Here is a 72,089-nt window from a genome sequence, read left to right on the forward strand (position 1 = left end):
CAACTAAACACAGATCAAAAATGTCTTTCATGTGCATTAAGTATAAGGTCCTTTTCTTATTCAAGTCTAACATGGTACACAAGCAATTCTCCTTTAGGGATTGTCCCACTTATGAGACAATCTTCTGGAAATATTAATTCTTCAACCTACTCATACAAGTTCAAACTCCAACTTAGATTTATTGGCTAAGAAATTCTACCATGGGCATACGCATAAAAACATCTTAGTTCTGTTCTCTTAAAACAAAGAGAGCTCCAGGATAATGACCACCCTAAACAACACTAAAATATCTATCAATTAAGTTCGAAACAATCTGATGACTGGAATGAAGTACTGGGTAAGTAAATAAGGAGGAGGGGATAGCATTAGAATGCAACTCAAACCTCACTAATCTTTGAAGAAGTATCAGCATCAACTGTAGACATGTCAACATAAGCTTTCCCCGCGCAAATCTGTTCAAGAATGCCATCTTTGCCAAAAACCACCTAAGTATTTTGCATTTTGATAAGTAAAAGTCAAGTAAAGGAAGTGTCAAAATCGAAAAGTGAAAAATACCAACCGAAAGAGCAGCTGAAGGATCAGATAACATCGCAATGGTGTACTTGCACTTCTTAACCACTTCTGCAGGGGTCTCTGCAACAGAGGCACCATGCTCCACGAGTTCAGAACACTACAATTGAAGTGTTCAAGTCGAAACATGTGATAGAGGTTAGTCTAAGTTAAAGGTCTACTACTGATCATGCAGAGATTCTCAGAGAAGATGAGAGCAATACACAGAGCTTTCCATGGAATGAAAATATCAGAAATATACATGACAACTATAATTTGAGTTGGGTCAATTAGCAGGTTGGTTCTCAAAATTATAAGCAACGTGGAAATGCATTGTTTATTGAGAAATTTGGAAAATTAACCCAAAGTTGAGTCAATTAAAGACTTTTTTAAAAAAAATTAGACATTGGACCCTCGATTAGTGCTCGAGCTCCCCTCAAGAAGTGCTCGAACACCCCTCGAGCACTACTCAATGGGGTTCGAGCACTTCTCGAGGGGAGCTCGAGTACTACTCGATAGTCAAACTTCTAAAAAATTTTAAAAAGGATTAAAAGTCTTTATTGGAACCAAAATGGGTTAGTTTTCCAAATTTCTCTTGTTTTTCTCTTTTGAGAAGCTTCTCACGTTGATTTACAAGTTTTAAACGCTCAAATAATTAATTGATTTGTCTTGACCTACCTACTTTTCAGTGTCCTTCTCAAGGCCTTTGTGCATTAAATATGCTAATAGTATTAACTCACTGATCAGGTGTAAACAAGAAGTGTATGTTTTTCTACAACTTCAAGAAAGGATGCAAGCAAAGAAATGTAGGCAATAATTGTCATGCGACAAACTTTCAATAATAAATGCAGGATAGAGAGATTACTAATGGTAAAGGGTTAAAACAAAACATTCATACTAAGATACATAAATATATTTACATACATGTGTGTGGTCCAGAAACTTCAGTCTCCAATTCATAGGGTAAATATCAATGAACTAGGATGATGATTATAACATGAAGAAACATTCAAAGAAGCATCTTTGGTAACAATAATAAATAAATAGAGCAGAAGAGTTTTAGTACCTTAGAGAGGGTCCTGTTCCAAACGGTGACCTTGAAGCCATGGCGGAGCAGATTCAAGGACATGGCTTTCCCCATTATTCCCAGCCCCAAAAACCCTACCTCCATCTTCTCTGTCTCTGTTTATCTTTCTCTCTCTCACACCAAATTCTATTACCAAGTTAGCAGAATTTAAAATACACTTCCTATTTTGTTTAAACACAAATCACCAGCATCATTTTCGCCCATTCATCATCCTCAATATTAGTATCAAGAATCACTGGAACGAACAAATAGACGAAGCTCTAAAGAAAAGGCAAAGATAGCAACTTTTAGTTTTAGGTCTCCATTTTTTTTTTTTTTTCTGGGTCAAGTACTACTACCACTGATTATCTGATTTGGTGAGAATTTGTTTGCTCCAGTTCTTAGACGGATGGATGCGTTCCACGTCCATCTCGGATTCTTCTGTTTGTCTCGTCAGTTCCCACCATTTTGGGAGGCGGCCCAGTAGCAGTGGTCCACGTTGTTGCTCTTCTGCATCTTTTTATCCACTTGCGCTTTTTCCAACTTTTTGTCAACTCCACTGAATGCTGCTACAGTGCTATTCAGGTTTAAATTTCGAAATTTTCGGTAAAATTTTTAGCAAAATTTCAATTTTTAGGAAAATTTCGGCGAAATATTCACGAAATTTTGAATACCCTAACAGCAAATTTTTTGAATTTGAGAGAAATTTCGCTCAAATACTCAGCTAACCCTTAATCCCTCACAGCCTCACATTCTCATCTGCACAGTCGTCGCACACTTCTCTCAATCTCAAACCCGATCTGCAGCGCCGCTCTCTCGCCTCTCTCCTTCGTCTTCTCGGCTTGCTAGTCGCCTCTCTCTCTTCTCACCGGTTCTCTGTTTCTGTTCTCGGACGTCTCTGTCTTCTCAGCAACTCCGACCTTTCTCTCTCTTAACCCTGAAATCAGTTTGTGACTGTGAAGTCTGTGAGTAATAGACTAATAGATTTACAATTAATTACAAACTTATAAATTATAATATATTATCATTTATCAGTTTATCACCTATTAATATTCAAAGAAATGATGTATATCTGTATAGACTAGTTATCCCCTTTGGTCGGTATAGACTAGTATATGATGTATATCTGTATATGTAAAAAAATCTAAGATAGTCTTCTTAATTGGCTTTTCAAAATTCATTTCAGTACTCACTGTAAAAATATATGTCAATTACCCACTTTTAAATATTATCTAACATCAACATCATATTTTGGGTTTACATATAAATTATATTGATCTTGGGTTGATTTATATAGATTTGGAATTAATTGTATGATTTTGGGTTGATTTTGATTTGTATAATTTGTATGATTTTGGGTTAATTTTGAATCTTTAATCGTATAATTTTAGAATTGATTGTATAATTTTAGGTTGATTTTGATTTGTGTAATTTGTATGATATATAAATATTGATATGGAAGTTGAAAGTGGTGATATAATATGGAATTGGAATTGGTATGATTTGTTAATAATTAATATGGAATTTGTATGAATTGTTAATAGTATCTAATATGTATCATGTATGGAATTGCCGAATTGGTAATTTAGAATTAGTGAAATTAATATGGAGTTGGTAATAAATTAATAATTAATATGAAATTAGTAATATGAAAATGAAATTGGTGATATGATATGAAATTACAAATTAGTAATATGGAATTGTCAATTGGTAATATGAATATGATATGAAATTACTAATTAGTAATAAGTTAATAACTAATATGATATTAATTTCTTGGTGATATACTGATATGATATTAATATGAAATTTAACTCTCTTGTTAATTGTTATTGTTATTGTGTTATTGTGTATGTCTTTTTGTTATTAGGAATTTAGGATTCAATGGCCAGTGGAGGGAGATCACGTGATCCAACTTGGGATCATGCCGATCCATTACCGGGTAGCAGACAAGGTTCAATATGCAAATATTGTGGCCTTGTAATGAAGGGTGCTGGAGTGACACAACTGAAATACCACCTTAGTGGTTTGGATCCTGGAAACAATGTGCAACGATGCAATAGTGTCCCACTAGAAGTGAAACAATTCATCATTGCAGGAATGCAACACAAACAACACCAAAAGAGCAAAAAAATACAAAGGATAGAAGAGCTCAGAGAAGAGCTTCGAGGACAAGGTCAGATTGAGCTGAGTGATGATGATGAGGATGATGATGATGAAGATCATAATGATGCTATGAGGCCTCAAGAGCGAAAAGAATTTCGAGCTGCACTTCGAGCCTCTAAAGCAGCAGAATGACAGAGGGAACACTTACATAAAGTCCCAAATAGAGGACAAGGTTCTGGGTCGATCTAGTAGTGGTGCACAGATGCAAAGAGGATCAAGCATGAGGGAATCACGACCAACACCTCCAGTAGCACCAAGCTTGTACAAGGCATCTCAAGCACGCCAAAAGAGTGTTAAAAATATCTTTTCCAGAGGGTCAATCAAAGATGGGATGCAACGCTTGATCAGCAAGTTCTTCATATATGAAAATGTTCCTCCTTCAAAAGCAGCATCTCATCATTTCAAAAATTTGGTGATAGGATATTAACAGGTAGGAGTAGGAGTGGAACCTCCAACACCTTATCAGATATGCACCGAATTTTTGGACCAGGAGTTTCAAGAAATGCAAGAGCATGTTAACAAATTGAAGACCGATTGGGCAACTTATGGTTGCACAATCATGTGCGATGGTTGGACAGGTCCAACCAAACTGTCTATCATAAACTTCATGGCCTACTCAAAAGGGAAGTCGGTATTCCTTAAGTCCGTTGATTCTTCAGATTGCATAAAGGATCATAAATATATTATGAGCTACTGAAGGATGTAATCACGGAGGTTGGAGAGGAGAATGTTGTTCAAGTTGTGACCGACAATGGTTCCGCATTTGTCAAAGCAGGTAAGAAGTTAATGAACAAATACAATGTGTACTGGACGTCGTGTGCAGCACATTGCATTGATCTAATGTTTGAAGAGATTGGGAAGAAAGAGCAGGTTGCTAATGTGATTAAAAAAGCCAGAATGATCCCGAATTATATTTACAACCATAACTGGTTGTTGGCAAAGATGCGAGAGATCACGAAGGGAGATATTGTTCGTCCTGGTGCCACCCGATTTGCTATAAACTATATTGCATTGGATAGTTTGTATGGTAAGATGATGGGGCTGAAGCAATTGTTCACCAATGATGATTGGGGTCGTAGCAATTTCTGGCGTTCAGATGCAGGCATCATGGTTGAAAAATATAGTTATTGATCACTCTTTTTGGCAACAGGTGCATAAGGTGTGTGGTCTATTTGAACCTCTCTACGTAGTTTTACGTATTGTCGACACAGAAGTCTATCCTACAATGGAATCAATTTATCAGCTAATGCGTGTCGTGAAGGAAGTGCTAGAAAAAAAACAGGGTGCACAGTGGGTAATAAAAATCATCAACGATCGATGGTTTAAAACGTTACAACACGATTTGCACGCAGCAGGTAACCCAATAATTTATTTGTTATTTTGGTTTCGCATTTTTTTAATTGATTTAACTTTCAATTAATGAACTAAATTACTAATTATGTATTTCTATATTTACTCGATGCATGATTGCAGCCTATTATTTGAATCCTCGCTATCAATATAGATCTGGCGTTGGAGATGATGGTGAACTTATTCGGGCTGTGCACAACGTATTTTCCAAATTGGATCTCTATTCACCAGAAGTTAGCCAATTTGGAAATGAGGTAAAAATAATTTGCCATAAGGCCCATAAAAATCCTTACGAAAAATATTAATACTTTATAGAATTTGATTGTCTTAAATTATATATTTGATTGATATTGTATAATTTGTATTGTATTTGTATCTAGTTAACATATTTTAAAGATGCCCGAAAAATGTTCGGAGAGCGAGCTGCAAAGGCCACTAGATCACGAATGTCTCCAAGTGAGTATACATCGTACTTGTATTAGTTAGATTAACTTAATAATTTATTTTTATAGTTACACTTACACAAACAAATTTTTCATTTCAGGTGAATGGTGGATCATGTATGGGAGTGATGCGCCTACTGTGAGGAAGTTAGCCATCAAAGTTTTATCACAAACAGCGTCATCATCAGCTTGTGAAAGAAACTGGAGCACTTTCGCACTCATACACACCAAACAACGAAATAGGCTCTCATATAGTAAGTTAGAAAAGATGGTGTATTGCTACTATAACATGAGGCTTGCACTTCGAGACAAGAAAGCAGAGGAGGATCGCGTCGATGAATATGATCCGCTGGATATATATGATGCTGCTATAGGGGATGATGATGTGGAGGAAAACCAGCTTTATCAGTGGATTAGGCCCCTCCATTTAGATGATGATGCAGGCAATCCAGATTCTGATATTGCAGTTCAAGCACGCGAGTTGGAAGGTATCAATGTGGACAGAGTTCTAAATGAGGAGGTGAGCCCTACTGAAAGTTTTAATGAACTTATGCAACCAAGGTCGACACATCGTAATGAGCCGGTTCCTACTAATCATTCTCGATCAGGCAACTCTAGCACAAGATCGGGCACTCCTACCAATAGTGGAGGTAAAGGTAGTGGTGGTGGTGATGGTGGTGGAAATGAAGATTTCACTGTCATTTACACTCACACTCCAGCCTCCAGCCCCATTTTCATCTCCCAGTTCTCTCTTTGTCTTCTCCCTCTGCATGCAAGCATTGTCTTCTCTCTCTCAGTTCTCTATCTTCTCTCTCTCAGTTCTCTCTCTCTCTCTTCTCTATCTTCGCTCTCTCAGTTCTCTCTCTCTTCTCTCTATCTTCTCCCCCTGCACGTACTCAGTTAGGGTCAGGGCCACAGGCCACCAAAAACCTACCTTCGGCGTGACCCCCAGCCACCGGCCATCCTCCCCCTAGCTTGCCTCCTCCCCCTATGCGCGCGCACCCAGCTCGCCGATTAGGGCCACCTCCGACCTCTGATCACCAAAATTTTTTGTGGGTTTTTCTCCCCTCAACATGGGCTTTAATTCTCCTAATGTTTGGTTTTCCAATTTGGAGTATTTCTGAAATTGAAATTTTATGGTTAATTGAGTAATTTTGGAATTGATTGTATGATTTTGGGTTGATTTTTCATATTTGATTGTATAATTTGTATAATTTTGGAATTAATTGTATAATTTTGGGTTGATTTTGATTTGGAATTAATTGTATAATTTTGGATTGATTTTGATGTGTATGATTCGTATAATTTGTATGATATGGAATTGTTGATATGAATTATTAATATGGAATTAGTAATAAACTAATAATTAATATGGAATTTGTAATATGAAAATATGGAATATGGAATTTGTAACGCCCCGAACCTCGGGCCCATAAACAATCTGAAAACCTTGTCATTTAACCTTTTTTCAAAGAATGAGTTATGCACTTAACATTATAAATAAATACATTTGATAAATTAGAGTGTGAGCCCAAAAACATGTATGTAAAAATCACTGTATAAAATCAGTTAAATCAAAACAAAGTAGGTCCCACTGCCTCAACTTCTCATCACTGCCTCCTCAGCCTGCTTAACCTACAAAACATTAACTACACTGCACCATATCCATGGTACACCGGGTCATTTAAACAAATAACCCGGTAAGCTCACTAGAGCTCGTATGAGTGAAATAACGAAATAATTAACCTCAATAATATCCTCAAATTCCATACTCAAAATAATCCACAAGAGTATCCATAATTACTCAATCACATCACAAATTCATCAACAAATATCCAAGCATCAAGATAAATATAATTCCTCAAGTTCACATCATAATTCCACCAAAAATAATAATAATCATTCTGCAATTCAATTGCCTAATCATCAACTATCAACCTCAACCTCAAATCATTCCCGTCTTAAATCTAATAACCTCAAAGCATAATTACCATCACTTTCATCACTTCCATTCTCATGATTCAAGCCTAGACATTACCAAGTCCTAGCCAAACCAAATCCTAGCAAACATATGCACGCAAGCACACAGCAACAAAACAGACTATCTAATTTCACTCACGTCGCTCTTTGAAATCCTCCAGCTTTCAAACTACGTTCAAAATCTCTTCCTTCAGATCCATTTTTCAATCCCCTCAAAACTATAAATCGACCTCTGAAGAACAATTTATACTCCACAACCAAAACCTCACTCCACAAACTGTAAATCGCTCGCCACTTCCCGTGCAGAGCGGATCGATGCACGGGCAGGCAGGTATGCTCGCCACTTCTCGTGCAGAGCGAATCTATACACGAGCAGGCATGAATGCTCGCCACTTCTCGTGCAGATCGAATCTATACACGAGCAGGCAGGAATTCTCACACAACCTCAATCACAACATTCTCAGAACCATCTCATAACTATCCTTGTTTCACAATGTATAAATGCCTCATGTATTTCTCCTCAGATTCATCTCTACATATGCATCATCATCAGCACTTGTTGTCAGACAATTTATTCTTTAAACATTTACTCTCAGTTTACTCCGAGCTATGCCGAATCAAGGAATCCCTTCCGGAATTGATTCTTGCTCATGACCTTTCACTTGTTTGTCACTCAAATCATATCAATACTTCCTCAATACTTAATTCGATCAAATCGGTATAATAATCGCCTAATCATCATTTATTTACCTCGACAAAAAACATTTCTTCCCTAATTCAAGAATTATCCTGAGGACAAACTCTAAAATTCCAAATTTAATTCCTTAGCCTCAGATTCCTCATCAATTCATTCTCATGATCCAAATCCTACACTTAGGCTTCCTAACATAAAGCAACAAACACACAAAACAGATCATTCAATAACAGTACTCTACATTAAAAACTGATAAATTTCACTCATTGTTTAACCACGTAAAATGACCGAAATGCCGTTCTTGGTTCCTTTGCTCGGATCTCAAATCCGGCAGTATAACGGCATCAGGAATGAGATTTCCCGTGCCCGCGTACCACCGGACCAGGAAATGCTTCTAGAGGTTTCGAAGAGGCATATCGACGAAGAAGACCACCCAAATCGCCGCCACACAAGGCGGAGCTACAGTGGCCATGGCTGGGTCGACGGCCAAATCTCGCCGGAAAATGGTCGAAAATCGCCGGAGAAGCCGTCGGCCTTGGAACTTCGATTCGCCGCCGTGGGAGGTCGTCGGAGCTAGGGAAGAGTACAAGGAGGCTCGCCGCGACGAGGGGAAGTCAACCCAAGTGGTCCGGAGTCGCGTCGTGGCCGGAAAAAGCAGATCGCCGGCGGGGAGGCTCGGCCCTGTTTTGCGTCGTTTCTCCGTCGAAGGTGATCGGCCGGAGAAATGGAGGCTACTGGGAGAGAGAGGGGAGGGAGGCGAGCAACATGGGCAAACACCCAGCCCAGCCGCCGCCAGACGCACCGCCACGCGCCGGTGGCAGGCACGGCGAAGTTGAGAGGCGCGAGAGAGACAGAGGCACGGGGATAGAGAGACAGAGAGAGAGAGAGAGAGAGAGAGAGAGAGAGAGAGAGAGAGAGAGAGAGAGAGAAATGTCTGACTTTTTGGGTTTTTAAAACCCACTTTCATAAAAATTACAAGTTCGCCACTCACTTCACATGTCCGTATCTTTCAAACCGTAACTCTGATTAATGCGTGCCGCGTGTCTACGAACTCGTGGATTCGAGACCTTTCCAACGTGCCCAAAAGTCAAAATCAAAAGTCCACTACATTTAAAAGTCAACTTTTGGGTCAAGCCCAATTTAAAACAAAAATTAAAAATTAAATTCAAAACCTTTTAATTTTCCAAATAAATCCCAAAATCCTTAAAATAAATATTCAAAATATTTAAAATAATTATCTGGAAAATACGGGGTCTCACAATCTACACCCTTAAAAAAATTTCGTCCTCGAAGTTCCCAAGGCAAAATAAAAGCAGAACAACCTCACATAAACACAAGCAAACACAATCAACAACAAAACGCACTTTAGAAAATCCCTTTTTGTGAAAAGAAAACTGGGAAAAGCACAAGTAAGAAGGAAAATAAAAATACGATGAAAGCCGAAGCCTTCGCTTGAGAACTGTAGGCAATGAGCTTGTCGTGTTTCATCCGCATCCATTTTCCAAGATCTTCGAGTGCATCCAGCTTGATCTTCAATTCTTCGAGTAGCTTGCCACGATTCTCAATGACTCTGAATTCTCCTTCTTCAGAACTTCCATCTTCATGTGCGATTCGTTGAACCACTTCTGAAGCGTTGCCACTTGAGATCGCAAAACTGTAACCGCTGAGTTCTGGCAAACAAACAACAACCTAGGTCCTACCTAGCTACTACCTTGAAAACCCCACTTACTCGGTGAACAAACCCTTCAACCAACTAAAAATACTACTCTACTGCTTCCCTTGAACCTTTGTTCTCTAACAAATAATCTTACTCCAACCTTTCTAAATTCAAACCTCTTACTAAATCTCCAACTTCAACTTTTCCTAAACATGCTGAGGAGCAGAGAGGCGATGGCAGTGCATGGGACATTTCTCAAAACCTTCTCAAACATTTTCATGGCTCAAATAAAATACTTTTCTGAAATCACTTGAAAATCATTTTCTTTCTCAAACTGGCTTTCACAAACATTTTCTGAAATGATTTTCTCAACTAATTTTCTCAAACTGGTTTCTCAAACACTTTCTCAACTGATTTCCTCAAACTTTCTGTAACATCACTATTCCTCACTCGGGCAGTGTGAGATCACTCACTTCTCCTCACCGGATAGCTCGCCACTGCCTCGCACAGCCGCCCACTCAGGGTCTAGGTCCATGGGTTTTACAATCCACACACTTCCGGCTGGGTCTAGCTCTGATACCAATCTGTAACGCCCCGAACCTCGGGCCCATAAACAATCTGAAAACCTTGTCATTTAACCCTTTTTCAAAAAATGAGTCATGCACTTAACATAATAAATAAATACATTTGATAAATCAGAGTGTGAGCCCAAACATATGTATGTAAAAATCACTGTATAAAATCAGTTAAATCAAAACAAAGTAGGTCCCACTACCTCAACTTCTCCTCACTACCTTAACTTGCAAAACATTAACCACACTGCACCATATTCATGGTACACCGGGTCATTTAAACAAATAATCCGGTAAGCTCACTAGAGCTCGTATGAGTGAAATAACGAAATAATTAACCTCAATAATATCCTCAAATTCCATACTCAAAATAATCCACAAGAGTATCCATAATTACTCAATCACATCACAAATTCATCAACAAATATCCAAGCATCAAGATAAATATAATTCCTCAAGTTCACATCATAATTCCACCAAAAATAATAATAATCATTCTGCAATTCAATTGCCTAATCATCAACTATCAACCTCAACCTCAAATCATTCTCGTCTTAAATCTAATAACCTCAAAGCATAATTACCATCACTTCCATTCTCAAGATTCAAGCATAGACATTATCAAGTCCTAGCCAAACCAAATCCTAGCAAACATATGCACGCAAGCACACAGCAACAAAACAGACTATCTAATTTCACTCACGTTGCTCTTTGAAATCCTCCAGCTTTCAAACTACGTTCAAAATCTCTTCCTTCAGATCCATTTTTCAATCCTCTCAAAACTGTAAATCGACCTCTGAAGAACAATTTATACTCCACAACCAAAACCTCACTCCACAAACTGTAAATCGCTCGCCACTTCCCGTGCAGAGCGGATCGATGCACGGGCAGGCAGGTATGCTTGCCACTTCTCGTGCAGAGCGAATCTATACACGAGCAGGCATGAATGCTCGCCACTTCTCGTGCAGATCGAATCTATACACGAGCAGGCAGGAATTCTCACACAACCTCAATCACAACATTCTCAGAACCATCTCATAACTATCCTTGTTTCACAATGTATAAATGTCTCATGTATTTCTCCTCAGATTCATCTCTACATATGCATCATCATCAGCACTTGTTGTCAGACAATTTATTCTTTAAACATTTACTCTCAGTTTACTCCGAGCTATGCCGAATCAAGGAATCCCTTCCGAAATTGATTCTTGCTCATGACCTTTCACTTGTTTGTCACTCAAATCATATCAATACTTCCTCAATACTTAATTCGATCAAATCGGTATAATAATCGCCTAATCATCATTTATTTACCTCGACAAAAAACATTTCTTCCCTAATTCAACAATTATCCTGAGGACAAAATCTAAAATTCCAAATTTAATTCCTTAGCCTCAGATTCCTCATCAATTCATTCTCATGATCCAAATCCTACACTTAGCGTTGCTAACATAAAGCAACAAACACACAAAACAGATCATTCAATAACAGTACTCTACATTAAAAACCGATAAATTTCACTCACTGTTTAACCACGTAAAATGACCGAAATGCCCGAAATGCCCTTCTTGGTTCCTTTGCTCGGATCTCAAATCTGGCAGCATAACGGCATCGGAAATGAGATTTCCTGTGCCTGCGTACCACCGGACCAGGAAAGGCTTCTGGAGGTTTCGAAGAGGCATATCGACGAAGAAGACCGCTCAAATCGCCGCCACACAAGGCGGAGCTACAGTGGCCGTGGCTGGGTCGAAGGCCAAATCTCGCCGGAAATGGCTGAAAATCGTCGGAGAAGCCGTCGGCCTTGGAACTTCGATTCGCCGCCGTGGGAGGTCGTCAGAGCTAGGGAAGAGTACAGGGAGGCTCGCCGCGACGAGGGGAAGTCAACCCAAGTGGTCCGGAGTCGCGTCGTGGCCGGAAAAAGCAGATCGCCAGCGGGGAGGCTCGGCCCTGTTTTGCGTCGTTTCTCCGTCGAGGGTGATCGGTCGGAGAAATGGAGGCCACTGGGAGAGAGAGGGGAGGGAGGCGAGCAGCATGGGCCAAACACCCAGCCCAGCCGCCGCCGGACGCGCCGCCACGCGCCGGTGGCAGGCGCGGCGAAGTTGAGAGGCGCGAGAGAGAGAGAGGCACGGGGAGAGAGAGAGAGAGAGAGAGAGAGAGAGAGAGAGAGAAAGAGAAATGTCTGACTTTTTGGGTTTTTAAAACCCACTTTCATAAAAATTACAAGTTCGCCACTCACTTCACATGTCCGTATCTTTCAAACCGTAACTTTGATTAATGCGTGCCGCGTGTCTACGAACTCGTGGACTCGAGACCTTTCCAACGTGCCCAAAAGTCAAAATCAAAAGTCCACTACATTTAAAAGTCAACTTTTGGGTCAAGCCCAATTTAAAACAAAAATTAAAAATTAAATTCAAAACCTTTTAATTTTCCAAATAAATCCCAAAATCCTTAAAATAAATATTCAAAATATTTAAAATAATTATCTGGAAAATACGGGATCTCACAGAATTGGTAAGGGAATTTGTAATATGTGATTGGTAATATACTAATATGGAATTGGTAATATATCAATATGGTAATAATTAATAATGGAATATGAAATTTAATGATTGTGAATTTGTGATTCTGTATGTCTTTTGTTATTAGGTACTAATATGGCCAGCGGTGGAAGAACACGTGATTCAGCTTAGGAGCATGCACTTCCAAATCCGGCTAGTAAACAAGCTAGGTTTAATATGCAGATATTGTGGCCTTGTAATGAAGGGTGGTGGAGTGACAAGACTAAAATACCACCTTGCAGGTATGGATCCTGGAAGCAATGTGCAACGTTACACTAGTGTCCCACCAGAGGTGAAACAACACATTGCAAACACCTTGGGATATAAATAGCAACAAAAGAATAAGAAAGCACAATAAATAAAAGAGATTTAAGCAGAACTTTGCGGAGAAGGTCACATAAACTTGAGTGACAGTGACGACGACGACGATGATCATAATGATGATATAGTACATTTTCGAGCTGCACTTCGACAATCCAAAGCAGCACAATGGGATAGGGAACACCTGCATAAAGTCCTGAATAAGAGACAAGGTTCTGGGTTTAGTAGTGGTTCACAGTTGCAAAGAGGATCAAGCGTGAGGGTCTACTAGTTGGTTCATAACCAACAGTACCCCTAGTAGCACTCAGCTTCTACAAGTCATCTAAAGCATGCCAAAAGAATGTTAAAAATCTATTTTCTTGAGGGTCAATCAAAGAGAAGATGCAGGGCTTGATAGCTAAGTTCTTCATCTACGAAAATGTTCCTCCTTCAAAAGCAGCATCTCATCATTTCAAAAACTTGGTGATAGGATGTCAGCAGGCAGGAGAAGGAGTGGAACCTCCATCATCCTATCAGATACAGAACGTATATTTGAAAAAGGAGTTTAATGAAATGCAAGAGCGTGTTAACAAGTTGAAGAAGGATTGGGCAACTTATGGTTGTACATCATGTCCGATGGTTGAATAGGTCCAACAAAGTTGTCTATTATAAACTTCATGGCATACTCAAGATGTAAGACTATATTCCTTAAGTCCGTTGATTCTTCAAATCGCATAAAGGATGCAAGATATATATATGGGCTACTGAAGGATGTAATGGAGAAGGTTGGACCAGACAATGTTCTTCAAGTTGTGACCGACAATGGTTCCGCATATGTCGTTGCAGGGAAGAAGTTAATGAAAAATATAATGTGTACTGGACGTCATGTGCGGCACATTGCATTGATCTCATGTTCGAAGAGATTGAAAAGAATGTTAACCAGGGGGTTGCTAAGGTGATAAAAAAAGTTCAAAAGATCACAAATTTTATTTGCAACCATAACTAGTTCTTGGCAAAGATGTGTGAGATTTGTGGTAAAGATATTATTCGTCCTGGTCCCACCCGATTTGTACTCACTATCTCGCATTGGATAGTTTGTATCGAAGGATGATGGGGTTGAAGCAATTTTTCACTTGTACTGATTGAGGCAATAGCAACTTCAAGCGAGAAGAAGCAGGACAACAGGTGAAATCTATAGTACTTGATCACAATTTTTGGCAACAAGTGCTTAAGATTTGCGGTTTGTTGGAACCTCTATCTCTACCTAGTTTTACGTGTTGTCGATACAGAGGTGTATCATACTATGGGATCAGTTTATGAGTTGATGCGTCATATGAAGGACGAATTACTTCATAAACACGGTGCACGGTGGGTGGTAAAAATCGTCAATAATCGATGGTTCAAAACAATATTACAACACGATTTGCATGCAGCAAGTAACCCAAATATGTTGAAATTAAATTTAGTTTCGCATGTTTTTTCATTGATCTAAGTTATCTAACTTTAAATTATTATTACTAAATATGTATTTCAATATTTACTTGATGAAATCCACTGTTTTCATCCTTGCTACCAATATAAAGAAGACGTGACAAATGATGGTAAACTTATTCGGGCTGTGCACAATGTATATAAAAAATTGGATCCTAATTCAACGAAAGTTGCCCAATTTGGAAATGAGGTGAAAATAACTTGCCATAAAGTATTAATACTTTAAACTTTAAAGAATTTAATTGTCTTAAGTTTTATATTTGATGGATATTGTATGATTTGTATCTAGCTAACATATTTCAAAGATGCGTACGTGGAAAATGTTTGGAGAGTGAGCTGCAATTGCCGCTAGATCAAAAATGTCTCCTAGTGAGTCTACACTGTACTTTTATAAGTTGGATTAGGTGAATGATTGAACTTACACTCATAATTTTTCAATTCAGGTGAATGGTGGATCATGTATGGGACTGATGCGCCTACTGTAAGAAAATTAGCCATCAAAGTTCTTTCACAAACGGTGTCATCATCCGCTTGTGAAAGAAACTGGAGCACTTTCTCTCTCATACACACCAAGCAAAGAAATAGGCTCTCATATAGTAGGTTAGAAAAGATGGTCTATTGCTACTATAATATGAAGCTTGCACTTCGAAACAAACAAGCTAAGAAAGATCGCGTCGACAACTATGATCTACTGGATATGTTTGAAAATTGTATGGGGGATGATGATGCAGAGGGAAACCAGGTTTATCAATGGATCAGGCCCATCCATCTAGATGATGACACAGGTAACCCAGATCCTAATGTTATAGCTCAAGCACGCCAGTAAGGTATCAATGTGGAAAGAGTTCTTAATGAGGAGGTGTGCCATACTGAGAGTTTTGAGGAACTTATGCAAAGTCCAATAAATCGCAACGAAAATGTTCCCAGTAATCTTTCTCGATCAGGCAACTCTGACACAGGATCAGACACACCTACTAACAGTGGAAGTAGAGGTGGTGGTGAGGGTGGTGGTATAAATGAAGATTACACTGGAGATGATCAATACTATATCACCTGATTTACGGAAGAAGAAAACTACACTCATGCAACACAAGATAAGGATCATAGGAGTAGGCATGTAGGACAGGGAATTGGTGCCATTGGAAATGACTACAATCGCATACAAAGAGGTAATGTGAGTATGGTACCAAAAGAAGAGGATTTGTTATCCACCACTTTTGGTTCTATAGGGGTAGGAGATGATAATTACAATTATAGGAAAAACTCTCCAATAGTCTACCCACCATATCCCTTCTACTTAAGTGAGTCTTGCAGTAGCTCTTCAATGAGTATGACTATGGGCATATCCTACCACAAATACCACATTTTGATCCATACGGTTGACATATTGGAAATTATATTCAAAGTTATGTTGGAGAAGTATCTTAGGGTGATTATTCTTCACAGTTCACCTATTCTGGACATGATGATACTGAAGACAGCGGAAATTTTGAACTTGCTAAAAACTCTATGTGGTATTGAATACTTATTTAATTCATGATTTAATATTATAATATAAATAAATTTGAGGTGTTATTCATATAATTATTAATTAGTGACCCATTTTTTAAGAGTATTTGCCTCTACCGCGTATTATATTTACCTTATATCACATGAAACTTACTATATAATATGGTTTCTTCAATGTTTTTATCAATGTAGTAGATAATATGTTAAATAAGCATATGGTCAAGTTTCATTCAAAATTTATGTATTTTGATAGCAATTTCCGTCGTTTTTGTCGAAATCGAAATTTCTATGAAAATTTCCTTGAAACTGAAATTTTACTCCTTGGTTATTAGTAATTTATTTATTATTTTTTGAAATTAAGGAAAACCATTTCTAGGTTGTAACGCCCCGAACCTCGGGCTCATAAATACACTAAAACTTTGACCTTTAAACCTCTTTTCAAAGAATGAGCCATGCACTTAACATAATAAATAAATACATTTGATAAATCAGAGTGTGAGCCCAAAAACATGTATGTAAAAATCACTGTATAAAATCAGTTAAATCAAAACAAAGTAGGTCCCACTGCCTCAGCTTCTCCTCACTGCCTCCTCAGCTTGCTTAACCTGCAAAACATTAACCACATTGCACCATATCCATGGTACACCGGGTCATTTAAACAAATAACCCGGTAAGCTCACTAGAGCTCGTATGAGTGAAATAACGAAATAATTAACCTCAATAATATCCTCAAATTCCATACTCAAAATAATCCAAAAGAGTATCCATAATTACTCAATCAAATCACAAATTCATCAACAAATATCCAAGCATCAAGATAAATATAATTCCTCAAATTCACATCATAATCCCACCAAAAATAATAATAATCATTCTGCAATTCAAATGCCTAAACGTCAACTATTAACCTCAATCTCGAATCGTTCACTTCCTAACTCATAACCTCAATGCATAATTCATTCATCAATGTCCATCCTCAAGATTCAAGCCTACACTTTACCAAGTCCTGGCCAAACCAAATCCTAGCAAACAAATGCACACAAGCACACAAAGCAACGAATAAGACTATCTAATTTCACTCACGTCGCTCTTTGAAATCCTCTAGCTTTCAAACTACCTTCAAAATCTCTTCCTTCAGATCCATTTTTCAATCCCCTCAAAATTGTAAATCGACCTCTGAAGAACAATTTATACTCCACAACCAAAACCTCAGTCCACAAACTATAAATCGCTCGCCACTTCCCGTGCAGAGCGGATCGATGCACGGGCAGGAAGGTATGCTCGCCACTTCTCATGCAGAGCGAATCTATACACGAGCAGGCAGGAATGCTCGCCACTTCTCGTGCAGAGCGAATCAATGCACGAGCAGGCAAGATGCTCGCCACTTCTCGTGCAGAGCGAATCTATACACGAGCAGGCATGAATTCTCACACAACCTCAATCACAACATTCTCAGAACCATCTCATAACCATCCTTGTTTCACAATGTATAAATGCCCCATGTATTTCTCCTCAGATTCATCTCTACATATGCATCATCATCAACACTTGTTGTCAGACAATTTATTCTTTAAACATTTACTCTCAGTTTACTCCGAGCTATGCCGAATCAAGGAATCCCTTCCGAAATTGATTCTTGCTCATGACCTTTCACTTGTTTGTTACTCAAATCATACCAAATGCTTCCTCAATTGTAACTTGATTATTCTGTAAGATAATTACCTAATCATTTTCATTAATCCTCGACAATAAGTATTTCTTCTCTAATCCAGCAATTATTCTCGGGCAACCCTATAATTCCTAAATAATTCCCTAGCCTTAAATCCTCATCAATTCATTCTCATAATCCAAATCCTACACTTAGCCTTCTTAACATAAAGCAACAAACACACAAAACAGATCATTCAATAACAGTACTCTACTTTAAAAACCGATAAATTTCACTCACTGTTTAACCACGTAAAATGACAAAAATGCCCTTCTTGGCTCCTTTGCTCGGATCTCCAATCCTGCAGCATAACGACATCGGGAATGAGATTTCCCGAGCCCATGTACCTGTTAAGACCAGACAATCAATAAATACAATTTAGAAACATAATTGGGCCACTGAACGACCGAAACGGGCGACCGCCACCACACACGGTGGCTGCCCCACCCCAAACAACACACCAAAATTCACAGAAACTCACTTAAAGCGTCTCTGGACAATGAAATTGACTTATGGGACTTCCGAAGAGGCAGAAACGCAACAAATAACCACCAACCCGCCGCCACACAAGGCGGAGCTACAGTGACCGTGGCTGAAAATTAGGGAAATTGGATTCGAATCACTAATGGCTCAAACAAGGTGCACAGACATGAAGAGTATGTCGAGAGGATGAAGAATGATACCTCACTCGACAAAAAACACCGCCAGATTTGCCGGAAAAGCCGTCGGAGCAGCCGCAACATGGTGGCGTCGAATCGCCGTCGTGGAGCGTCACCGGCGTGAGGGAAAGGCATGGGAAGACTCGCCGTGGCCTGGGGAAGAGAACCCATGTGGTTCAGAGTCGCGTCGTGGCCGAAAAAAGCAGATCGCCGGCGGGGAGGCTCGGCCCTGTTTTGCGTCGTTTCTCCGTCGTGGGTGATCGGCCGGAAAAATGAAGGCCACTGGGAGAGAGAGATGAGGGAGGCGAGCAGCATGGGCCAAACACCCAGCCCAGTTGCCGCCGGACACGCCGCCACGCGCCGGTGGTAGGCGCGGCGAAGGTGAGAGGCGCGAGAGAGAGACAGAGGCGCGGGGGGAGGGAGGGAGAGAGAGAGAGAGAGAAAGAGAGAGAGAGAGAGAGAGAGAAATGTCTAACTTTTTGGGTTTTTAAAACCCACTTTCGTAAAAAGTACAAGTTTGCCACTCACTTCACATGTTCGTATCTTTCAAACCGTAACTCCGTTTGACGCGTGCCGTGTGTCTATGAACTCGTGGACTCAAGACTTTTCCAACGTGCCTAAAGTCAAAGACGAATGTCCATTAGTTTTAAAAGTCAACTTTTGGGTCAAGCCCAATTTAAAACAAAAATTAAAAATGAAACCAAAACCTTTTAAATTTCCAAATAAATTCCCAAAATCCTTAAAATAAATTCACAAAATATTTAAAATAACTCCTTGAAAAATACGGGGTCTTACAAGGTGTTCAGAGAATTATTCAGTTAGGTTTTCGTTATTGTAAAAAGATTATGAGACCTTCATTTTATAGTTTTCGACGAGACTGAGAAAACATTTTTCAAACACACAGATTTGTCGTAGTAATTTTTGGAAATTAAAGTTAGGGTTTTTGAATTAGGAAATTAGAGAAAATAGGTAAACAAGCACTTTTTCAGACTTTTTGAATTTTTGGGAAAAACACGTAAATCATTGGAGAAATGGAGACTGTAGGAAAATAGTATAGAACGTCACGAGTGACACAATATCCTCAGGTTTTACTCTGGACCACGAGATCATTTTCGGTAAATTTCAAAAGAAATTAGAGAAATGACAAAATTTAAATAGAAAAACGAGGATCACGATCTCGACCGTTGATCAATTTCGATCCAACGAACGAGTGCACAACAAGGAATTGGAGTGATGGCCAAGCAAATTTTGGCCGGCCACTTGCACCCCTAAACATGTGTCATCATCTCAATGATGACACCTCTCCCTTTGTTTTCTTACTACACCTACCGAAAGTGCTCAATACACCCACCTCTCTTTGCTAAGTAGACCCACTTTCAAGCCTATAAATAGGCAGCCCCTCCCCCTCATTTTGCTACACCTCTCACTTGTTCTTTGAGAGCATCTCTCTCTAAAACAAGCCTTCTTTCTTTCTCTCTCTAAAACTTGTGTAGTTCTACACTTGTTCTTGGGCATACCAATAAAGTGGGAGTCCTTAGTTCAAAATTAAGTTTTATTCTATCATTACGACAATCTTCAATCTCGAAGTAGTTCCTAGTTTAATCTTTGGTCGGGTTATTCTCGATCAAATATTAGGCTAGAAGTAAGGAAGCTCTGCCGGTTTCCCGATCCGCCTGAGTAGGTATTTGGTAAGGCTTTTTTGATTCATAAGCCTTGGTTATGTTTCTTTAAGTTATGTACTTATTAGGCTTTAATATTATGATAGTTCTAAGTTGAAGAACCTTAACTTGGTTGGGAGATTAAGCTAAGGAGGTCTACGACCGGATAAGTGCTCATGAACCTCTATCTTTCAAGTTGGATTATTGGTATGATTAGTTAAAGTAGAATTTGTAATAGAATAACTAATTATGCATGACAAACTGAATTATAGAATTGTTACAAACTAATTAGACAACTAGGTATAGCATGCAATTAAAGTAATAAGTTGGACTTATTTAATTACTTTACTTGTACGCTAAACCAGACTTATATATATATGTTAAATCAATAATGGATTGAGGCCACTCTATTAATGTAACCGAACAACGTGATGTCGAGGTCAGTGCGTGAGCATACAGGCACTGGACACTGGGCCAGAGCTCCTCCATTCTCACATGCCCTAACCTGGTCATGTTGTTAGATTTTAAGTGGTTAACCTCCAGACTTCAAATAAAATTGGACTTAAGTAGAAACCCTAGCCTAGGCCAGAAAGTATAGAGATACGGTTTTAGTAGACTAGTCTCTAGTTGACATTTTTTGGAACGTATGACTGAAAAGAAAGATCATGTCGAAATTCTGTCAAAATTTATTTTTGACTGAATTATTGTTGGAATTGGACTTCTAGTTACCCAAAGGAAAAGTCAGAACGTTGGTGTTATTGGATCGTATCATCAAGTTAATCTTGGACTCTAGGTAGGGGGAGTCCTCACACCCTGTTTGTGGGACTTTTACTATGTGTATGTATAATATATAATAAATATTATTGTGTGCGAAAATGCATTATTTTTTCTTGTCATATCGCATTGATTTTTAAGATGATGATTGATGATGATTTGAGAGTAAAGGGTTGTATTTTTATAACCTTGGGTTTGATTCCCTAAACTTATGGAAGAAGTTTGTACGGACGAGGTAGTCAAATGTCTTTCTGGGGAGGCTAGCTTATGGGGTACTTACCATATATGGCTACGCTCGCTAAGTACTAAGCTTTGTAAGATCATTTTAGTCTTGGTATCTTTCTAGGACAAATCTTGAGTTGTAATCGCTTTAGAGTCCTTAGTGTGTTGTGAGTGTTTTCGCGTTTCATGGGAGATCAAGCTTTGGCCGAGTGTGACACATCCAACAATGGTGCTCAACGTCGAAGGTAAGTTACACTTGCATACATTTCATTTAGGACGTTGTATATAGTCTTGAGTTATTAAAATTTTAAAGTGTCTTTGAAAAATCACAGAAAGTTGACTCTCTGCCTTCCTGCAACCGGTCGTGAAAGTCTCTGACCGGTCGCCCAAGTGGCTTAGTTTATTTTGTACTCTCTGCCAGTCAGTGACTGGTCGCCCATAAATGGATCCAACTGGTAGGAGGTTTCCGAGACCCGTTGGAGCGACAACCCATTATTTTTGAAAACTCGATTTTAAATGTTTTTAAAAGGTTTTTTAGTTATCCTATTAATTTTAGGATACATAATTAAGTTCTGTTTTGTGCCTTTTATATACATATTGATAAAATCAATTAGGGGTGCTTTTCATATAGATTTTTGAGAGAATTAGGGCTATAGCAAAAAATTTCTTTTGAGAACCTAACAATCATATTTTGAGTGCATATTGAGTGAGAGTTAGGTTAATGCATACACATAGATAGTTTCAATAGATTGTTCCATGTTAATTTATTGAGGCTATCGATTTCATTCATGTACATCATTCCGTTCATGACTCGAGCATTGAAGGACTGAAGCCAAGTTCTGAGCGCTTGTCCAAAGGACGTTGACGAGCAGGTCTCCGTGCAACCGTTAATCAGAAAAGATCTACAAGTGGCGTGAGGTTAGTAAATCTTAGGAAGGACTCTAGAGTATGAATCGAGTTACTGTTTGTAACCTTTTGATTATAGTGGATTGCATATCTGGACAAGGTCCCACGGTTTTTCCCTATTTGGATTTTCTGCGTCAACAAATTGTACGTGTTGATCTGTGTGATTGCTTTATTACTTATTAGTTAAATTTTCGCTGCGAACTTATTTTTAATTAAATTTTAAAAAGTCTATTCACCCCCCCTCTAGGCTAGTTTGGTGATTTGAATCAATTTCAATTGATATCTTAGTAGTGTCACTAGATATACTTAGTGAGATCCTTGGGTAGATTTAGGTCACTTCAATGGAGCGTAGCACTTCCATTAATCATCCTCCTCACTTCAATGACAATAACTATGCTGCCTGAAAAGTTAGAATGAAAGCCTTCTTTGGTCTTTAGATGAGAGTATTTGAAATTATGTTGTTAATGGGTGGACACACTCTATTAAAGATGAGTCCAAAAAACCCATGGAGACTACGTTTGAGGATTCTAAACCTTCCTCCACACTTGTGATTGTCCTCAAACCTCAAGAAGAGTGAAACCTTGTTGAAAGGACATCTAGTACTTTCAATTAGAGGATATGAATGCCTTGTTTAATTCTCTGTCAGATGATCAGTTTACACATGTGTCACACTGTCAGACTTCTAAGCAAATTTGGGATATTCTTCAAGTTACCCATGAGAAAACTTCATCAGTGAAAGAGTCTAAGTTGCAGAATTTGATAACTCAGTTTGAGAATATCAAGATGAAGGATGATGAGTCCTTTGTCGAATTCTATGCTAGATTAAGTGAGGTTGTCAATTCGTGTTATAACTTAGGTGATTAGATTCCCGAGCATAGGGTTGTTAAGAAACTGCTTAAGCCTTTGCCTAATCGTTTTCATGCAAAGGTTACTGCTATAAAAGAGTCGAAAGATCTCAATGCCTTGAAAATTGAGAACTTGGTAGAAAATCTGAAAACATTTGAGATGAACCTTCCTCGGCAAAAGAAATTGAAAAACATTGCCTTGAGTTTTGTTGATGAGTCTATTCATGTTACCAAAGAGTCAAAAACTTATGAGTTTGTTACCAAAGATGATTTGACACTGTTTGCCAAACAATTCAAAAAGTACTTTAAAAAGAGAATGAATGTCAATCAGTCCAGTGTCAATAAGAAATTTACTGGTAGGTCTATTGGTCAAGACTTTAAGAAAGAGAAATCTTATGACAAGTCTTCTAAGCCATTTGAGAAAGGAAACAATAAAAAGAGTCCTCAATGTTTTGCTTGTCAGGGATATGGACATTTTGCTTCTGATTGTGCGAATACCAAGATGCAGTTGGCTAAATCCAACAAACCAATGAATGTGACTTGGAGCGATTATGAGTTCGAATCTGATTCTTCATAGTCTACTGATGAGGATGCATCTGAGAGTGTCAATGCTCTTGTTGTGAAAGTAAATGAGGCTGAGAGTGTAGATGAAGAGTTAGATTTGAGTGATGATGTGAATGTTGATGAATTGAAGGATAGTTTCAAATCTCTGTATGCTCAGTCTTTCAAAATCAAAAATAAAAATGTTTTTCTGTATGATAAACTTGATGTTTTAAAATCTGAGTTCTTAACTGTGAAACAAGAATATCAAAGTTTTGTGACTGAGAGTAATTCTTAAAAAAAACTTCTTGCTAAAATTTCTACTTTTGAAAATAAAAATAATTAGCATGCAAAACTTGTAGTTGTCCTTGAAACTGAAAAAGTGGATTTGGAGCTAGAACTTGAACTGGCTAATAAAAGAATCTTGGAATTGACGATAGAGGTTGAAAACGTTGATAGGATGTTAAGTGTGGGAAAAAATTCATGTGATAAAAAGGGATTAGGATACAAGAACAGTGAACCCAGTTCTTATTTTGTAACTAAGTTTGCCAAAGCTTCTAATGAAGCTAAGAATCCAAATCTTGAAGTCTTCCATGTGAAAACTTCTTTGAACAAGCATGTTTCTCAATCCAGGTTTATTCTCACATGCCACAACTGTGGCAGAGTTGGTCACATCAAACCAAGGTGTAATCTTCTTAGGAAGAATTCTAGGAGTATACAAGTGCCTAAGACTGGAAATAAAAATTTGACTCTCCAAGGTCAAGTTCAGGTTTTATTGAGTGAAGTAAGCCGTATTTCAAAGATGTTTTATACTCTCAAACTTAGTGTGTCTAAGGTTAGGCAAGTGTGGATCAAGAAAGAAAATCAAACATGTCTTGTTGTGTTTACTGCTTTGTCTGCTCATAATTCTGCTGTACGGTATTTTGATAGTGATTGCTCTAGACACATGACAGGTGATAAAAGTTTGTTTACTTCCTTTACCAATGATTTGAATGGTGGGTCTGTGACTTTTGGTGATGGTAGTAAGTCTAGGATTCTTGGTAGAGGTTCAATTTCTGCTCTTGGAATTTCTAAACTTGACAATGTTGCTTATGTTGAAAATCTCAAGACTAATCTCATTAGCATTAGTCAAATTTGTGATGATGATAAATTGCATGTGTGCTTTACTTGTGATAAGGCTACCCACAGTGGTGAGAGTGAGAGTAATATGTGCTGAAGCTACAGTGGTGCTGAGAGTAATACAGTTGTAACTAATTAAATTAAACTTAATTTAGATTAAGTGATGGTTAATTATAATTTATAACTTAAATATTTATAAAAATTATATCATTGGTTTTATTTTAAAGATCTTTAATATAAGGTCAATATTGAGTATATTTGGATTTATAATTTTATGGCCCAAATTATGAATTCTATATTTCAAGTTGTCTGATATTTTTTAATGTTTGAAATGTAAAAAAATGGTAAACACAACACAATTCATTGTATTTTATAATACGAACAACGACAAATATATAAAGCAAATCACACTAAAATAACTAAAAACTAGAACGAGTACATAAACTTAAAACGAACGACGACAAACATATAAAGGAAATCACACTAAAAAAACTAAAAACTGGAACGAGTATATAAACTTAAAAACAACAACACCCAACAACAAATAAATGAGGATGAAATAACAAACACAATCTTCATTGGTTCCCACGAGTGGGCTCGGGCGAATCACGGAAGTGCACGTAAACATTCTTATATCCTCCCCAAAATGAGATATCTGGTTTGACCTCACAATCAGCACATGGTTGAATGCTCTTCCCGCAAATGCATGGAACCGGACCTGGGTCTTTGGGTATTGGGAGTTTAAGATCGCGTTTGATACAATAGTGGCACAGTGGTCATTTTCCTTCGGCATCGCACATACAATATTGCATTATTGGTTGGTTTTGAAACCATGTCGTACAAACCTCACAATCTGGATTATAATCTTCTGGACCGTTGCACTTACACCTCGGGTCACTCATCGGGTCATCAACGGGTTACCTGGAGCTCTGATCAAGAGATTGTCTGGAGGAAGAAGCCATTGCTAACAATAGTTATATAAATGTATTGACCTACCAATTAAACCTTGGTATTTATAGAGTAAATGAGCATGGCATGCCCATTGGATACCCTGATAGATTGCCCAAATACTCGAATCCCGCATGTGAATCAACAGTGATATTTCAATGAGATGAAGTCAGTGTATGGTCTTGTCATTGGCTTGGTTGTGTCATGTCAAGTCAGATATTCGATTCCAATACCTTTATTTCATTTCACCAACATAAAATAAGAAAATTAAACAAAACACGATTTATTTTATTTCACGATACGATAGAAAACGACAAACACAAACATGCACACAAACAAAATGCAACACACATAAACGACAAACACAATTGACACATATAAAACATCGACGTTCAACGTTGGCGTCTTGCATGGGCGCGACTTCCTTGGCGCATCCAGAGGTGCTTTACCATATCTTTCTTTAAACGATCGTGGATCACCCTTGACCTAATTAACCTCATTCGAGAAAGTCTTTCCACCACATGACATGGACGATAACCTTCACCTCTGCCCCCTGCTAAAGTTTCATATCGTGACACAGCTCGGGCGGTCTTTTCCTCAACGTGGTCGACATCATCATCAGATTCATCATCTTCATTTTCTGGCCGCTCGTTTTCAATGATCATATTGTGCATAATTATGCACATCTTCATAATATAACTGAGATCATTAAGGCTCCATCCTTTTGCGGATTTTTTAAGAATCTCTCATCTCGCCCTCAGAATCTAGAAAGCGCGCCCTCTCAACATCTTTCTTGTAGGACTCTTGATACTTTGCAAATAGTTTATTAGCATCTCCTATCGGATTTGATATTGTTTCGATCAACGTGGCCCATTTGGGGTAAATCCGATCCACTAGATAATACCTTATTGTATACTCATTCTCATTGACTTTGTATCTTACTTGAGGGTTGCGCTACTGCTATTCAACATCAAAAAGATGCGAGCCATCTAAGACATTAATGTCGTTGTTGCTCCCAGGCCAACCAAAGTTGGCATGCCAGATCCACGTGTCGTACCTAGCAACTGCCTCAAGTATCACTGTTGGGGTGTGATAATGCCCCTGATATGTCCCCTTGTGTCCCACAGGGCAATTTCTCCACTCCCAATGCATACAATCTAGACTCCCAAGCATGACTGGGAATCTCGTTTGTTGGCCATACGCAACAGCCGTTGAAGATCAGCAACTGTTGGGGTGTGGAGGTATTCCGCTCCATATATCTCTGGAATCACTCTTATGAACCTCTTCAAAGACTACAGCACTATGCTTTGGGTAATCTGGAATCCCTCGTTTGGTGCATTGGCTGAGTACCCAGCAGAGAGTATTCTCATGACTGAAGTCACCTTCTACTTCGGCGTGCATCCCTATTTTCCAACAACGTCTTGTCTTTGCTGGAAGTAGTCATCATGGTTGCACACATCTTGGAGCATCTTTAGGAATAGAGATTTATGCATCCGATAGCGCCGACGAAACATCTTGTTAGTAAATCTAGCGTCATGAGTGAAGTAGTTGGTCATTATAAGATTGTGGCCAACTTCTCGATCTCGATGTATTTGGCGTCTTGGGTTTGATGAGCCTCCTCGGCGTGGTTCTTCATTTTACTGTTGATACGCAGTTGCAGAACCCATGATACACGCCGTTGCAGCACCCATGACACACGCCGTTGTGAAATTTATGATTTCTTGACGAAATAGCACCATTTGATTCAAGAATATCTCATCATCCGAGTCATTGAACTTGTTGTCGAACTCGTTGGTAGAAGACATCCTTAAAATTAGTGTGATTGAAGCATATGAAAGTGAAAGAAATAAAAAAACAATCAAAGATAGAGGTACATGTGATTGGTAGAAGACATCCATCATATTTATAAAGGTACATGTGGAATCAAAGATAACAATCCAACGGACTAGATTAAAAGTGAAATTTAATAGAATCAAAATCTTATCATCTTGGAAACATAAACGTTTCAGAAGCAAGCTTATCATCTAGGAAACGTAAAGGAATCTGATGCTAGCATGCTCATTGTCTTGAAAATGTTAAAGGATTCAGAATCTCATCATCTTGTCATGTTAAAGGAATCTAATGCTTGCTCATTGTCTTGGGAAATGTTAAAGGAATCGAAATTTTATCATCTTGTCATGTTAAAGGAATTCGATGCTTGCTCATGACTTGGAAACGTGACATTTAATAATATGATAATTTATTAAAATTCATAAAAGTACAAGACAAATAATACACACATATTCATACAACGCACACTTAAATAAAGTAGACGACATACATAATTAAAACGCACACTTAAATAAAGTAGACGATAAATATAATTAAAGCGCACTTAAAAATACATTTTAGTCCAATTGTGAAAAGTCGGTGTTAGGATGGTACCCTCCCGAGCTTGATGTGCCATAAGTGGCCGAGGTTGCACCAGTCGAATTCCATCTTGCCATAACTTCACGTTGTCGTGCCTCTCAAAACGATCGTTGTTCTTCGAACATGGTGTTGAGGTCCTTACCCATAATGATAAAGTCTTCCTGCCTTTATTTTCGGTCGTCAAATCGCCCCATGAATTGCTCATGTTGTTTCGACAATGACCGCACTTCTTCGACAAGGTGGGTGTTACCCTCGGAAAATGGCGCACTATCATGTTTGGCTTTCCTTTGACTTATCTCTGCTAGGTGGCCTCGAGCGAGCTCCAGCAACTGGTTGAAAGGCCGGGGGATCCTCAGTCGCGTTCAATCGAACCGCGTCATCGGTATTGGCATCAGTGGGGGTGTCGGCATTCTCATGTTGCCACTTCACAAAGTGTTGCATCTTGGCAAAACAATGGTGTCAACCAAAAGGACGGTTCCTCTTGTCGAGTTTTTGGTATCGTGCATTGGCAAAACTCACCTAGTAACATGAAAACAAATGAATAAAAACAAATAAATGGTATAAAACTATTTGAAAATTTTTTTGGGCCAACAAAAATATTTGAATTTAATTAACCAAAAAAACTCACCACATCAATTTGTGATTGCCCGTTAGTACGTGATCGTTCCGCCTCCAAGATACATTTCTGATACTTATTAGTGGCTTGCCCTATCTTCTTGAAGTGAGCTTGGACCGCCCCAAGTTGTCGTCCATGAGCCAGGGCTTAAGGACAATTTTGAATAAATTCATCGTACATTTTGCACCATAAGTCGGTGTTTCTTTGATGGGAGCCGATAACACAATCTTCAGAAAGCTTCATCCAAGCTTCAACTAGAGCTACCTCTTCACCATTGGACCAATTGGGACCCTTTACCATGATTGAAATTGCAAAGAAAAATTTTCTACAATATGGGTGAGTGAAAATGATAGATAGATGTGTGAGAAAAAATGAGATATGAATGCTCAATTTATAGGAAAAGTGATGAAATAGCTGTTGGAAATTTTATTAAATTTTTTTTCTGAATTTTTTACTTATTTTTTGGTATTTTTTATATTTTTTAATCCTAATTATAACGGTCATTTATTTGCAACCGTTGATCACCAACGGTAATTAATTTAGATGGTCAATTATGCGCCACATGTAAGGGCTTGTTTCAAATAATAAAAAAACAACGGTTCGAAGATCTGGACCGTTGATCTGCAACGGTCCATGGATCTTGACCGTTGGTGCACTACACGTGCTCAACAAAGAGAGTGGCGCACTATCTGTTTGGCTACAGTAAAGCTGTTGACAACTTTTTGTTTTTTTTTTTGTTTTTGCTTTCCCATTTCACCCTTAAATAATACTTTTATTCCAACAAAAAGTAACTGGCCCAAATAAAAGCAAAAGGACAAGGAAGTCATTTCAACACCCCCACTTTCGCTCAATTACACCATCCGCATGTGATTTTACAGAGTGGGCCCCACTCTCACTCAAGCTCTCACTCAAGCTCTCACTTTCAATTTTTGCATAGATCACTCTCAAATTTTACTCTCATTTACTCTCACACTCATATTCCGGCACCCCACTAATCAACAAATGATAGTTTGTATTTACTCTCACCCTCACTCTCACTCTCAGCATTAATCATAGCCTAAATGCAGTGTTGTTGATGTTGATGGAAAAATGGTCTTGACAAGTGTGAGATCTGGATATAATTGCTATTGTATTGAATCATATGATACTTCTATTCTTGATGTGTGCAATAAAGCTTGTGATGATTCTTTGACTGTTTGACATCAACGTTTGAGTCATATGAATTTTGGGAAACTTAAAAAGTTGTCTAAAAAGGAAATTGTGAAAGGTTTGCCTAAGTTGGAGTCTAAGCATGAAGTGTTTTGTGGTCCTTGTAGACTAAGTAAGCAAGTTAAAAGTCTCCTTAGAAAATTGAATGTTATGACAATATTTAGAGTTTTAGAGCTTGTACACATGGATTTGATGGGTCTTATGCAAACTTTGAGTATTGGAAAGAAACGATATGTGCTTGTTATGGTTGATGATTTCTCTCGTTTCATTTTGATTGCTTTCTTGCATGATAAATAAAATGCTTTTGAAAATTTCTGTGCAATTTGTGCTAGGATTCAAAATGAAAAAAGCATGAAAATCTCTTCAGTTGTTAGGATTAGAAGTCATCATGGTGGTGAGTTTGAAAACAATCATTTTACTGCTTATTGTAATTCTCATGGCATTGCACAAGAGTTTGCTGCTGCAAGTACTCCTCAGCAGAATGAGATTTTAGAAAGAAAGAATAGAATTTTACTTGATATGTCCAGGGTTATATTGAATAGAAAGAATCTTGCTAGTCATTTTTGGGCTGAGGCAATGAACACCGCGTGTTACATTGTCAATAGAGTTTGCCTTAGATATGGAACATTTAAGACTCCCTATGAACTCTGGAAGGGTAGAAAACCGAATGTCAAGTACTTTCGGGTGTTTGGTTGCACATGCTACAGGATAGAGAAGAGTTGCATAAGTTTGAACCTAAGAGTGATCTTGGCATTTTTCTTGGGTATTCTTTGAATAGCCAAGCTTATAGAGTCTTCAATAAGAGAATTGGTGCACTCATGGAGTCTATCAATGTTTCGTTTGATGATGTCTCAAGTTCTCATGATATATGAGATGATCATACTGCTTCCTTGCCTCTTGAGGAAGTAAGTGATGAGTCTAAGGAGGAGGAGGTCTCAAATGTTGAAGGAGATAAAGAGACAAGTGTCCATGACGGTCTTAGTGTGTCTAAAGGACCCTTCTATAGGATTCAAAAGAATCATCCAACCACTGTCATCATTCATGAGTTAGATGGTAAAATGGTCACTAGAAATTCTAAGAAAGTTGAGAAGGAGATCACACACATGTGTTATGTGTCTAAGATAAAACCCAAGAACGTAGGAGAAGTCTTAATTGATGGTGATTGGGTTCTAGCTATACAAGAAGAGTTGAATCAGTTCATTAGGAATGATGTGTGGTATCTAGTGCTAAGACCATCTCATGTGAATGTGATTGGCACTAAGTAGATTTTCAAGAATAAGACTGATGAGTTTGGGAAAGTGGTTCGAAACAAGGCTAGGCTTGTGGCTCAAGGATACACTTAAATGGAAGGTATAGACTTTGGTGAAACCTTTGCACTTGTTGCAAGGTTGGAGTCAGTCAGATTGCTCTTAGCTTTGACTTGTTACTATAAGTTCAAGTTACACCAAATGGATGTCAAGATTGCCTTTCTAAATGGCTTTCTTTAAGAAGAAGTGTATGTTGAATAACCCAAAGGGTTTGAAGATTATAAGCATCCAGAACATGTCTATAGACTCAAAAAAGCTCTTTATGGTCTGAAACAAGCTCCTAAAGCTTAGTATGAGAGGTTAACATCCTATTTGCTTGGAAAGGGATATGCTAGAGGTTCTATGGACAAAACCTTATTTATAAAGAAGATTGGGCATGACTTTGTCATTGCTCAAATCTATGTTTATGACATTATCTTTGGGTCTACATGTGATAAGCATGTTAAGGAGTTTACAACAGTCATGAGTAGTGAATTTGAAATGAGCATGGTTGGTGAGCTAAACCATTTTCTAGGTCTTCAACTTAGACAGATGGAAGAAGGAATTTTTATTTCCCAATCCAAATATGCAAAGGAGCTTAGGAAAAAGTTTGATGTTGAGACTACCAGGGATGTCACCAATCCTATGGCCAAAAACTTGGTGTAATGTTTTATTTACTCGCAAATATACGAGTCTAGTAGTATACTAACGAGGTCGAACCTCAAGGAGTGATGAAAAACGATACACTAAACTTAAACTTAAGTTAATTTAAAACTAACCTAGTTTGGAAATTTTGTTGGTTTGTGAGGCAACTAAACATAAAATGCAACTAAATTAAAAAGCAAATAAAGTAGATGAAAAGAGAATAAAGTAAATAAAGGTGCAAGAAATTAAATATTAAATCTAGAAAGGAAAATAACAACTTTTTGGTTATAGAAGCTAAACAATGGTATAAGAACCAAGGTTAGGGTTCCACACCACTTATGAACATATTAAGTGAGATTTTTAGTCATTTCCTAAAAAGAAGGGCACCCAAGAGTCACTTGATGCCCTCTCACAAAGATAAATATGAATTAAGCACAAAAGTTGAAGATTTATATGGTAGATCTTGATTTTGCTTAGAAGATACAAACTTTAAGCAACTCAAGTGAACCAAAACTAAGAAACAACTAGAGTTCAAAAAAGTTTATGTTTAAAAAAATTAACCATAAAGCTAAAATGTGGAAAGAGAAATTAACTACCCATAATATATGACATTATGGGTGAAAGAGGATCTCTTTTTCATTTTAATATCAAAATCTAGAGCTTGTAGGACCTTTAAACAAGAGAAAATTTAACATAAAGACCTCACTTAATAATATTCATAGTGGTGCTTCCCCCTTACCTTGGTAAGGTAAGGGGGTTTAGTGACCACCCATGAGCTTATATCTTAAATAAAAATAAAGAAAGGAATAAATGAGCATGTAATTTAAAGAACAATAAAATAAATAACACTACTAACAATAAAGTAAATAATTACATAAAATAAAAGGCATAAAGTAAATAAAAGATTAGGAGAAGAGAGAAGAGAGACATAATATTAAAGTTAACCATAAAATAAAGAACTATATAAAATAAAAGGCATAAAGTAAATACAAGATTAGGAGAAGAGAGAAGAGAGACATAATATTAAAGTTTCATAAATTAAAATTGTCAGAGAATTACATTCCTATTCTCTCTCAAACATTAGAGCCAAAGGGCTTGAGAGAGAAATCCTAGGAGAATACTACAAAAAGGCACAAATGTAAATTATAGAGTAAAAGATATGGTAAAGGGGCTGAATGCTTCCTTATATAGGCAAAGCTTAGGGTAGAAAATATCAGAAGGGGGGAGAGCTGGTGACAGCTATTGAGATAAGGATCAACACAAAGAGATGGCGCTGGAGCAAAGTTGGAACAACTAGGAGAGGCGCCACGTGTCAGCATGCAGTTCGCTGTAAGAAAGATTAATATTGCACCAGCGGCTTGGCTTGGCTTGTGAGTTGCGGCTACACAGGAAACCGTGAGGGAGAGAGAGATAGTGGAGAAGTGGCTCAAGGCTAGCTTGGCTTGGCTGGCTACTGGCTCACATGAGTGAGTGTTGATTTGCGGAAGAATGAGGCACCACGTGTCATTCTGTGAGAGGAGAGAATGATGATTAATGAAATGGAAAAGAGATAAGCGAAAGGAAATTGTGAGGCTGCAGCTGTGTGGTCGCCACGTGTCGCCTTCCTAGTGGATGATGGGTTGATTAATCAAAATGAAGAGAGAGAGGCGGAAGGAAATGAAGAAATGGGCTGGGCTGGGCTTCTCCTTGGCTTAGTGACCGTTCGACTTCCGAGGCGGGCTGGGCTTCTGCTGGGCGGATTGGGCTGGGCTTTCCCCTTTCTTTCTTTCATTCTCTTTGGGCTGAGCTCAATTGAATCCTACAACATAAAAATAATTTAATTAGTAAGGACAAATAAAAATAAGAAAATAAATAAAACCTAATAAAATCTAAAAAATAAAATAAAAACTAATAGAACCTAATAAATAACTAAATAATAAAATTAAGAAGTAAAGAACTAAAAATGCTAAAAGATATAGACAAAAATGCATGATCTTAAGGATAAAAAATATATAAAATGAGTTTAACAAATACCCCCAAACCTAAATTTTGCTAGTCCTCGAGCAAAATTAAAATAAAAAGAAATTGATTCCTTCAATTTTTCTCATAAAAATTCTATTACTCAAAAGCATAAACTTTGGAAACACAATGTAACTACCTTAACACTTAAACATGCACTCAAGAATATGAATAAGAGATTAAATATTATTCAAAGTGGTAAAATCATCTTTAAAGATTCTAAACTCAAAATATAAGTGCACAAAGCCAACAAGAATGCAAATTTTAACCTCTAAGTAAAATTAAATTAAATCACCTTTGGAAAATATGCACAAGATAAATCACTCTTAAATGAAGCACATGGAGATGGTTTGATTATTTTCTCTCAAGTTATATGTGAGTATGAGTAAATGTGAACAATTTTCAAAGATAACTCACATATAAGAATCATGAAGAACGAAATTATAGAGAAAATAAAAGATCTCATGAAAGGAAATCAAATAAATGAAAATATTGAATCAAGCACTTTAATTCCTACTCATTCTCTCTTCACATTCTAACCAAACTCTTCCTAAGATCAAATAGGACTTTTATTGGCTTGTAATGTAAGGCTAAGGTGGAAAATGTGAGATATTTATGAGAAAGTTTATTTTGAAAATAAAATGATACTAAGGCATTTCTTTTTCTCTCATTTCCCTTTTTGCACACTTTTTTTTTTTTTAAGACATTTCTTTTTATTGAAGAAAATAATAATATAAAGAGACAAACTAATAACATAAAGCCTATTTTTTTACTTTTTTTAACAATTCTCAGAAAAGAGGGTGATAGTGTTTAACAAACGAAAAAGACTAAAACTAAGGCTCAAAAGGGATTGTAACGCCCCGATCCTCGGGCCCAAAATACACTGAAACTTTGTCCTTTAAACCTCCTTTTAAAGAATGAGCCATGCACTTAACATAATAAATAAATACATTTGATAAATCAGAGTGTGAGCCCAAAAACATGTATATAAAAATCACCGTATAAAATTAGTTAAATCCAATTTAAATAAGTCCCACTGCCTTGTCTTCTCCTCACTGCCTCCTCAGCTTGCTTAACCTGCAAAACATTAATAACCACACTGCACCATATCCATGGTACACCGGGTCATTCAAACAAATAACCCGGTAAGCTCACTAGAGCTCGTATGAGTAAAATGACTTAAACTATAATCCTCAAATAATCCTTCAATTTCCATGCTAAAAAATAATCCACAATAAAACCCATAAATATTCAATCACACAATAATTTCATCACCAATCATCCAAGCATCAAAATAAATCATAAATCCTCGTATTCAAATCAAATCCCATCAATATATAATAATCATCATTCTAGCAAATCAATTGCCTAAACGTCAACTATTAACCTCAACCTCAAATCATTCCCGTCTTAAATCTAATAACCTCAAAGCATAATTCATTCATCAATGTCCATCCTCAAACTTCAAGCCTAGACATTACCAAGTCCTAGCCAAACCAAATCCTAGCAAACATATGCACACAAGCACACAAAGCAACGAAATAGACTATCTAATTTCACTCACGTCGCTCTTTGAAATCCCCCTAATCTCTCTCTTTGGAATCCCCCAACTTTAAAACCTTTTCACAAATCCATTTCCGAAAATCATCTCAAATGAACCTCGATATACTGAAAAAGCAATGAAACTTCCAAGCGGAGAAATAACCAATCTGAACTGAAATTATCTTTATAACTGATATACCAAAACACTTGTACTTTAAACTCACACCATACTTGTACCCATACTTTAGACAATGTCCTGGCCACAATCCCATGCACGGGCAGGCTCAAATCCTGGCCACAATCTCGTACGGAGGGTCACTCCGCCAAGCAGGCTCGTATCCTCGCCATAATCTCGTACGGAGGGTCGCTCCGCACGAGCAGGCTCGTATCCTGGCCACAATCTCGTACGGAGGGTCGCTTCGCACGAGCAGGCTCGTATCCTGGCCACAATCCCGTGCATTTAACACAGGCAGGCTCGACCGATCAGTACTCACATTTCCAACTCACAACATTTCACCCACAATTTACTCCGTACTATGCCGAATCCTTCCGAAATTGATTCCCGCTCATAAACCATCACTTGTCTGTCACTCGAAACATACCGAAACTTCCTCAATAATTAATTTGATCGTTTTGTATATAATAACTGCCTAATCATCAATCATTAACCTCGACAATAAACAATCCTTCTCTAATTCGGTGACTCTCCTTAAAGCAACTCTATAATTCCCCAATTAATTCCTTAGCCTCAAATCCTCGTCAATTCATTCTCCTAATTCAAATCCTACACCTAGTCTTCTCTAACGTAAAGCAGCAAATCCATAAAACAGACAATTAAACCACGGTACTCAACAATATAAACAGATAAGTTTCACTCACAGTTTGACCGCGTGAAAAGACCGAAGTGCCATTCACGGCGCCATTACTCGGATGTCAAATCCGGCAGCATAACGGCGTTAGAGATAAGATTTCCCGAGCCCGTGTACCTGTTAAGACCAGACAATCAATAATTTAATAACCAGTTATCACAACTGGGCCGTTCAACAGCCGAAATGGGCAGTAACCACCCCGCACGGTGGCTGCCCAGTCCCAAACCACACACCAAAATTCACAAAACTCACCCACGGGCTTCGGTTGACTGGCCAGAAGCCAAAAACTAACAATTCCAGCCATCGGCACGGCCAAACACGGCGGGACCCACGGTGGTCCGTGGTGGTCAACCTGCACACATTTCAAACTCAAAATTTACGAAAACGAATTACACAGGCACGAAGGAGACGTTGAGAGGATCAACCTTTAAACCTGGGTCGACGGCCAATTCTCGCCGGAAACGACGGCGGAAGCCAGCGGCTGACCTGGACTTCCTGAGCTCATTGCTCCGTCGTGGAGCATCATCGGAGCAGGAGGACACCACGGCTAAACTCGCCGTGGTGAGACGAACAAGACCCAGTGGGTCCGGTGTCCCGTCGTCGCCGGAAAAAGGAGATCGCCGGCGAGAGCCTCTCTCGGTCTTCGCGTCGATCTGTCGCGATGGTGGCTCAAGTGGGTGATCGGCGGCCAGGGGGAGGAAGAGGGAGGGACGGCGAGGCTGGTGGGCCGAAAACCCAGCCCATCCGCCGCCGGACGCGCCGCCACGCGTCGGTGGCAGATCGACGAGGTGAGAGGCGCGAGAGAGAGGCGCGGGGAGAGAGAATCGAGGAGAGAGGAGAGAGAAAATGTCTGACTTTTTGGGTTTTTAAAACCCACTTTCGTAAAAATTACAAGTTTGCCACTCACTTCACATGTCCGTATCTTTCAAACCGTAACTCCGTTTGACGCGTGCCGCGTGTCTACGAACTCGTGGACTCAAGACCTTTCCAACGTGCCCTAAGTCAAAGACGAAAGTCCATTATTTTTAAAAGTCAACTTTTGGGTCAAGCCCAATTTAAAACAAAAATTACAAATTAAACCAAAACCTTTTAAACTTCCAAATAAATTCCCAAAATCCTTAAAATAAATTCGCATAAATATTTAAAATAATTCCTTGAAAAATACGGGGTCTTACAAGGATACTAGTGGTAAAGTTTTATTTAATGACAAAGGATGACAAGAAAGGCTCAAACTAAAACAAAAATGGCCTAAAATCATTTCCTAAGTCAAGTATGGTTATGATGCTTCAATTCAACTAAAGAAGCTTAATCAAGTAATTGACATAACAAGAAAGAATAATGAGATCATCAACGACAAAATGAGGACCCAAGAAAAATTTAAAGATAAATGTATAACACTCACAAAAATAGAATGGCTCTAAGCTCACTAGGGTCAAGTCTCCACTATTTTTCCTTAGGTAATTCAATTCAAACTTCACTCTTCAATTTCAAAATGCAATTATTGGCTTAAGTGCAAAAATATTCCAAGTTCAAGAATTAAAAAAAATGATTCTATTATGAAAATAATAGGAAATCTAATGAGAGATATTCTTATTTTGCATGCAAAAATATTAAAGTAGAGAATCATGTATTTCCTAAAGCTAAGCATTGAATGCAAGAAAATCAATCTCATCATGGTGAAGCAATCAATACAAAAACAAAACTAAAAACTTTATTTTTTTTTTTTACAACTAGAAAAGTACTAGAGAATTTAAGTTAAATTTCAAAACTCCACCCCCAAACCTAAATCAAACATTGTCCTCAATGATTGGAAAGGAAAAACATGACAATGACAAAACAAGAAAGAAGATGGTGAAAAGAAATTCCCTGAAAAAGGATACTCTCATTTCTTTGAAATTATCAACAATGAAGCTCAACAAATAATGAATGATAATTTCTAAAGATATGAAGAGAATGTACACATAACAAGAAAGAAAAACAAAAGAAAAGAAAAATCCTAAATTAATTAACTAAACAAAGAACATCAATCATGATAAACCGGATCACAAAGTAAGACTTCCTCAACCTCATAATTTTGGAACTCAAGAAATGGTTTCAATCTTTGACCATTGACTTTAAAAACATTACCATTTTTAGGATTTTCAATTTCAACTGCCCCATGAGGAAAAATAGTGCGAACAAGGAAATGACCAGTCCAACGAGACTTCAATTTACCAGGAAAAAGATGCACACGAGAATTATATAAAAGGACTTTTTGATTAGGTGAAAAAGTTTTCCTCAAAATGTGTTTATCATGGAACACCTTCATATGGTCCTTATAAGTTTTAGCACAATGTAATGACCCGACCCAAATTTCTACTAGAAATTTAAATTTTTATTTAATTATGTTTTTAAGAGATTTTTTTTTAAAAGGATGTTGAATTGCATTTTAAAGATTTTAAGATTTATTTGGAAAATAAAAAGGTTTTGATTTAATTGTTAATTTTCGTTTGACCCAAAGTTGACTTTTAAAATAAATAGGCTTTCGATTTTGACTTCGGGTCCGTTAGATAGGTTTCGAGCCCACGATTTCATAGACACGTAGCACACGTCGATCCGAGTTACGGTTTGAGAGATATGGGCGTTTAAAGCGAGGGGCAATTTCGTAAAATTTGACAAATTGGGTTTAAAAATCAGATTTTTTTTAAAGGGAATTTTTCTCCCTCTCTCTCTCTAGAATTTTCTACAGATTTCTCTCCCCTTCCTTATATTTTTTTTCTTCTCTCCCCGCACCTCACTCACACTCTTTCTCCCTCTCTTCCCGAGTCCACTCTCCCCTTCCCTTCTCTCATCGACGTGGCCAGCTCCGGCCACCTTCCCGACGACCCAAGACCACCGGCGAGCCGGCGCCAACCCCCCCTTGGCCAGCCAGCCACCACTTCGACGAGGGGCACAACACACCAGCCCGCAACCCACCCCTGCGCGCACCTGCCTCAGCCACCCAGCCACGTCCGGTCACTTTTTCGGCGACCTAAGGCTCCGGAGAGCCTCCCCCGACGCCGACCAGCTCAGCTTGGCACTCCTCCAGCCAGCCCAGCTCCCACACACGCGAAATCAGGGCCAGAGGAAGCCCAGCCCGCCGCCTCTCCCTCGCCGAATTCCGGCCAATCTCAGCCCCTTTCATCCCTATTTTTGGTGAGATTTCTTTCTCTTCCTTTGGGTTTTCATTTTCCTAACTGATGTTGATTAATTTCGAGTATATAGGAATTTGAAATTTCTGGGTTTTGAAACCATTTCGGGTTGTTCTTTAATTTTCGGAATAGAGGGCTATTTTTGTCGTTTTAAATAATAAATTCTATTCCTAGGAACCCCAATTGTGGTTTAAGATTGAAGGATTGAGTGGGTTTGAGGAATTAGGCATTTCTTGGTTGAATTTGGAGTTGGGGCAGCCACCTTGGGTAGCACCCACAGTAATTCCGAACCCCCACTGCCATTCGTGAATTAAGGACTATTTTGGGCATTTGTGGAGTGTGTTGTTGAGCATGGCTACGTGAGTGTGATTGGAGAAGCCGAAGTTGTTTGTAAGTTTAATTTTGAACGTCGTAAATCGTCGAGTTAGAACGAGTGTTGGGCGTGATGTTAAGTTGAACACACATCTACGTTTAAGTGTCTTGAGTCGAAACTAATTGTATTTCGTTGATTGTCTATTTTATAGGCGAGACGACCGCAGCCCGAAACGATTCGGCGGAGGATCGGAGCTAGGATTCTCACTGTGAGTGGACCTTACTTCCTTAAAATGATTTATAAAATTTGCATTTTTATCTTGGTTAGTTGAATTTGTTTTAGTAATAACAAATGTGAGCAAACTTTGATTTTCAAGTAAATTCATAAAAAATTTCATTAATCCTATTATGCTTGATAGCTTGAAATTTGATTTGAGATTTGATGAAAAATGTTGGGCTTTCGGAAAGAAATTTAGTTTCTCATTTTATATACAAGGTTCATTTAATATTTCGGTTTTGTCGAAAAGTATTATTTTGATTTATGTATATTGAAATTGATTCGGATTTCGTATGTTGGCTTATGGATTTTAAGTTTCTTTTGGGGAAGTACCTTGATATTTATTTTTGGTGAAAAAAGGATATATTGGTTTATGGAAAAATGGTTTTCAAACCACCTTTGCAGTACCCTCCAGGTTATCAGATTGAATAGGTCTTTGGGACCCATCACGGCACACATATAGGCTTTGGGCCGTGTGTCGGGATGCTTCGCCCTTTGGGGACCGTTCTGCGTGCACGTAAGACAGAATTTATGGCTCTGCATGCGTATGACAGATTCTCGGCTCTGTGCATGTATGACAGAATTTATGGCTCTGCACGCGTATGACAGATTTTCGGCTCTGCGCGTGTATGACAAATTCTATGGGTAACTGACTGGTGTGTGTTTTCAGTTGATAAGTATTTTAAGTGATGAGTTTATGGCAGCAAAGGTTTTTAAGTATGATGGTTTCAGTTAAACAGTTTTAATTGATTTGCATAATATAAGTTTTTGTGAGAAATAACTTTTCGAGTTTTCTTAAGCATTGGGCATTCTGAGGATTTGAAATAGTTTCATATTCATATGTCTTCTCATACTCTAAGCATGATCATGGTTTACAAAAAAGATTTTGAAATAGACTTGTGAAATGGTATTTTAAAACTGGGGGATTTCAAAGAACATCGTAAGGTTTTAAAGTTAAACGTGTGTAAAAGGGTTTTTCTGAAAAGATATTTAATCTTTGATTTTCATTTCCATTTAACTGTCCACTCACTGAGAGTTTTTCTCACATTTTGTTTTTGATGTTCCCCCCAGGTAGTAGCGATCACCGAGGTCGGACCGTACCACGTCGAGGCATTCGAGTTCTCGCCTCCAGCTTATAGATATATTAGGATTTAAGGTTTCCCTTGAAATAAATAAAATGAGATATAATTGTATAGTGGATTAGATATGCTTTGATTAGAGTTGTATTACTTGTGGTGGGCTTGAGATCTTATTTTTGGTTGTGGTAGAGGTGGTTGCGGTTTAGAAGTGCTTTTTAACAGGTTTTGGAATTTCTGGGTTAGTCCATTTTCAGGGGAGGTTCTGCCGAATTTTCGGTAGAATTTTCCTTGAATTTGGATTCCCGCAGGACCTCTCCGGGTTTCAGGGTGGAATCCAGGGGGCGGTCCTGTCACACAATCATAAACATCATTCCTTAGTTCCTTAAGCTCATTTAACTGGAGCTTCCTATGAGTTCCTGCTTTGTCTAAAGCAAAATTAAATTGTTTTATGGCCCAAAATGCTCTATGTTCCAATTCAACAGGTAGATGACACGCTTTCCCAAAAACTGAGCCATAAGGAGACATTCCAATAGAGGTTTTAAAAGCGGTTCGGTAAGCCCACAACACATCAATGAGTGGCAAAGACCAATCTTTTCGAGATGGGTTAACTGTTTTCTCCAAGATATGCTTAATCTCCCTATTAGAAATCTCAACTTGACCACTTGTTTGGGGATGGTAAGGGGTGGCAACTTGATGGGTGGCGCCATAATTTTTCATTAAATGTTCAAATGGCTTATTACAAAAATGTTTCCCACCATCACTAATGATAGCACGTGGGGTCCCAAATCGAATGAAAATGTTTTCCTTCAAGAAACGAAGCACTACCCTATGGTCATTGGTTTTACATGCAATTGCCTCTACCCACTTGGACACATAATCCACACCCACAAGTATGTACAAATTGCCAAAAGAATTAGGAAAGGGTCCCATAAAATTAATGCCCCAAACATCAAAGATTTCGACAACAAGGATTGGGTTCAAAGGCATCATGTTTCTCCTAGTGAGACTCCCTAACTTTTGGCATCTCTCACAAGATTGGCAATACACATGGCATCACGGAAAATGGAAGGCCAATAGAAACCACATTGAAGGATCTTGGCAGCGGTTTTCTTAGCACTAAAGTGGCCTCCACAAGCATGGTCATGGCAAAAAGAAATGATATTGGATTGCTCACTATTAATTTGATCAGGGCAATATTTGTACAAGTAAGGATCATCCCAAAATAATGTTTGACCCTAGTTAGAAACTTAGATCTATCTTGCTTGGTCCAATGGGAATGCATCTCATTAGTGACAAGGAAATTCACAATATCTGCATACCATGGTGTTTGGAAAACAAGCATAAGTTGCTCATCAGGAAATGTCTCAGTGCTGGGAATGGACTCCTCACATGACTCAACTATCAATCTAGAAAGATGATCGGCAACCACATTTTCGAACCCTTTTTTGTCACGAATTTCAATGTCAAATTCTTGGAGCAAGATGATCCAACGGATTAGGCGGGGTTTAGCATCTTTTTTAGACAAAAGGTATTTTAAAGCCGCATGATCAGAATAAACAAAAACATTTGTGCCTAAAACGTAAGACCTAAACTTGTCTAATGCAAAGACAACCGCCAAAAGTTCTTTTTCAGTGGTGGAATAGTTAAGTTGGGCATCAGTGAGGGTCTTGCTTGCATAGCAAATGACATGGGGCAACCTACCAACTCGTTGTCCCAAAACGGCACCTATGGCGTAATCGGATGCATCACACATAATCTCAAAGGGTTCACTCCACACGGGAGGTCTAATGATGGGAGCAGAGGTCAACAAAGACACAAATACAATCATCATCAAAGACAAAAGAGGAATCCTTGGCAAGTAAATTGCACAAGAGACGTGAAATTTTGCTAAAATCTTTGATGAATCTTCGATACAAACCGGCGTGTCCTAAGAAGGATCTAATTTCCTTAACAGTATGTGGAGGTAGAAGATTAGAAATTAGATCAACTTTAGCCTTATCAACCTCGATGCCCTTAGAAGAAATGATATGCCCTAATACAATACCCTTTTTGACCATGAAGTGACATTTTTCCCAATTTAAAACAAGATTTTTCTCCTTGCAACGAATTAAAACCAATGAAAGATGATGCAAACATTCATCAAAAGAAGACCTAAAGACAAAAAAATCATCCATAAAAACCTCAAGAAACCATTCTACCATGTCGGAGAAAATAGAAATCATGCACCTTTGAAAGGTGGAGGGTGCATTACATAACCCAAAGGGCATGCGACGGTAAGCGAAAGTACCAAATGGGCAAGTGAAGGTGGTCTTTTCTTGGTCCTCAGGTGCAATGGGGATTTGGTTATACCCAGAATAACCATCAAGAAAGCAATAATAGGCATGACTGGCTAATCTCTCAAGCATTTGGTCAATGAAAGGAAGAGGGAAGTGGTCTTTCCTAGTGACGGCATTCAATTTCCTATAATCTATGCACACACGCCAACCGGTTTGCACTCGTGTGGGAATCAATTTATTGTCATCATTTTTCACAACGGTGATGCCAGATTTCTTGGAACAACTTGGACAGGGCTAACCAAATGACTATCAGAAATGGGGTAAATGACACCAACATCTAACAATTTCAAAACCTCACTCTTCATTACTTCCTTCATGGCAGGATTTAAACGTCTTTGGGGCTCACGAGAAGTCTTAGTGTTATCCTCTAAGTGGATCCTATGCATGACAATGGATGGAGAAATACCTTTAATGTCAGCAATGGACCAACCTATGGCTTCCTTATGTTCCCTCAAAATTTCCACAAGCTTGCTTTCTTGCTCATCATTTAAATCGGAGGCTATGATCACGGGCAAGGTATCGAAAGATCCTAAAAACACATACTTGAGATTATCAGGTAATGGTTTGAGATCTAGCTTGGGTGGCTCAACAGTGGAAGGAAGTGGAGGATTTCTGGAAAGAGGAAGAGGTTCTACCCTTGGTTTCCAATTGGTGGTGTTCATGATAGGTGTGGATTCATGATAGGTGTGGAGTCCAAAAGTGTATTGACTTCTTCTATGGCTTCATTAAAATCAAAGTTACAACCAAAGTGGGCTAAGCATGCTTCTAGTGGGTCCTCAACACTATCCCTATGGAAAGAGTCTACCACTATTTGTTCGATAAAATTAACCTCACAAATGCTATCCTCACCCTCTTGTGGTTGGTGACTTATGTTAAAAATATTAAGATCCATAGTTAAGTTTCCAAATGACAAATTCATGACTCCATTCCTACAATTAATTTGGACATTTGCGGTGGCAAGGAATAGACGTCTAAAATTACCGGAATTTGATCACAAGCATTGGTCACGGGTTGGGTGTCAAGCACAATGAAATCCACGGGACAATAAAACTCATTCACTTTGACCAAAACATCTTCCACCATTCCCCTAGGAATTTTAACCGACCTATCCGCTAAAGAAAGAGTCACCAAGGTTGGTTTCATCTCTCCTAAGCCAAGTTGCACATAAACGGAGTATGGTAAAAGGTTCACGCTTGCTCCTAAATCTAGCAATGCTCTTCCTATATGATGAGTTCCTATCGTGCATGCAATGGTAGGACAACCGGGATCCTTGTATTTAACCGGAATTCGATGCTCGATAATTGAACTAACTTGTTCGGTGAGAAAGACTTGCTTTGGAATGTTGGTTCTCCTTTTTATGGTGCAAAGGTCTTTCAAAAATTTGGCATAAGAAGGAACTTGTTTGATGGCATCTAAGAAGGGAATATTGATATGGACTTGCTTGAACACTTCTAGGATGTCATTAAATTGTGCATTTTTCTTTGTCTTAGCCAACCTATGAGGAAATGAGGCTTTGGGGACAAAATTTGGAGAAGGATCCAACAATTAAAGGCTTTTTTTCCTTTGACTTGACAATGTGATCAACATTAGGCTCTAGACCACCTAATTCATTTGTTTCATTTTTTCATTTTCATCCTTTTCATCATTTTCTTTTTCCAAATTGGGCATTTGAACCTTATTATCAATTTGCCTACCCGACCTAAGGATTGTGATGGACTTGACATGCTCATGAGTATTTGATGAACTAGATGCATCAACATGAAATTGACCCTTTGGATTAGGAATGGGTTGACTTGGAAATTTTCCTTTCTCTCTTTCTCCCACAATGTTAGCTAATTAATCAATTTGATGTTCTAGCTTTGCAACGACTTGTGTATTTTGGTGGGTGGAAGCTTTAACCTCAACAAAGGCTTGACTGGTCAATTGCATGAACTTTTGGAGTGTGTCCTCTAAAGGTGATGATGAATTTTGTTGTGGGGCAACACTTTATGGAGTGGGATGAGGAACATGAGAATATGAGGGATTAGGAGGACAAAATGAATTGTTTGGCATTGAATTTCCTCCTAAATGTGTTTGGGGTTGGCCTTGTCTCCAAGAAAAATTTGGGTGATTCTTCCAATTGGGGTTGTAGGTCTCGGAAAAGGTGCCTTGATTCACAAACGGCTTCCTAAAATTGTTAAGGGCATTTGCATGCTCAACATTACTCTCGGAAAAAGTATACAAGGAAGGACACGCTTGGACATTATGCATTGGGCTAGCACAATGAGAACAAACCTCATTTTGGACAGGGTTAACGACACTCATGGTTTGACTCAAGGCCAAGGCCTCCACCTTTCTCATTAGGCTCTCAATCTTAGACCCTAAGTCTACATCGCCTCTCACCTCATACATCCCCCCACGCTTTGGTTCTTTGGCTTGTCTATCATGTGGGTTGGAGAAATCCCATTGTTGATTTAAAAAAATCATAGGCTTGCTCTTCTCCAAGATTTAAAAACGCACCCCCATTCATGGACTCTACCATATTGCGATTTATTTGAGTTAAACCGTTGTAAAAGTATTGCACCAAACGCCACGTCTTGAAACCATGGTGAGGACATCTCAAAATTAAATCCTTGAATCGCTCCCAACTCTCATAAAACTGCTCATCGTCTTTTTGTCTAAACTCCGAAATGTCTCTCCTAAGCGCGTTAGTCCTAGACATTGGAAAGAATTTTGACAAATTTTTTTTAACAAGTTGATCCCATGAAGTGATGGAACCGGGGGGTTGGGAGTTCAACCAAGCTTTCGCTTTGTCCTTAACAAAAAATGGGAATAAACGGAGACGTACGGACTCATTGGGAAAATTTTGGTATCTAGAGGTTGTGTAACGACCCGACCCAAATTTCCACTAGAAATTTAAATTTTTATTCAATTATGGTTTTAAGAAGTTTTTGAAAAGGATGTTGAATTGTATTTAAAAAATTTGAGATTTTATTTGGAAATTCAAAAGGTTTTGGATTTATTTTAAATTTTGTTTTAAATCAGAATTGACCCAAAGTTGACTTTTTAAATTAGTAGACTTTTGATTTTGACTTCGGATCCGCTGGATAGATCTCAAGACCACGAGTTCGTAGACACGAAACACGCATAAATCAGAGTTACGATTTGAGAGATACGGACATTTGAAGGGAGGGGAAATTTCGTAATTTTGCATGAGTGGGCTTTAAATACCCAAAATCCAGAATTTTCGGGGGCATTCTCTCTCCTCTCACCCCGATACACACACACTCTCTCTCTCTCTCTCTCTTCTCGCCTGTTCAGCACCACCGTCCTGTTACCGGCGTGTGGGCGCGCGTCCGGCGGCGGATGGAGGCGGACGAAAGCTCCCCGATCTCGCCGTCCCTTCCTCTCTCTTCCCTTGGTCTCGGATCACCCAGAAACCCAGCCAAAAATTCGAATCCAGGCCAAACCCGATTGAACCCAAGCGACGACGATCCGCCGTCTCCGGCCAAGACGCGACACCGGACCACTTGGGTCTTCTCCCCCTCGTCGCGGCGAGTCCAAGGGTGGTTCCCGAACGTTCATCGGACCACGGCAGCACGCAAAACGAAGTCACAGGGCCAATTGTCTTCTCCGACCAGTTTCTGGTTTTTCCGGCGGCGTTTTCGTCGAGTGAGGTACCCAAACTGATCCTCTCTCTCTCCTCTACATGTATTTGTACTTCGTTTGACTCAATTATCACTAGAATAGAAAAACCCTGTTTGAAACTCACAGCCACCGCGAGTTCCTCCGTGTGTGGTGGCCGGGTTGAGTTGTTACTAAATTTCTGTCCTAAATCCTTTTATTTGTTGCTTGTAAATTGTTGGACTGAATTTGGGCTTGTTTAGGATTGAAATTTTCTATCGAGGTGATGTTTCGCTGCTGCCACCGCCAGCTTCGCCACTGGTGGTGGCGGGTCGAGCGGTCTTCCTTGTCAATCAGCCTCCCCAAGACATCCAGAGGCCAATTCTAGGGTCTGTTTGCGTATCGGTAAGTGTTTGCATGTTGTTAGGGGCCGGGCAGCCACCGTGCGTGGTGGTTACCGCCCATTTCGGCTGTTGAACGGCCAAGTTGTGAACCCTGTATATCGAATTGTTGGTTATCTGGTCTTAACAGGTATACAGGCTCGGGAAATCTCATTCCCGATGCCGTTATGCTGCCCGATTTGGTATCCGAGCAATGGTGTCGTGAAAGAGCATTAATTATGAATATTTATGTTTAGTTGTGTTCAATTGAGTATAAGTATTACTCATATAAATTGCTGTTACTGTGAAATGCATTGATGTGAATTTTTGGTGTGCGTGGAATTTGGTTATTTGATTGAACTGATGTTGTTTTGGTTATGATGTCGGCGTTTGAGATTATTTTGAAATGATAGAAGTTGTTGGTAATGCATAATGGATACTTGTGGTTAAATTGAGAAAATAATTTCTTTGAGATTATTTGGGTATTGGATTATGCTTTACAAGATTAATTGATAATGCTTTTGGGCTGTTAGTGCACTATATGGATTGCTATGGATTGCCCATTTGATTGATAATATCCTGATGTTATTAACTTTATAAGGAAATACATATTGATTTTTTGTTGAGTCATTTAATTAGATCTTTGTGAATTGTTATGGTTGAATTGGTGATGTTAATGATTTTGGATGATTGTGGTTGAGGTTAATAGTTAACGATTTGGAAATTGGTTGATATTAAAAGGCTTATGGTTTTAAGAGCTATACTATTTTGAGACGATTTATTAATTGCATGATTTGAGGATGTGAAAAGCTTAAGAAATCGTTGACTTAATCTATTTACAAGAATGGTTTTAGAAAGTGGCAGAGCGATTTCTAAATCGCCATATAAGTACCCTCACCCACAGGTATAAATACAGATAGGTCTTTGGGACCCATCACGGCACACACATAGGCTTTGAGCTGTGTGCCGGGATGCCTCGCCCTTTGGGGGTAGTCTACGTGCATGTACGACACTTTGGCTTATTGTACGACGGCGATTCGACGGTACAAGGGCCACCGTATGTCCACTTGTATGACGGCGATTCGACGGTACAAGGGACACCCTAAGTCCACTTGCATGACGGCGTTGCGACGGTGCGGGTGGAAGGGCAATCTACGTGCACGTATGACACTTTGGCTTATTGTACGACGGCGATTCGACGGTACAAGGGCCACCGTATGTCCACTTGTATGACGGCGATTCGACAGTACAAGGGACACCCTAAGTCCACTTGCATGATGGCGTTGCGACGGTGCGGGTGGAAGGTTATGAAGACGGTCCACTTGGTGCGACGGTCTTGTACGGTACCAATGTGGAGCCCGTCAAATGGGTACTTATATGGCAACGTTTTTACTAAACTTTATAAGATAAAAATATTTTTAGTTATTTTTTTTATCAGTTCAAGACTCAAAAGAGGTTTTAGCTAGAAATCTTAAAAGATCCAGAATTTCTATTACTTCTCATTATTTTCTATGTTCAAAAGGAATTTCAAAGTTGAAGTTGTTATATAGAAACTTTCTATTGGAATTATGTTGATGATGTAAGGCATTTGATAAGTTGTGAAAGAGTTCATTACAAAGATGTTTTCAATTAATATTCATTTTCAGTTTAAATTGGATATTTTTCAGCCCGAGCAGTTTTATAAAATGGTTTTCAAATGAAAGGTTTTGAAGTTTATTTTGTCCACTCACTGAGAGTTTTCTCATGTGTTATTTTTTACGTTCCCCCCAGGAAATAGCGATCACTGAGGTTGGACCGTACCACGCCGAGGCATTTGAGTTTCTCATCTCCAGCTTATTGGTATATTGGGATCAAGGTTTCCCGTGAAATTATTATAATGAGATATGATTGTAAAGTTTATTAGATATGCTCTGAATAGATTTGTCTTACTTGTTGTGGGCCTGAGATCTTATTTAATTGTGGTTGGGTGGCAGAAGTAATATAGAAGTGTATTTCATGTTTGAAAGATTCTGAAATTTTTTTTGGGTTAATCCATTTTCAGGGAAGGTTTTGCCGAATTTTCGGTAGGATTTTCCTTGATTTTGGATCCCGCAGGATCCCTCCGAGATTCAGGTTGGAATCCGGGGGCAGTTCTGTCAGGTTGAGCAAATTTTAATAAATTCTTTAACATGTGTGTACGGGTCTTCTCGATCCAATCCGTGGTAGGAGGGTAACAATTGAATGATGTAGAGTTTAATCTCAAAATGAGTTGCGGTAGTGTGGGGCAAGACTATGCAAAAAGGGGTGTCAAGTATGACGGGAGCAAAATACTCTCTTAACGGACGAATTTCAATGTTTTCACCAATTTCAATTATCGGTTCAATTCTTTTTTTTTTTAAATGTCTAAGTGTTTTCTCAATTTCAAGGTCAAAAGGTGCTAAATCGTGATTCAATGAACGGCGACCAAGCATACACTAGACGGCTTTCAAGAAAAGAATTTCAAAAACTTTTTCAAAATTTTTTTTTTTAATTAATTACTTAACTACCTTTTTTTTAGACGAAAATATGGACAAACTAACAAACAAATTAAGCAAACACAATTAAACAAAATCACAAAACAAGCAATTTAATTATCTTTGATTTAGCCTTGGGAGGTGTCTTTTAGACAATCCTAATCTTGATTAAGCACTAGACAACCTCCTCCTCTCTTACAAAACAAATTAGTGGCGTACCGATATAAGATTCTCAAAAATACAGCCAGGCTGGTTTCAGAGGGGGAAGAGGAGTCACAGACGGTCTTTCTTAAAAACCAGTCCCCTTTAAGCATCAAGATGATTGCAACCTTAAAGAACCTTTCTAGACATTGTACTTTCAAAAACACTCACCGGAGTATCCACTAATTGGCTCATTCCAAGAGGGTCCTATGAACTTCGTGAACCCTTTGGCTAATGTCTACTTGATTTTAATTAAATAGAGTTTGGGATTAACAAATGCAAGAGATTGTTAGCCTAGGTGGGCAAGGACTTGGTGATTAAATCCAATCCTTATCTTGTTGGGGGTGAATGCCCTTACTAGTTGGTTATGTAAGAATGCTAATTGAAGATGCAATAACCAACAAAACAACAATATAGGGAAATTGAAATTGCACAAGTAAGGCAAAAACCACTCAAGAAAACTTTAAAAAGAAAAAGTTTAAAGTATACCACTAGTGTGGTGACATTGGCCACAACACACTAGGAGAAGGCAACCAAACGTTTGCTAGCAATTCCCCTTTCTTGATGACCACACCTTTGCAAACATCTCCCCAATGCAAGCACTAAGAAGAAAATACTATAATAAATACTAAAACTACAACAAAAGGAGAAAGGGAAATAAAACTAAAATAAAAATAAACAGGAGATGGAAACAGGAAAAGAGAAATGAAATAAGATGAAATAGAAATTACCTTATCTAATGTTGCAATGGATAAGATGCACAACACAACAATAAATAAATCTAACCCAATTATATTAAATGACAAAAATATTTGAAATTTTTTTTTTTAACAATAAATAAAAACAAGAAGAAATATTCAACAATTGAAACTAGATGCAACAACCTAAAGACAACAAAGAAATAAATATGCTACTATATATATAAAATTTTTTTTTTTTAGATGGCAAAGAAGACAAAACTAATGGTAAAGAAAATAAAAGATGATGCTAGATACTAGTTATGGAAGCTATAAAGAAAGAGACAACTATAAATATGCTAAATAAAAGCAAGAATTTATATTTAACACAAGCACAAAATAAAGAAGACCACTAAAATAAATAATAACCTAAAAATGGTAAACTATAAGTATATAATTTTTTTTTCTTTCTTTTCTTGGCACCTACAAGAGAAGAGATGCAAGAAAGTGTAAAGAAAAAATTTTTATTTTTTTATTTTTTTTTCGGCACTTATAAAAGTGGGAAAAAGAACAAGGAAACTAAAAAAAAATACAAATTAAAGGAAAATTCGAATTTTTTATTTTTTATTTTTTATAATATATACTTTTTTTTTTTGTTTAGAAAAGCGAAATAACTGAAAACTAGTGGAAGATTTAAACTAACAAAAAGCCTAAACTAGTGCATCAAAACACACCCCGGCAACGGCGCAAAAAACTTGGTGTAATGTTTTATTTACTCGAAAATATACGAGTGTAGTAGTATATTAACGAGGTCGAACCTCAAGGAGTGATGAAAAATGATACACTAAACTTAAACTTAAGTTAATTTAAAACTAACCTAGTTTGGAAATTTTGTTGGTTTGTGAGGCAACTAAAAATAAAATGCAACTAAATTAAAAAGCAAATAAAGTAGATGAAAAGAGAATAAAGTAAATAAAGGTGCAAGAAGTTAAATATTAAATCTAGAAAGGAAAATAACAAGTTTTTGGTTATAGAAGCTAAACAATGGTATAAGAACCAAGGTTAGGGTTCCACACCACTTAAGAACATATTAAGTGAGATATTTAGTCATTTCCCAAAAAGAAGGGCACCCAAGAGTCACTTGATGCCCTCTCACAAAGATAAATATGAATTAAGCACAAAAGTTGAAGATTTATATGGTAGACCTTGATTTTGCTTAGAAGATACAAACTTTAAGCAACTCAAGTGAACCAAAACTAAGGAACAATTAGAGTTCAAAAAAGTTTGTGTTTAAAAAAATTAACCATAAAGCTAAAATGTGGAAAGAAGATCTAACTACCCATAATATATGACATTATGGGTGAAAGAGGATCTCTTTCTCATTTTAATATCAAAATCTAGAGCTTGTAGGACCTTTAAACAAGAGAAAATTTAACATAAAGACCTCACTTAATAATGTTCATGGTGGTGCTTCCCCCTTACCTTGGTAAGGTAAGGGGATTTAGTGACCACCCATGAGTTTATATCTTAAATAAAAATAAAGAAAGGAATAAATGAGCATGTAATTTAAAGAACAATAAAATAAATAACACTACTAACAATAAAGTAAATAACTACATAAAATAAAAGGCATAAAGTAAATAAAAGATTAGGAGAAGAGAGAAGAAAGACATAATATTAAAGTTAACCATAAAATAAAGAACTACGTAAAATAAAAGACATAAAGTAAATACAAGATTAGAAGAAGAGAGAAGAGAGACATAATATTAAAGTTAACTATAAAATAAAGAACTATATAAAATAAAAGACATAAAGTAAATACAAGATTAGGAGAAGAGAGAAGAGAGACATAATATTAAAGTTTCATTAATTAAAATTGCAAGAGAATTACATTCATATTCTCTCTCAAACATTAGAGCCAAAGGGCTTGAGAGAGAAATCCTAGAAAAATACTACAAAAAGGCAGAAATTTAAATTATAGAGTAAAAGATATGGTAAAGGGGCTGAATGCTTCCTTATATAGGCAAAGCTTAGGGTAGAAAATATCAGAAGGGAGGAGAGCTGTTGACAGCTATTGAGATAAGGATCAACACAAAGAGATGGCGCTGGAGCAAAGCTGGAACAGCTAGGAGAGGCGCCACGTGTCAGCATGCAGTTCGCTGCAAGAAAGATTAATATTGCACCGGCGGCTTGGCTTGTCTTGTGAGTTGCGGCTGCACAGGAAATCGTGAGGGAGAGTGAGGTAGTGGAGAAGCGGCTCAAGGCTTGGCTTGGCTTGGCTGGCTGCTGGCTCACATGGGTGAGTGTTGATTTGCGGAAGAATGAGGCGCCACTTGTCATTCTGTAAGAGGAGAAAAGGCTGATTACTTAAATGGAAAAGAGAGAAGCGGAAGGAAATTGTGAGGCTGCAGCTCTGTGGTCGCCACGTGTCGCCTTTCCAGTGGATGATGGGTTGATTAATCAAAATGAAGAGAGAGAGAGGCGGAAGGAAATGAAGAAATGGGCTGGGCTTCTCCTTGGCTTAGTGACCGTTCGACTTCCGAGGCGGGCTGGGCTTCTGCTGGGCGGATTGGGCTGGGCTTTCCCCTTTCTTTCTTTCATTCTCTTTGGGCTGAGCTCAATTGAATCCTACAACATAAAAATAATTTAATTAGTAAGGACAAATAAAAATAAGAAAATAAATAAAACCTAATAAAATCTAAAAAATAAAATAAAAACTAATATAACCTAATAAATAACTAAATAATAAAATTAAGAAGTAAAGTACTAAAAATGCTAAAAGATATATATAGACAAAAAATGCATGATCTTAAGGATAAAAATTATATATAAAATGAGTTCAATAGCCACTACTGCCAAGATCAGTAGGGACCTCATGGGTAAGAAAGTTGATCAGACTGAGTATAGAAGCATATAGGGAGTTTGCTTTACTTGTGCACTGCAAGTAGACTTGATATTTCTTACAGTGTTAGTGTTTGTGCAAGATTTCAGTCAGATCCTAGAGTCTCATAAAGATGCTGTGAAACAGATTATCCATTATGTGAATAAGACTCTAGATTATGGTATCTGATATTCATATAACACTAATGTTGAGCTTGCAGGGTATTTTGATGCAGATTGGGCATGTAATGCTAATGATCGTAAGAGCACCTTAGGTGGTTGCTTTTATGTAGGTAATAGTCTGGTGTCTTGGCATAGCAAAAAACAAAATTGTGTTTCCGTATCTACTGCTGATGCTGAATATATTGTTGTTGGTAGTTGTGTACTCAATTGGTTCGGATGAAACAAATGCTTTTTGATTATGGTGTCAAATATGGTTATATGTCTGTGTATTGTGATAACACGAGTGCTATTAATATTGCTAAAAATCTTGTTCAGCACTCACGCACTAAACACATTGACATTCATCACCATTATATTCGTGATCTTGTAGAGCAAAATATCTTAACCATTGAGTTTTTCGCTTCTGAGCATTAACTTACACTTTTTTACAAAACCTCTTGACAACCTTAGATTTGAGTCACTTAGGAAGTCGATTGGAGTTTGTGCTATTGACTGATGCTCCTCTGATTCCCTTGCCTTTGTTTTTGCATTGTGTGAATCATGTAACATAGTTGCATTGTTGCATATCACGCATTGTACTTTCTTTTGTTACAAAAAATCTATATATCATGCATATCATACAATATGTCTTTGTTAGTGCATTTTGATAAATTCTTTCATTGATAATGAATGGAATCACTTGTTAAAGTCATTAGAAGGATCATATCTTTCCTTTTAAGACAACTTTATTGTGCCTTCACATTGCATTGATACTTTCTTCTTATAATCATTTTCATGTGTCTTGTGAGAGTATAGTCCCTCTAAACACATTGTGTAATCTTTAGGTGATGTTATTTTTCGCATGTTGTGTTGCGTGAAAAGTTGAAGAGGGCATAAATCTTCTTGACTAGTGTGAAAGCTCTCATCGGGGGTATTCAGATTAATATACATACTCTCTTTGAAAATAGATACCTAGTTCTTGTAAGATGAAAAAAAAAAAAAAAAAAAAAACCAAGTCGATCTTGTAGTATCAACAAGCAAAGAAAAGAAAATAAAAGAGTGAGAAGTGTTGTGCAAAAACCCCATTTTATTGTTTTAAGTACATCTCATTCTTGCATTGTTTATCATCTCTTAGCTTGCAACATGTTTTTAGATCGTCTATTCTAAATAAGTACATGTTTTGAATGATCGGTTTTGAGTAGCAATGAGAGCTAAGGTATGATTTTTTTGTTGTTTTTAGCTTGAGATTTAAAAACCTTATCATGTCTTTGTGCACGGACAATTGACATTAATATCTCTCATGCATTGCATTTGTTTGAAGTCATTTAGTGTAGAATTTCTTTATTTTGCATAAGGCATGGTTTGAGGGGGAGTTATGTGGTGAATTGACCGTACTTTTTTGTTTTGAAGTCTTGTTTTTCGTGTCTGAAAAAGTGTCCAGTGTTTCTTGATTGCAACCGGTCGGTCATTTTACGATCGGCTGGATAACTGCTCTTGAAGTGCTTGTTTGCCTCTGTGATCGAGCGATCGGTCGGCCAACGCTCTTCATTGTGTGGATTAGCCTCTATGATCGGGCGACCGGTCGGACATTCTCTCTAACCGGTCGACTACTATGCGTTCCGTTTTATCTGTGTAAAAAAAACAAAAACCAAAAAAAAAATTAAAAAACTTGTTTCTTTTTCTTTTGTCGCAGTCGCACCATAGCCCCCTTGTTCTTTTTTCTTCTCTTCTCTCCTCCACAAACCTCTTTTCTTCCTCTCTCAATCTCCAAGAACCACTTGCTTTTAGCCCAAATCTCTTCCTCCCTCCATATTTTTGGCACCTCTAAAAGGACTCCCCCAAGTTTCTTCAAATTTTTCAGTCTTCCTCTGTGTTTTTCAGATCTAGGGCTCTTAAGGTGAGTTTTTCTTGATTTTTTTTCAAAAATTCCTTTATTTATCCGAAAAATATTGTGGTTTTGATTTTGTTTCTGACTTGGATTCCTATTTCTTGTGTTTCTCTTGGTGTGATGCTCTTGGGTGATGGTTTTTTAGGCTTGGCTACATATGGGTATGTTGTTTTTCCTTTGAATTTCAATTTTTCTCATATTATGTATGTTGATTTGGCTCTAATTTTTGTTCTTGTGCCTTGGGCTTTGTGTTTTGTGTGATTTATGGTTTGTTTTTGTGGATGGGTTGTTGCCATATGTTATGGATTGCTTGTTGCTCATGGTAATTTCTTGGTTTCTATTGCAATTTGATCTTGCATTGATATTGCCTTGTGTTTTGTTATGGATGAGTTGTCCTCTATGTTGTTGGATATGTCACTTGACCATTGTGCATTGTGTTCATCATGTTTTTCTTTGATTTGGTGGTATGGTTTGTCATTGTTGTTGGTATGGCTGAATGGGTTTTCAATCTTGTTTATTGTGGGAATGTGTCTTAGCTTTCTTAGGTTTAGGAATCATGGCTCCCAAATCTCATAAACCTATAGCTAAAGCTTCTCTTCTTCCAAGAGAGTTCGTACTGAGGAGGACTATCATTCTCACTTGTTTCCCAATGTCAAATGTTTCCGTTATTGGTCTAATGTCACCTCTCGTAAATCTCTCATTGTTGAGCGTCCTCTCAAGCTTGATGATTTCAGCCCGAAGTTTCAAGCTATGGTGCGTCGTCGAGGTTGGTATAATTGGGTCGCACTTACCCACACTAGGCACCCTAGTATCTCCATGGTTCAAGAGTTTTATAGCAATTATAATGACTCGACTCATACTCATGTTTATTTGCAGGGTACGAATGTCGAAATTTCCTCTGATTTCTTTTGCACCACCTTGGGTCTTCATGAGCCTCTGCCAGGTGATCGTGGACTTTTGAATCAAGATTTGATTACTCGTCAACACGATGTTGACCACATAGTCCAGACCATGTTTGTTTATCCCTCTCAGTTTGATCCTCGTAAGAACTACTTTCCCTCTGGGAAAGTTCATAAGCTGTATCGGGAATGCAACTATTTTCTTAGATATTACATTTGGCCTAAGACGAATTCGTCTACAATCCCTTTTGATAATGCTGCCTTGATGCTCTTGTTCTTTGACTATGATGTTCATGTTCCTGCCATGGATCTTATTTTTGAGCGGCTTCAATCTCATGCCACTTTTGGTAAGAGACAGGGTTCTCGAAATGCGCTCCTTTTTCCTCGTCTTCTTACTCAACTCTTTGAGGCTGCGGGTGTTGATTTTAGTGGGGTTTCTGATATTATGGCGGGGGAGGTGGTTGTTAATGATAAGATTCTCTCTAAGAGTGATATCTTCTCTACTCCACCTCCACCTGAGCCTGTTGAGGATGATGCTGCTGATGATATTCTTGATCCATCTACTATTCCCCATGTTTCTTCGTCTTCTGATATGGTTCCCTTTGATTTTGCATTTATGCATGCATACCTAGCTGGTATGTTTTAGCATGTCGATACTCGTTTTGATGCCATTGATGCTCGTCTTGATGGTTTTCAAACCATTCTTTAGGTTCGTGCTTCTTCTTTCTCTTTTTCAAATTCTCTGGTTTCCGACACCGAGGATACTATGCTCGAGGGTAGTTAGGGCCCTTTGGCTTTCCTAGCCAAAAAGGGGGGGAATGGTGGTTCGTTTAGTTAGTTTAATTCATAGTTGTTAGTTGAATTTAGTTGATGGTTTGTTGTTTAAGATTGAGATTGTTTAGAAGTTGTTTTGTTATTTTATGCTCTCTAACTGGTTATACAACTTCTTTATATTTTGGATTTGTAATTTTAATCCTATTTAATGAATCGCATGTTTAATCATATTTGCTTTAGTCGATTATTTTTGCCGGTTTATGCTTTAGTCTATTACACTTGTGCGTTTCACTTGGTGTGCTTTTAGTATTTTTCTCTATAGGACTCAAGCGTGATGATCAGTTCTCTTAGATTCTAGGTTGAGTCTATTTGCTTATATTTTTTCCTATGTATTGTGTTTTGTCTAGGAAATGTCAAAAGGGGAGATTGTAAGATCATTTTAGTCTTGGCATCTTCCTAGGACAAATCTTAAGTTGTAATTGCCTGAGAGTCCTTAGTGTGTTGTGAGTGTTCTCGCGTTTCATGGGAGATCAAGCTTTGGCCGAGTGTGTCACATCTAATGATGGTGCTCGACGTCGAATGTAAGTTACACTTACATACATTTCATTTAGGACGTTGCATCTAGTCTTGAGTTATTAAAGTTTTAAATTGCCTTTGAAAAATCACCGAAGGTTGTCTCTCTGCCTTCCTGCGACCGGTCGTGAAAGTCCTCTAACCAATCGCCCAAGTGGCTTAGTTTATTTTGTACTCTCTGCCAGTCAGCGACCGATTGCCCATGGATCCGACTAGTCGCCCAAGTCCTCTTCGCATGATTTTTATTCTCTGTGTCTCGCCGACTGGTCGAAGCGAGTGACGGCCCACTGGTTTTTAAAATTCGATTTTAAATGTTTTTAAAAGGTTTTTTAGTTATTCTATTAGTTTTAGAATACATAATTAAGTTCTGTTTTGTGCCCTTTATATACATATTGATAAAATCAATTAGGGGTGCTTTTCATATAGATTTTTAAGAGAATTAGGACTAGAGTGAAAAATTAATTTTGAGAACCTAATAATCATATTTTGAGTGCATATTGATTGAGAGTTAGGTTGGTACATATTTTGAGTGCATAGTTAGATAGTTTTAATAGATTGTTCCATGTTAATCTATTGAGGCTATCGATTTCATTCATCTACATCATTTTGTTCGTGACTCGAGCATCTGAAGCCGAGTTGACTTATGCATCGAAGGACTGAAGCCAAGTTCTGAGCGCTTGTCCGAAGGACGTTGACGAGCAGGTCTCCGTTCAACCGTTAATCAGAAAAGCTCTATAAGTGGCGTGAGGTTAGTAAATCTTAGGAAGGACTCTAGGGTATGAATCGAGTCACTATTTGTAACCTTTTGATTATAGCGGATTGCATCTCTGGACAAGGTCTCGCGGTTTTTCCCTATTTGGGTTTTCCGCGTCAACAAATTGTGCGTGTTGATCTGTGTGATTGCTTTATTATTTGTTAGTTAAATTTTTGCTGTGAACTTATTTTAAGTTAAATTATAAAAACTCTATTCACCCCCATCTAGGCTAGTTTGGTTATCTGAATCAATTTCAAGTTTTTGGTTGGTAAGCGTAGTTGTTCCTATTTGTGTTCGATTAACAAGTAATATCTAAACTCAGATCCAAAATGTTTTGCGAAAGGTTGCATGCTCATACTCAAAGGTTGTATTTCAACAATCATACTTGATTTTGGTTTTTGTGTGGTGAATCTTTTTGAACTATTTTCTTACTAGTTATACATCTAGTAAATATTTTAAACTACTATTTCCAAATCTAGTCAGAGTCTCCCGAGGGGAAGCTATGAATATATGTGAATATGCTTACCCCTTTTTCTTGCAAATCGTACTTGGGTTGACGATTCAGACTAATCTGTCTAGGCATGGCATTCAAACATATCTTGTCTGGCATCCGCAAGGTCTCTACATCCTTCCAAGTTCTTTCGTTGTTGTTGGGTCCTTGATTTCTCTTCTTTTGTTTCCTATCTTTTGTAATATATTTTTGACATCTTCAGTTCTTGTGGTTCTCTTTTTTTTCTTGTAAAATATCCTTTAGAGTTTTTTGTAAACTCATTACCCTAGCGGGTTGGCCTTTTTAATGCGAAGTATTTTAAAGTGTGTTTATATCAAATCATGTGCACATTTGTATGCTGATCCAACCTGTATTCTATCAAATAAAAGGGCTTAACTCGTTTTTGAGAATCTTGGAAATATAACGCTCGAGGTACGGATATTATATTCTTGGGAATCATTAAGATGGGTGCCGCTGTAGCGATCCCAGATTGAGACGTTACACCCACCGCCGTAGCACACCCCCTGCCACCACTGTCGCCGGTAATCCAACTCGCTACCCTTTCTCTCCTTTCTACCTCATTCTTCTTCCCTCTTTTTTCTTTCCCTCTCTCCTTTCTCCCTATTTCCCCTTCCTTCCTTTTTCTTTCCCCCTTTCATCTCTCCTCTTTCCCTTTCTCTTTCCTCTTCTCTATCCTTCTCGCTTCGACATGTTGCAAAGGCCAATGACCATGCCAGCCTCTAAATCGATGGACGGCAACCACTGGCAGATAGAGCGCACCCAACTCGAGAACTCTGCATCAACTGCTGAGATTCCCCAAACTTATCAGATTTTAGGGGATGGGCTTGAGCAGAATCGCAAAGAATGGCGTTAAGCTCTTGAAGGTAGCGGCACAATTGATGTTGTGGTAGAGGTAGAGATCGACTAGAGCCGTGGATAGGCGTCGATGTGTTAGTACTGACGGAGGCGCCGGAGATGGTTTGCAACTTTTGATTTGGCGGCAAAAGTTGCAAAGTGTGAGAGAATAGAAAGAGAAAGAGGGAAAGTGAGAGAAAGAGAGAAAAAGAGAGAGAGAGAGAGAGAGAGAGAGAGAGAGAGAGAGGGAGGAGAACCATCGCCAGCGACGAGAACCACGTACGTCCGAGGAGCATGAGGTTGGGGCTGGAATAGAGGTTGCTTGTTAGTAATTTTTATTTGATTGTGTCCTTTAATGTCTTTTTTTTATTACGTTATATTTGTCATTTCACAAATTAAAAGTGAGGGTGTGCAAAAAGAAGAAAAAGGGTGTGCATATAGCAACCCTAAAAAAAATGATGCTTTGTACATACTCTTAAATTTATCACCACACGGCCAATTCTACAATGTATAGATATATTAGTACGTAGGCTAATGTGGATGCGCTTATGGACCATTAGATCTTTATATCAATATTTGATCCAAGGGTTGTGAAAAAAAAAAAATGAGGGTCAATTGTAATTTGCACCCTTTAAGTTTATGAAAATTGCAATGTGCCTATTCCGTTAACTTTTCTATTAATTTTGACTGCATATAACATGTGTGAGATTCATTTACACTGATGTGGATAGTAAATTTAAGCTACGTGGACAAATAAAATAAACCAAATAAACAAAAAAAAAAATTAGTAAAAGACAGCTAAATTATTATATATTAAAAAAATGAAAAGATAACATTAAAACTAAATATAAAAAATTATATCGTTCATCCCTACCTCTCCCTCCTCCCTCATCTCTTTCATTCCTAGTTTTTTGTTTTTTTAATTTTTTAATTTTTAACCTATAAAATTTTAGTTGGCTTTTTAAATTTTTTTTCTTTTCATGTGGCGTAAATTTATTGTCCACATCAGTATAAATGAATCTCACACATGCTATATAAAGTCAAAATTAACAGAAAAAGTTAACGGAAACGATACATTGCAATTTTCATAAACTTTAGGTTCCACATTGAAACGTTTTGAACATCGGATACCAAGTGAAAAACTACCTATACTTAAAATTAATAATTTTTATTAAATAGTTATTAAAATTTTAAAATAAATAATCAGATCGGCCTGGCTAGGCCCGAACTGAACCATGGGCCAGATTAGGCTTAAGGTTTAAGATAATTAGTTAGAACCGAGCGGGCTTGATTATTAAATCGACCAGCCCGAGTACAACACGAAACATGAATGGACACATTTTAAACGGGCTGGCCGGCCCATTGTATACCTCTACATTTGATCATAAAATCTTTGGGAAATGAATAATTTGATCCTTGTCATTTGGGTTTTTTTTTTTAATTAGATCCCAATAAATTTAATTTTTTCAATATGTTAAACAAAAATGTTGTTTCTTTATATTTTAAATAAGTTCTTTAAAATTAATTAAATGCAAAAACAAAAAACCTTTATGTATAAAAAAACTAATTAAAGCATAAAGAATGGTGATCTTCATCTAACTTGACAAACTTTTCAATTTATCCTCTACTACAAACGGAACCTAACTACATAAAGCTCATTGAAAAAAAATTAAACTAGAAAAACCTAATTAAAAATATAAACACCCAAAAACCAAATTGGTCATTTCCTCTAAACTCTTTGCAGTCCTTCAAAATGTCATAAAAATAAGGTGTGCAGAGGCTCGGAGCAATGAAACAATGTTTACCCTAGACTATATTATAGCAGTTGTTGGATAATTTAGTTAGAAAACTTGTAAAATTACCCACAATGCACCCAAGTTCGATAACCCTCCCCCAACTAAAAAAAATAAAATCCTAGACTATATTATAGAGATTACAATTTACAAATGCAAAATCAAGTCTTATTGTAGTAGTTAAGTAATTATTTAATTTATTTCCCATCCACACGTTTGATGCCAACAGCAATAGTTTGCTTTTTTGGCTAACCATCAATTTCTATGATACTGTTGAGTCAGTTAACACCAAGGAATTAAATTTCGGATTTCGAGAGAATTTTGATGGAAATTTTGACGAAAATTTAGATGAAAATTTCGAAGATTTTTAAATTTCGACAAAAATTATACGGAAACGACGGAAATTAGTATCAAAATACAAAAATTTTTAATGAAACTTTATCATATGTTTATTTAACATATTATCTACTAAATTGATAAAAAAACATTGAAGAAACCAAATTATATAGTAAGTTTCATGTGATATAAGGTGAATATAATGCGCGCGGAGCAAATACTGTTAAATAAAATTAGTATATTCTTTATACTGTATAATTTAATTATACACTAAAATCTAAATCCAAATACTATATATACTCTATATACCATAATACTCTTTATACTCTATAATCTATACATTAAACTCTATATACTCTATATTTTTTTAGGATATTAGGTTTTAGACTCTTTAGGATATTTTAATTATTTTTTTATATAGAAATGTATTAGAGTTTAAGGTTTAAAATAATTAAACGAAATCTCAAACTTTTTTTTCTTTCCAATTGCCCAAAGGCCCCAAACCCCCCTCCTTTTTTCTCTTTATTTTTTATTTTTTATTTTTTATATTTTTTATCTTTCCTTTCTTTTTTTCCGTGCCTCTCACCTACCCAAGCTTTGTCTTCACTGAGTGTAACAACCCAAATTTTGGCTTATGGTAATTTTGTAACTTAAAATTTTCAAACTTGTTTTAAGGTTTGTTTAAAGGAATTAGAAATTTTCTTAAGTTTATTTTAACTGACTTAAACCTTTAGTTGTGGTTCTAGAGCTTAGGCTTAGTTTGGGATTGCTGTGAGAAAAATCAGCTGTGAAGTAAAGTAGCTGTAAAGTAAAGCAGCTATGAAGTAAAGTCAGCTGTGAAGTAAAGCAGTTGAGTGTTTGGTAAACTATATTTTTCAAAAGTGCTGTGAGTACAAAAAACAGTATGAAGGTGTTTGGTAAATTGTAATGTAAAACTGCTGTGGCTATTTATAATTACTAAAATAAGGATATTATGGGTAAAATAAAATTTTCATTATTGCTGTGATTTACTGCAGCTTTCAAAAGCACCTACGAATTTGCTTTCTATTTTTGCTGTGAGGAGTTGAGAATTGTGAGGCAAATCACTTTTTCATTTTTTTACCAAACACCAAAACTGTTGTGGGTGATTGAGAATTATCATCCACAGCAGTTTTTGGGTTCTCCACAACAATCCCAAACGGGGCCTTAGTTGTGTGGAAATGAATTTTAAAAAATGAAAATTCAAGAATTTGGCAATTATTTTTTTTCAGAATTAAATTATGAGAGTAGGATTTTTCATAATTTTTTTTAAAGTAATTTGACTATTTTGAGGTCATAGGAAATTAATACTCATCAATACGAGTTCGTAGAATTTTTCGGTGAATTATTTAGAGTCTCAAGTTATTTTTGGTGAATTTCTGAAGTTGGAAAAAATAAAAAAATTTCGATAAATTTCACCAAAATCTTCAAAAAAAATTGTTAAATATGTGTTTCAATCAAGGAATAAAATTTCGGGTTTCGAGGAAATTTCGATGGAAATTTCGACGGAAATTTCGAAGATTTTTAAATTTCGACAGAAATTAAACGGAAACGATGGAAATTACTATCAAAATACGGAAATTTTGAATGAAACTTTACTATATGTTTATTTAACATATTATCTACTACATTGATAAAAAACATTGAAAAAACCAAATTATATAGTAAGTTTCATGTGATATAAGATGAATATAATGCGCGCCGAAGGTAAATACTATGAAATAAAATTAGTATAATGAATAAATAAAATTAATATATTATTTATACTCTATAATATATACACTAAATTCTATATACTTTATAATCTATACTCTATATTATTTAAGATATCGTATAGAATATTAGGGTTCAGGCCCTTTAGGATATTTTTAATTATTTTTTATATAAAAAGGTATTAGAGTTTATTGGTTTATGGTTTAAAAACAATTAAACGAAACCCTAAAACGGCCAAACGAAATCTCAAATCATTTTTTTTTTTTTCAATTGCCCAAAAACCTCAAACTAGGATATGGTATATGATATTAGGGTTTAGGCTTTTTAGAGTATTTTAAATTATTTTTTATATAGAAATATATTATAGTTTACAAATTTAGGGTTTAAAAACAACTAAATGAAACTCCAAAAAGGCCAAATAAAAACCCAAACTATTTTATTTTTTTTTTACAATTGCCCAAAGGCCCCAAACCCCAAACCCCAATCAACCCTAAACCTTTTAATTTTTTTTCTCTTTCTTATTTTTTTTTTCTTTTTTTCTTCTTCTTTTTCTTTTCTTCTTTTTCTTTTTTTCCTTTCCTTTTTTTTTTTCTTCTTTTTCTTTCCTTCCTTCCCTTCCCTTTCTTTTCCCCCTGAGTCTCCAACAAAAGCCTAGCTTCTTCTACTGTTTTTCTTCTCTCTCTCTCCCCAATCCATCACCAACCCACCTCACCCTCACCACTTTCTCCCCCCTGCCGCGCCCTCGATCTCCCTCCTGCCGCGCCCCCCGGCCACCCCCTGCCGCCGCTCCTCCACTTTCTCCCTCGATCTCCCCCTGCCGCCGCCGGCAAAAACTTTGGCGAAATTTCGAGAATTTCGGTGAAATTTCGAAAATTTCGCCGAAATTATCCCAAAAATTTAACAAAACTAGGTTTCGATTTCGACTCCTCCTCAAATCGAAAATTTAGCCGAAATTTTCAAAATTTAAACCCTTGGTTTCAATTTCGAAACCCTAAAAAAAATAAAATTTTCCACAAAAATTTTGAAATTTAATACCTTGGTTGACACACAAACCTATCTACAATAAGTTAAAGCAGGTGATAGACAAATGCAAACCCAATGTACCTTCTAGAAACGATGAATATTTTGAACAAAAAACAAAATAAAACAAAGACATGAAGTAATAAAGACGAAGTGGCGGCATGTTTTCATCTAGAAAGTAAGAATCCCTCAGTCCCACAGTTCCGCACGAATCCCAACACCAAAGACCTTCCCCCATTTTAACATCCAGACGTAAAATACATCACCCATCATAAAATTTTCACAGAAACTACAATAACTGATTCACCACTTGTGCTAATGCTAAAAGTGTCCACCAGTCCTTGACGTCGTCATCTCTGTCATAATAATAATGTGTGTTACCACTGATCCCATCTATTTATGAAGTCATCCCACATTTCTGCAGCAATTGATTCTCTCACTGAAAAAGCAACATGTTCTTGTACCGAAGTGACCAACTCTATATCAGGATCTTCATCATGAGGCAATTCATCCATTGGTGTCCCATCCACACTGGAAAATAGCCAATCATTTTTTAACTCACGCCGGATGTAATTATGTAGAACACACGCAGCTATAACTATATCCCTTTGAATATGAAATGCATACTGAGGGGCAAGTTTGAGAATAGGAAACCTAGTTTTCAACAGATGGAAAGACCTCTGGATGACATTGCTAAGAGATGAGTGCCTGTGATTAAATAGCTCCCTTGCATTTCTAGGTAACTGGTTAGCACCTCTATATTCATGAACATGATACCTGACCCCACGAAATGGAGCAATAAATCCTTTCATATTTGTATATCCTGTGTCAACAAGGTAATATTTTCCTGCAGAATAAAATCATTGATAAAAATAAGTTGCGGATGGTATTCCATGCGCAAAATGTTATATTGATGACCAGATAATATATATATTTCTATATATATGCAAGATGTTTGAGATATAAAATATTGGAGGCAAACCTTCAGGAATATGTGGGAAATTCTGATGTGGATCATCAAGGACTGCCCTTAATACACGTGACCCTGCAGCTGAGCCTTCCCAACCAGGATAAATGAATATAAACTGAAGGTCAAAGGTGCAAGCTGCCAACACATTTTGTGAAAGAACACCTTTCTTATTACGAAAGCGTGATTGATCTTTGGCTGGGACATGGGCTGGAATGTGCATTCCACCAATGACTCCGATACAATCCTAAATAGATAGTAAGTAAAAGTGAATGGCAGATCAAAGCAAATGAAATGAAGAAAACTAGGTACTTTGAAACAAACCTGGAAATATGGATAGAATCTAATATTTCCAAGGATTTCTGGAGGAGTTGTGGGAGTTGGTGTTTGTAAGAATTCCCGTGACAGTGACTTGACTGCCTTCAACACATTATTGAAATGACGGCTGATGGTTTCACCTGAGTGATGAAAACGCTCTTGGATTACTCTGTTCCGCTCATTATGGCCAATAATATTCAAAAAAATTCCGAGCTGTTCCTCTATCATAACACCAGCCGTGTCACGTAACATGCTTCTCTGTCGGAGAATGTCACATAACTTATGAAATACATGTTTATCCATTCGAAACATTTCCTGGAATGCATCATCATGACCATTCAGCACTTCGGTCATAAATCCACATCCTTTACTAGGTGACAGACTACGACAAGGTTGTTGCCTGACAATACTGTTATAATAATAGTAGCCAGCAGCTGCCGCAGTTAGTTCCATCTCATCCAGTTCTAAATCGAAATCTTCCATGCCAGCCGATGTATCTGTAAAATCAAAATTAAGATACTACACAAGACAATCACTTGAGTGACGTAAATGGCCTTCAAACACAGATAACAATAAAGCAACAAATGGAAAGTAAATCTGCTAAATATCATCTAATTGTCAAAACAAAAATGGCAAAGCCATAAATCAGAATGTCATACTAGTTACAATACTTAGGGTTTGGAGTGAACTTGATACAAACCATAAGAATTTTTGGCACCTTAACTAGAAAAGAAAATTAATAAAAACAATAATATGACTGCTTAGACTATTCAATTAGAGGAAGCACTAAACTTGCGCTGCAACCACGGAAATCGTTTCTCACTTTGAAGAGATATGAAAGTTTCTCTTGCATTGGGGTTCTCAAATAAATCCAACACAAAAAAGTAGATCTGCTGATCGATGCCCGACATCTCATCCAATACCTTGATGCATTTGCTTATACAAAACCGGTCCTCATTCTTCATCATTGCTGCTGCCCTCATTTTTGATGCAGCAGCTATTTCTAGCATAGCATCCACTATAGCATCACTTGTAGCCTTGCGACTTCTCTTCCGATGACCTGAACTTGATGGTATCCCAGAATGATGCTTGTTTCCATCTAACATGTTTGCATCGTCTCCAGAGCCCGAAGAAGCATCCTCATCCATGAAATTCATGTGTGTAGTAGGCTCAACAGACATGCTTCAACAATCAATACCTATCAACAACTGAGAAGTTCTGATTCGAACTTTATGGTATCCAGAATAATGACAATGAAGCCCATAATTATTCCAATTCTCTACTAAAAAAATATTCCTTGTCTAGAGATTAAAACAGTGGACACAAACAGATGAAAACACAACCATTATAGAAGACAGAAAGGAGGAGAAAATCCACCCATCATAAAGTCAACAGTTTCACATATCACTTTGACAAATGATAAAGGTGAAAAATAAAATTCTCTTACCCCAAAAGAGTACTAACGACCAGATACATCACTGTTTCTAGACAGTAAAATGATTGGATGTTTTCATTCTTTTTTTTAATAAACAGGGTAGATACAATACTTAATTATTTTTTAACATATATTCATGCCAAATTATACTTGAATTCTCTTAGGGCCCATTTGCAAATAATGCTTTCAAATCTAGGAATTTAGAAACATTATATATTTAAATCGCTTAATTGGCTATTACAATCCCTATACATCTACATTTGAATTAGAAGAAGAAAAAAAAAAATAGTTATTTCAAATATATTACATCTAGTCATTTCAAATCCATTTTATCCGTTGATATATATAGAGGCCCTTTCCGTTGAGGTATACCTCATCTTAAACATGATGAGATATGGCTTGTGTGACCCACTCCGCATTGTAATTCGATGATCGAAGCCGTCTATTTTCTAAGTCTCTATACAAGGATCATCCTTGCAAAAAATTAGGTAAATCGGAAATCGTTTAACCATTTAATAAGGGGTCATCATTTCAAGTGTTAATCGAATCCATATATTCGTTTATTTGTTCTATCACAATTAGATGTCTTAATGGTTTTCAATTTATCTAATTTTTTACAAGGATGATCCTTGTATAGATACTTAGAAAATAGACGGTTTTGATCATCGAATTACAATGCGAAGTGGGTCCCACAAGTCATATCTTATCATGTTTAAGTTGAAGTATACCTCAATGGAAGGGGCCTGGATATATATATATATATATATATATATATATATACTAATCTAACCTTGTTATCAAATCCAAAGCCTTTCTTTTAAGTCATTCCATCTAAATGGAAACTTAGTCTTACCAAGTTTTAAATAAAAAATTTCCTACATGACTCAACTTCCAGATTCCGGAAAATGGGATCTTGCACACACAATCATGGTTCAAGCAATCAACTTTGCAAAGTTAACAATTTGAACTTCAGTGATATTTTTATTTGAAAGTTCAAGTTAGATATAAAAGAAAAACTGCTCAAATTATATTCTTTATATTCTATATTTACCACTTTGACATTTTATTTCAAACTTTAGCTAAAAAATGAAATTCCAAAAACGTGCCCATCTATTTTACATAGAATGTGAAGAAGTTGGTAATTTTTCATGCCACTATTAAGAACACCTTACGCTCTATCAGAAGCCTAAAACTCTTCAACAGAAGGAGAATTAGCATTCCGTGTGATTTTTTTTTGTCAGAAAAGCGTTCTAAGATAAATAGTAACTTGGATAAAAAAAAGGCAGGCCAATATGACCCCAGAAAGTTGAACTATAACAAGAGGTACAGATTACTTATATCCCATTAATTTTACTAACATCGAATTGGCAAAGGAAGAACAAGTGTCACTGTTAAACATAAAGGGGTTTTTTTATAGAGAAGAAAAAGAAGGATGAATCAAAGTTGTACACTTGTACTTGATTTCAAAAGATTCCAGAACTGACTACAGTCTACAACTAATAACCAGAATGATTTACCAATATTGCAAAGTTTATTTGTTTTTTTTTCCCCTCTCAAGATTGATGTCATTCAATTTAATATTTTCTATAAATACAACCAAGATTGCTGTATGAATCGCAATGAGCAATTCAAATGGCATAGGAATTCAACCAAATAGAGGGAATTCAATACATATGTACGAAGAGAGAGAGAGAGAGAGAGAGAGAGAGAGAGAGAGAGAGAGAGAGATTTTAATTCTTACCATTTGCCATCAAATAATTCTCCTCTGGAGCACAGAATTTCTGTATAACCAGCGCGCGCAAGGAAGATGATAGGCCAGTTTAGGGGAAGAGGGCTACGTGGCAATCATGGAGGTCTGGAACCCACAATCACTACAAAGGGGATTTGGAAAAATGTTCTGGGGAACCTGGGACTGAAATTAACGATGGTGGAGGGTGAAAAACCTGAAGAGGAGGCGGTATTGAATAACATTGGGTGGGCTAATGCCGAGATTTAGGGAGTATGTATATTCAATTTGGCAATTTGGGATCCTCGTACAATTAAGTAATTGAGCTGCTTTTTATTTCATATTTAGTACCTAAACTTTGACCCTTGTCTTAATGTGGTACCTAAACTTTTATTTGTCCCAATTGAGTACCTAAACTTTTATTTTGTGTCTAATAGGTACCAAAATGAATTTTTGTTAAAATTGTCAATAAAAATTAGGGGTAATATAGTCAAAGTATATTTTAATTATTTTCTTTATATGTTTAAAATTATTAAAAAAATACACACAACAAACAAAAAAAATTAAAAATTAAAAATAAAAAATAAATTTTTTGAAGTGACTATATTGTCCCTAACTTTTGTTGATAATTTTAACAGAAATTCATTTTGGTACCTATTAGACACAAAATAAAAGTTTAGGTACTCAATTGGGACAAATAAAAGTTTAGGTACCACATTAAGACAATGGTCAAAGTTCAGGTACTAAATATGAAAAAAACCCTTTTTTTTTTTCTTTTTTTTTTTTTTTTGCACATCATTTTCTCTTTTTTTTTTTTTTCTTCCAACACACCCTTTGAAATTTCTTTTTGCATACTGTTTGTACCACTTATCCTCTTAGCATAACGACAAGTCACATAAGACTCAGCATCATGTCATTTGGGCCTAAGAAAGGTCTTCCTAGGCCCAAAGGCTAAACCCTTTCTATGCTTTTAGGCTCCTAGGCCCCCGACTTTCAAGGCTCCAGCCTCTTAGGCCCAAAAGATAAGCCCTATCTAGGCTCCTGGGTTCCTAGGCCGCGACCTCCTAGGCCCTGACCTCCTAGGCTCCGGTCTTCCAAGCTCCAGCCTCCTAGGCCCTGACCTCCTAGGCTCCGACCTCCTAAGCTCTGACCTCCTAAGCTCCAACCTCCGACCCGTATCAACTCATCTGGATCCCCAAAACAAGTGACATGTGGCACTCCCACAATGCAAGTTGTCACAGGGGACACGTGTCATCATCAGATTGGTTAACACCATTCCAAAAGTACTATAAAAGAGGGTACTTTCTTGTCAGAAAAAGACAATTGAATCATTATTATACTATTCACTCACTCTGCTCAAATATTCTCCTGACACTGACTTGAGCGTCGAAAAAGATTAGGCCGGTACCACACCGGTGCCCTTCCCGCTCACTTTTGTGTATTTGCGCAGGGTGCTCCGGACATTACGTTCCTACCACTACTCACTAGTCAAACCCAGCTACCCGTTCCTACCTCACTTCAACATGTCATTCTCTTAGTGAGAGGTCAACGGGTACACGTGGTTTAACTCGACGTTGAGTGCTCTACCATTTTTGAGCATCAACAGTTTGGCGTCGTCTGTGGGAAAGTTCTATTTTCCCCATTTGATTCTCTATCCTCAGCTAAGGTGCAAAGCTATCCGATCCTTTGACCCTCCGACCTTTGCGACGTCTGACGGAGGTCGTATTCTCGACCAAGTCGACAACACCCCGGTGGGTGACAAAAGGGAAAAGACGGTTGCCGAGCCTGATCGGGAAGCTTACATTCGACGGTTGGAAGCTCAACTCCAACAAACCCAGGAGCAGCTCGACCTCCAAAAGGACACAACACAGTTGTACGAACAACTCCTCCACGAAAGGGAAGAACATACTACTCTCCGGAGTGGTGAGGGGAGGAACCCCCGAAAGGACCGAAATGTTCCGCGTCAGCTGGACACAGGGCAAGCTAGTCGCCCACCCCCAAGTTTCCCAAAGAGGATCGTCCACCCGGTCAACCGGGTTCAATCTGGCAAGCATCCTACCCGCTCTGAAGAGTTCCACATTTATGGGGACTACCGTCATCTGCTCAACGATAACCGTTCTAGACGAGAGAATCAGCGGACGACCCGGGGTGAATCCAACTCGCATCCCCAAGACTTTGAGGAAGAGGAAGCTATTCGTCCCAAGCGACGACGGGGAGAAGAGCAGGCTCCTCTGGCTAGGCGCTGTGCAGGAGATGATGCTTTTACAGACGAGCAAATCGATGGCTCTGATAACAGAGGATCTTTTCCAACTCCACCACCACCTGATCTGCTCACGCGACTTCTCATGGACATCAGCGAACGCCTGAGGAGAGTGGAGGAGGGAAGCTGTGGCGGATTCCCATCCTTGAAAACAATGGAGCTACCCGGACCTTTTACAGCTTGCATCCTGTCTATTCCTCTGGTTGGCGACGTCCGACCTCCCAACATAGCTCTATACACGGGGAAGGAAGACTTGTATGATCACCTCATGAATTACTGGTCGGCTCTAGAGTCCAAAGGTGTTCATGACACTACAAGGTATTAGATCTTTCCTTCCACCCTCTTTGGCACTGCAAAGGATTGGTTCTATCAGCTTCCTCCCGGCTCGGTCGATTGCTTCGACGAGCTCCGAG

General features: G+C 37.7%; 2 protein-coding genes, 1 non-coding gene and 2 pseudogenes across 3 annotated transcripts in view; 3 read left to right on the forward strand and 2 right to left on the reverse strand.

Moving 5' to 3' along the window:
- Window positions 1–2,082, reverse strand: part of GLYR1 (glyoxylate reductase 1) — a 10,191-nt gene extending 8,109 nt beyond the window's left edge. The window contains exons 1-3 of the mRNA XM_086254029.1: window positions 1,616–2,082; window positions 560–670; window positions 384–485 (exon numbers count right to left, since the gene is read on the reverse strand). Of these exons, the coding sequence (XP_086110155.1) occupies window positions 384–485; window positions 560–670; window positions 1,616–1,720 (318 nt within the window). The 5' untranslated portion in view covers window positions 1,721–2,082. The remainder of the gene's footprint in view (window positions 1–383; window positions 486–559; window positions 671–1,615) is intronic.
- Window positions 2,083–21,542: 19,460 nt separating this feature from the next.
- On the forward strand, window positions 21,543–23,684 carry LOC147299943 (uncharacterized; annotated as a pseudogene).
- Window positions 23,685–30,299: 6,615 nt separating this feature from the next.
- LOC147299944 (uncharacterized) lies at window positions 30,300–31,900 on the forward strand. Its single transcript, XM_086232931.1, has 3 exons — window positions 30,300–30,711; window positions 30,822–31,195; window positions 31,580–31,900. The coding sequence occupies exons 1-3, from the start codon at window positions 30,300–30,302 to the stop codon at window positions 31,898–31,900; spliced, it is 1,107 nt and encodes a 368-aa protein (XP_086089057.1).
- A 9,672-nt stretch (window positions 31,901–41,572) lies between these two features.
- Window positions 41,573–45,853, reverse strand: LOC147299945 (uncharacterized; annotated as a pseudogene).
- Window positions 45,854–46,041: 188 nt separating this feature from the next.
- LOC147299946 (small nucleolar RNA R71) lies at window positions 46,042–46,148 on the forward strand. The gene has a single exon (XR_015120123.1). It is a non-coding gene; the product is annotated as a small nucleolar RNA R71 (small nucleolar RNA).
- The last annotated feature ends 25,941 nt before the right edge of the window (window positions 46,149–72,089 follow it).

The sequence above is a fragment of the Dryas octopetala genome, chromosome 1, assembly GCF_963921425.1.
Source record: "Dryas octopetala chromosome 1, drDryOcto1.1, whole genome shotgun sequence".
NCBI classification, from domain to species: domain Eukaryota; kingdom Viridiplantae; phylum Streptophyta; class Magnoliopsida; order Rosales; family Rosaceae; genus Dryas; species Dryas octopetala.

What these genes read in the sequence shown, in the direction of transcription:
- LOC147299944 (XM_086232931.1), top strand. Translation starts at nt 30,300, where the DNA reads ATGAAAATCTCTTCAGTTGTTAGGATTAGAAGTCATCATGGTGGTGAG. An exon ending in GATCTTGGCATTTTTCTTGG is followed by an intron (nt 30,712 to 30,821) that starts GTATTCTTTGAA and finishes ATGATATATGAG; the next exon opens with ATGATCATACTGCTTCCTTG. An exon ending in TAAGACCATCTCATGTGAAT is followed by an intron (nt 31,196 to 31,579) that starts GTGATTGGCACT and finishes TTGCTTGGAAAG; the next exon opens with GGATATGCTAGAGGTTCTAT.